This window comes from Ambystoma mexicanum, chromosome 13 (genome assembly GCF_040938575.1).
Source record: "Ambystoma mexicanum isolate Mex_15411 chromosome 13, UKY_AmexF1_1, whole genome shotgun sequence".
Classification (NCBI taxonomy): Eukaryota; Metazoa; Chordata; class Amphibia; order Caudata; family Ambystomatidae; genus Ambystoma; species Ambystoma mexicanum.
The window spans coordinates 338,630,387-338,702,475 of NC_090938.1; positions in this window are offsets into that span (position 1 = coordinate 338,630,387).

The following is a 72,089-nucleotide window of genomic DNA, read 5'->3' on the forward strand; positions in this document are numbered from 1 at the left end:
CCAAGACAGACCACTGCAGTTCAATGTGCGGGTATACTCTCATACCCGCACAGAACCAATAGGCACAAAGTTCCAAGAACTGTTATACCCCCTTGCCAGGCCCAACTACTACCTCCAAGTACTGTTATTGGTTAAAGTCAGTCATGAACTTTATATTAGGTCGGTATTCAATAATGTCACTGGGTTTGTGCAACGAGTAACCACAGAGTGCTCCAGGGTCACAATTCAACAGTGAACTCACAGGTGAAGTGCATGTCCATGTACTTTGCTGCTCCAAGCCTGTCTCATTCTCTTCTTCAACGCAGCGCAGCAACTTCTTTGGCGCGGTTTCCTGCATATTGGCATCCTCACAGCTTTCACAGCATTCTGGTGCTTGCCTGCCACCATTGAAAACTACGTGTTGGTCGTCACAGGTGGGTGTTCTTTCCGCTGTGTGGCCTCTGCAGCTCGATTCTCCCTGGCATCTTGGTTCTCGCCTACCACCGCTGAACTCTGCTCCTTGTAGAAAGTTGGAGAAAGTTGGAAATAGGTGCGCTTTCCACTTCGCGACCTCTGAAGCTGAAATTTCTGAACTACACACCTCTCTCAGGACCGACATCAGCTTTTCTCACACACTGGTTCTTACAGGATTTCTCCTGCTACTTCGTGGAGAATCAAATACTCCTCTACCCATTATTGCTAATACTGCTTCTCCCACCTCGATCTCGTTCTCGATCTGGTTCCTAATCTAATGACCTGCACAGGAGGGAGCCTTTTATGCCTCTGAGCCCCCCTCAGGTGTGGGTCATTAATCCCAATGGACTGCACTCTGCAACCCTGTGCCTCTGCAGCCCTCCTCCTCGTCCCAGTACTCTGGAAATTCTGTGACTTGAAGTCCCTTTCACAAAAGTCAGCCTTTCATCCTTCCGAGGTCGATAAATGAGCACCAGACACCATCGGTAATAATAAGCAGCGCTCAGATACCTGAGGGTTCATAGCGCTATATTAATGTGAAATTATTATTATTATTATTTCCTGAGACTCATAGGATTTCCTATTTCTGGGAGTGTTACCATATTGGTAAGAGTTTTTCTTAATCTTAAAACATGACCGGTTACAATTGTCCTCACTCACGTTGTTATAACTAACTTTAGCAAACACCTGGTCTCTTTGGCAGCATGCCATTACAAGTACTGGCATTAATGATATCCCTTTTCTGAAGGTAGGCAAATACCATGTCTCATCCCATGAAGTCCTCCTGATTCCCCGTGACCCTTCTCCTCCCAGGTGATCCTCCCAGTTAACACCACCCCGAGGGTCAGGATCAGGAAACATCCGCCTTTCCCTGGCCACCTGAGAGACTTTAGGTAGAGTTTTCGTGAGAAGTACATGGGACTCATCACACAAAGCACTCCTTTCCCCACCACCAAAAACTAGGCTTCAGTTATATCCAGCACCCCTCTGTTGAAAGGCCAGGTCTGGGGAGTGGTGACAGTTAGGAATTTTGTTTCTGGACAAGGACACCCCTTTTCTTTAGAGACATCTGGGGTTGATAGGAAAAATGGATGTACCCAATTACTTTAAAAGACTATGGTTTCTACAGTGCAGTGGGCCTGAAATGTTTTATTTTTGAAGGCTAACAAAATCACCCCGTGGGATTTGGCTATAGAGGAATTCATTAAATTATTATTTAAAATGTACTAAGGATCTACTTCCATACCCCCGACCAATTAACTAAGGAGAAGGTATTAAATCAACAAATCCCCACACTTTTTTTTGTTGGACAGGCTACTTACATAGGAAACCTCAGGATTTGGCACTCAGGTAAAGAACCTGCGTTACAGAACCCTCTCTTGGAGAAGCATAGGGATCTGGTCAGGCACTTTAGTCAAAGATAGCCACCAGCAAGCATCCCTCTGTTCCTGCTCTCCTTGCAAAAATTCCAGCTTCTTTTGTCTTTCTCAATTACTCTCTCCCATGTAATGTTACATCTCCATTCAGATTCCAATAGTTGCAGCCATATAATATTTAGGCAGTTGTCTTGGCAGGGTTAATTTCTGCCTCTTCCTTTCAGCATTTCGCCCTGATGATTTTTAGGTAGGCAGTTCTCCTTGAAGATTTTTAGGCAGCTCTCCCATGGCAAGGTTCATTTCTGCTACCTTCTTTCAGCAGTTCACCCAGATGATTTTAGGCAAGTCTCTCTCTATGGCCTGTGCAGCCACTTTTAAACCCCCGAGTCCCACCCCTGAAAAATTGAGATCATGATGTGTTAAGGTATTAGCACTGAATTTCCATTGGACCTTTATGGCCCTCTCCTCCTCAACCCCTCACTACCGATAGACCCTTGGAGTTCTGAAACTGAAATTCTTGGTAGAATGAATACACCCACCAGAGTTGCCATTTACACTTTTCAGATTGTTCTTCTAAAAAGTCACTACATGACAAAGGTTTTCAATTTACAAATAAATATTATAATATACATATATATATATTTGCATTCCCCTTATCATGGTGGACTTATCAAAAATGAATCCCGGTTCAGCAGGATGCTGCATGTGTGAACTGTGGTTTTTCACCATTTACACAATTAACAAAAGTTAGTGCCATCAAACTTTACAGTTACATAATTCACAAATCTAAAACCTCCTCGAGTTTCAGCTTTGTGACATTTTCTGAGAAGCTACCATCACATTTTTGATTGTACCTTAAATCCCAAAATTTGGATTTTTATGACATATGTCCTAATTCTTTAAGTATCATGGTTCAAATGTTAAACGCCAAAATGTAGTTCCTAATAGAAATCTATGGCCACATAGTTACACATATATTTCTGAGTTTCATTTCACAATTTAAGTTGCTGTGAGGTTTCACTTCTTGTCCGAGGCATCTGTTTCAGTCAGCTGCTCCAATGTTAATTTTAGCCTGCAATTATCCCATCAGCCTTTCTTCTTCCTAAGGCTAATGGTCAAGTTCTTGCTTCTTTCAGTGAAGAGGCCCCATAACATTTCTTGATCACTACCTGACTGTTCTGCTTAGCCATTGACTTCTTCTCAGGAAATCTAAATTTATAATCCTGCTTCTATCAACAGCCACTTACACTGGTGAAGGTTACATTTTCCTTGGGCCCATAAGGCCTGTTTACTGTTGCATCTGAAAGAAAAATAGCCTTTTCGATCTCTTGCATTTATTTTCATGGGAAGCCTTTAATTTAGTTTTTAAAATCTGCATCTCACTATCACTGTTCAAGGCCCTTATTACTGATATTTCCATTTTAGCAAGGGAACATTTTCTCTGCAAGTCCCTTTTGAATCAGTGTATTTGTTTCTTTCCCACAGCAATTTCTTTTTACGGAGCAAACTGAAAGTGAAACACTGCACATCTTCAATTCTTTTCTAGTCTGTTTTTTTTTCGCATACTCATTGTTTCACCTGCAGAAAAACACACATTATGCATTCACTAGGCACCTTAACAGTGTTGAAGTTTTGAGGCTGTATTTTCATTCTGCCAGTGTTCCTTTCCATAAGAAGAATGCATTTCGCAATAGAGGCCTAACCTGGCCTTTCTGTTCATATCATCCTGGGGCTGTCATTAAACCCCACAGGACTATAGTGGCTCTAGCAGCCTGTGGTGTTGATGACACCTGAATTCAAGGAGAGACGTTGTTTTCTTCATCTTGGCTGTCGTTTGGCATCACTGCCAAGATGAGGAAAACCATGTCTCGTCCTTGAGTTCAGGGTGTCATCAACAGCACAAGCTGCTAGAGCCACCAACGTCCTGTAGGGTTTAATGACAGCCCCAGGATGGCATGCAATGTGTAACCTGTCTGATGGTGCCCTGAGACCCAGACTGCACAAGCACCCTTGTCACAGGCCACAATTATGCCTCATGCACCATCACCCTCTTATTCACTAACCCCTCAGACCATGTGAGTACCCACCAGTGGGACGCAAGGCAATCTCTGAGGGATAAAGAAATTAAAAGGATTGTCTGTTGTGTCCTAGTTCAAATATTTTATTTTTATTTGTTCTTTATGATTAATTTCTTCCTATTTAATAAATGTGAGGCCAGCATTCAGTGCCTCATCATATGCACTTCATCGCCACACCACTCTATCCCTTGCAGGGTATGGTATGATAGAGAGACTTACAAAGCGCAAAATACACCTTGTCAAGGATTCACAGTGAAGAAAAAGACTCAGGTGAGGGAGCCAATCCTAAATTCGCCCTCCAGGAATAGAATTTACTTGGGCAATAGAAGTGTCTTCACCCCTCGTCTGAACTTGAGGTGATCGCTGATCAGGAGTGTGGAGAGAGGGAGTTCATTCCACAATTTAGTTGCCCGGACAGTCAAAGAACGACCACCCCATCTTCCATATCTGAATCTCGCTGTCACAAAAAGAAAACAGCAGAGGATGACCTCAGTGCTCTAGAAGGAGTTTAACGAAGAAAACCGGATCTGAAAAAGATGGGGGCAATTTTATAACATCCCTTATGCATAAGGCATATGGCCTTGAATTTGACATGTTGAGTCACCGGGAGCCAGTGTAATGTTTGTAAGGAAAACGAAATATGATCTATATGACCTTGATGGAAGAGAAGACTTGCAGCTGCATTCTGGATCAAGTGCAAATGATTAAGAGTCAGTTTGTGCAAGCAAAGATACCGCATTACAGTAGTCAAGTCTACCGGAAATGAATGCATTAAGCAGTTGGATCTTGTGGGAAAAGGGAAATTGTCCAGAAGTCTCTTCAATGAGCATAGATGGTAGAAAGAGGAGCTAGCCACAGGGGCAACTGACTCTCTAAAGAAAGGGAGGAGTCCAGTCAAACACCAAGTTTCCTAATCTTTGATAGAGGGGCTGGACACTCTACCAGCCCATCAAGCCAGAAAGTAGCTAGCAAACACTGTGGGGCCAGAACATGGGCCAGCTGAACAACAGGCTGGCATGACACAAGAGAGGGGGCATTTGATCACTCAATTTCAAACGGTTAGCAGACATCCACCCATCAACTTATTCCAGACAGGCCTTCATATCACATTGCAGGTGTCGCAGGGAACTGCAAGCGTAGCATTATGGGATCTGGTTAAAGGGTGGTGAAGAGGGGAGGCCGAAATCTACTCCTGCCCCCATTCCCCCAGATGCATGAACAGAAAGAAGAGCAGAAAGAATAATGAGCGCACTCACCATTCTACACCAGTCTCCAGAGTGCCCATGAGTGACACATATGCTGAAAGACACCCACTCCACCAACCCTGCAACCTAAAAGCAACACAAACCTTTCCCTGAGTGGATGAAGAGCTTCTGGGTGCTAGCAGAGACACTTTTAATTGACAATCTTGACCAAAAGCGCTAAGAAGACATACACAGTGCCATGAGTGCTCTGTTATTTTGTCACCAGTCTCAATGCAGCAATACCACCATGCAGAATCTACAAAATAGAGTTCCTGTTTAAAGGCTTGCAGATGCTTACATGAATTAATCCTAAGGAAAAGCAAAAGTATTTGGACCACCTAACAGTGCTATAACTGATTAATTCATGCATGTAAAATGGCACAGTGGAAACCATGACTGGCTTCAGGAATATTACAATCAAAAACACTTGTCTCAGTGAAGTCCAGCAGCGTTGTCTCAGTGAAGTGCAGCAGCGTTGAGTTGCGTGTGGACAACAGGAATGGACCTCGCAAGTCCAGGCTCTCAGCCCAGATCTTCTAACAGATAAAATTCCTCTCTCTCTGAACGGCGGCGAACTGAAGCCAAGGAGCATTTATAATTCTTATAAAATACAGCTAATTCAGAGCTGGAAAAACCCAGAGTATGGAGACAGGACACGTGACTCAGTGGATCTGCCAGCCAGCCATGGACGCTTCTATAGGAACAAAAAGACAAGTTTGCAAAGCCCAGACATGATTTGCACCACTGTGTAACAAAAACATCTGCATGTTGCATTTCAAAGCGAGTGCATTCTAAAGCATTGGTGAGTCACACATAGTTATGATGCAGAAGAGACAGTTACTTTTATTTGGGAAGATATATTTGAGCTGAGAGCAAATTAGGTCTCAGGCTTGGGGCATCAGCTAAACCGATGGGAACATTTTAGAATTAGGTAATTGGGAAACAGCCAGGCCAGCCCTCTGACAACGTAGGACAAATGAGAACAATTTCTATAAGGGAGCCATAAATGGCATATCCACTCTGCATCCAATCACAGGATGTGATAGGTTTTCTGGGAAATGGCCCAAGCTGTAATGTCAGCATGATGCTGTTGTGTTACAAAACTGGCCTGAAAGCCAGAATTCTTTGATAGAGCCTTTGGATTTTCTTTCCCTGCACACAACCCTCTGTGTTTCTGGCCAGAATAAAACCACAGTTTAAACTTGCTGTTTGTTTGGACTTCTGCTGCCTTCATTTTTGGCAAGAAGGGAGGTGTTGGGCCTCAAATGAGTTCTGGATCCAGGGACTCCCAGTAGCCCTACCCTACCCGGGGGTTCACTCCTACCCAACACTGAAACCTGTAGAGTAGATTGTCAAAGTGAGCTACCTCCATGGATGGAATCTGAGTGCCAATTGTTATCAGGTGTTAACAGCTGTTGTTCAGTAAGGAGGCCCTGCAGGTCAGCACAAACAAGATACAAACCCTGTTGTGCAGTATTACCTGGAGCGTTCCAAGTGCCAGATGGAATCACCAATAAAGCAGCAGGAAGACCCAATGTTAATGAGGCTTAGCTTCAAGGACTAGAGAGAAGGGGACAGTGGCAGTAGTATCGGGACCATGGGGTCAGATGAGGATCAACAGGGGGTGATGATGACGAAGAGGGAAGACCCTCTCACCACTACAGGGAAGCAAGCCATGATAGAGATACTTTTGGGGTGGCAAAGAAAACATGGAAAGAGGAGAGGAGGACATCGAAGGGCGCCTGCCACGTCCTATGGTTGGATCACACAGTATGGATGATATTACTCTGTATGCACAGAGGCTCAGGGCCCTGCTAGGATGGAAATGGACCTCCACTAAAGACACGGGGAGATAGGACGGAGGGACGAGACTGGCACAGTTCCCATTATTGGAGAAGGGTGGAGGGTGCCTCAGTATATTCCATGGCAGCAAATGGTTAAGGACATTAAAGGTGCAAGCTACCTTTGTTGACTGCTGTGGTTAGGCTGGAAAATTGATTTATGGGCTCAAAAGACTGACAGCAGGGATGCCATTAGCGGTGGGTGACATGAAGAGTTTATCTCATCCATTCTTGGGGCGGTAGCAGACAATGTATGAAGAAGAGCAAGGTATCCCGGAGTGACTGCACAGAACACGGCACATGATGGTGTGTCATTCAATAACTGCTCAGTGGCCTTATGCCACTGTTACATTCCTGACAGACACCAGTGAACATAATGGGTAGAGACATGATGGGCCGACTTAACATGACCATTTCATTCACAGACCAGGGGACAGTGTGCCTGCAACCAGGAATTCATTACATGAACATGAGGAAGCTCATACAGGCATATTGCGGGCAGATGGTATAGAGGGGGGGTTGCCTGCAGATGTTGAGCTGTTCCAATCTGGAGCAGAAGTTTTGATAGTGTGGCTACCATGGATTCAGGGCAGGCTGTTACGCATACCCAATGCGCTCTTATTTAGACCAGAGGTTCGCCTTGATGAAAGGGAAGGAAACATGATCCCAATAGAACTTGAGGCAGTCATAGTGAGAGATGAGAGAACAGTATTATATGGGACTGACGACACAGGACAATCGTGGAGAACAGTGATTTTGCATTGGGGAGGGATAAAGGTTGACTGACGTGACAGATGAGGTACTATTTGAAGATGATCAATCAGATCACAAGGTGGGGTTTGACATAAGCATTGCATACTTGTTGAGAATACATTACAGGGAAGTGCCACAGAGAATGGCCATCTTGCAAAAAGCACCACCACCATTTCTCAAGGAAGACTTGGGGCGAGTACCTAGCGTTTTATGGACCAGTGGTCCCTGTGACATGAGTTGGCTAAAAGGGATAGGGGCAGTCAACTTAAACCAGGGGCTATTTTAACAAGGGTGAGACAGTATCCCCTATCAAAGGAAACAAACAAAGGAATTTAAGAGACGATTGCTGTGCTAGTGCATTCTGGTACTCTCAAAATCACAGGGTAACACTGCAGTGTACTATGTAAAAAAAAAGCGACAGGGGGGTCGTGCCATTTTATTTAGGATTTGCGTCCCTTGAAACAAATCGTTGAACCAGAATTCCTGTTAGTTCCTAAACCAGCAACAATTCTGTGTAGCATCTCGACAGAAGCTACCCACTTCACAGTAATAGACTTGAAGAACGCCTTCTTGTCTATACCGCTCCATGAAGAGTCACAGGACCTGACCTTGTATCTATATAGAAACCGGAAGTGGAAACACACAAGATTACCACAGAGGTACTGTGAGTCACCTTCTCTCTCAATAGGGTCCTCCAGATGGATCTTGGCAACATACAGGTGAGGAGCACATCATACAGTATGTGGACAACATTTTGATTTGTAGCAAGTCAGAGGAACAGTGTTGAAATGATTCAGTATACTTTTTGACAGTATTGGCAGAGAAGGGTTACAAGGTGGATAAGGCAAAATTACAATATTGCCAGAAGGAAGTGCTATATATCGGACAACTGATATCGCAGGAAGGGGTAAAAGTGTCTTTAGAAAGGACGGGTCAATCTGCAGAACGCCAATGCCAAAGACAGTGAGAGAAATGTAGCAGTTCTTGGGCTTCTGCAATTATTGCAGAGCCTGGGTGTTTGATTATAGCACATTTATACGAGAACCTTGTGAAGTGGACTCAGGGAGGCACAGAGAGGGGACGGCAGGTTGCTATGGACGCACAAAATGACTGGAACATTTGAGGAGCTGAAGTATGCGCAGCTCTAGTGTTAGGGGATCCCAGACTACCATTACAAATTCTGTTTGTTCTCACACTCCAATGGAGTAGCGATGACTGCAGTACTCACACAGAAGACTACCTTAGAGTACAAGCCACTGCCCTGTCCATGTGAACAAGCTCTACCTGCTGCCGCATCCACGGAAGAAAAGTCAGCGAGTATTACGATGGGGTGCAGCTCCACGCTTTACAGGGAGCAGAGCTTCTGGATGTGAAGTAATCATCTTGAATCCAGCAATAAAGGTGGTGTGGGGCAGAACTATAAACCCAGTGACATTTCTAGCTGAACCAGTGGAGGAGGGAGACTATGTACATGACTGTACTAGGTACATGGAACAGTATGACGACCTTCCCAAAGTAGGGGAGAAGCCAATTCATGGGGGAGAAGTGCTTTAAATTGACGGGTCTTCAACGATAGACCAGACAACTTGGGAAAGACATACAGGATGGGGTGGTGAGAATAAAGTCGTACGGGACAGCCGAAGTACTAGCAAGTGTGAGATTGGCACTAGAAGCATGCAGGGACCAGGAAGTCACAGTGTATTCCGATTCGGCCTACGTGGCATCTATAGTACACTGTGGGGTGTCATGATGGCAGAAGAGGGGCTTCCGACGTGCTGACCGCACACAGGTGCAGCACACGCCCCTATTGGGCAGGCTCATAGACAGGCTCCAATTCCCAGCAGCAACAACTGTCATGAAGTGCCAGGTGCACACAAGGGGAGAGGACATAGTCTCCTGGGGCAACAAAGCCGCAAATGCAGAAGCAAAGCAAGCAACATACTTCCCTGAAGTAACTGACTTTGATACCCCATCAACACACATGTCTGTGTGTGCAATATGATTCTAAAGGAAGGCTATAATACCTTGCCAGTCATGCAGATAATGGAATTTCAGCAAAGGGCACCGGTAGAGGAGAAAGAATTATGGGTTAGAAAGGAATGTTCAATATCCCCCATGGATCCTTTGTGGTGACAGGAGAGCACAGGCAAGCTAGTAATTCCAACAGCACTATTGCATATTGCGCTCACCCAATTGCGCTATCCTACTCATCTGGGTAAGGACGCACTTGCCGTACATATTTGGGAATAGTGGTTCTGCCCAAATATGGAGGAGCATATAGCTGAATTCATGAAACACTGTGTCACCTGTTGTCAGGGATAAGGTTTGGGGTAAGGGACAGCACTTCCTGTACCCAAAAATACTTTAAATAGGGACAAAAATACATTATCCAGCATGCTTTGAGAGTGTAGTTCCAAGGTTTCCAGTGGCTCTCCAGCTGGGATTAATTAGGAACTGCTTAAAGTTCGCCGCCACCCTTGCCTCAGTGCAAGTAATTACAGTTTATCAGCACGGGCAGCAGCTGAGGACGCGAGCAGATGAAACCACGCTGGGACGCCGAAGGACTGTGAAACTTCTCCCCGGGCCGCGGCAGTGATTATATGCAGGAGAGAGCAGGAGCTGGGGCCTCGGCGGTGAATCAGCTTTACTTTTCGTGATGGGCGACTGACTTCAGGGTCCGGATGTCATCGTGAGGCAATTTCTTCATTGGCTTGTTTCTGAAATCTGTGTTCTTTTGGCTGCTTATCTGTTTTATATTGCTGAGAGGGTTGGAGGAATCACGCCACTAAGCGAAGAACTGATTAACAATATTCCTAACTCAATATGCAATTGCTAAGAGAGAATCAGCTCTGGTTCATTTGATTTTTGAAACATTACAAAGTGTCCCACAGCAAGAGGGCGCGTGTTTGGTGTAATTGTTGTGACTCATTGTTTGTCGCTTCACTGTGCCCAGTGGGCCATGAGTCTTGTCTCTCCATGCAAGACATATCCCGTTTGTTTGTGTCATTTAGCCTGTTTGCCAGCTTCCAAGTGTCAAGTGGAATATTCCACCGTTTGCTTCTGTATTATGTCATGTCTGAGTATTTAACCCCATGTTCTTTGTCGGGAAAGTGGTGTCTTATATGACCAGAACTAAGGATATGCTATGCTATGCTAGGTACTCTATGGTTTACTATCCTTGTATGCAGGAGGTTCATTTCAGTTATTAGGAGGACAGGTTAAGGGTTCAGGAGTAGAGTACCGGTATAGGAGTTTTGACCTACATAGTAGTTGTCATGTATTTGCTTGTTATGTTTTCCCCTTCTTCCCTTTGTCGTTCCACCACCTTTCCCTAACTCCTTCTTCCCCCCATTGGCTGCCACGTGGCTTCCTGTGTTATTCATTATCAGGTGCCCATGCCAACCACAGTGAGAGGGTCGATCTATTCGGCTTCTGTGGTTCGGGAGAGGGGGGTCGAGTACCCTATTCTCCCTTTGTGAGTTTGACACCTGTAAGAAATTCATAGCTGGGCATACTTTACATGTAGTGAGAGGAGCCATACCACGCCCAATCAGGCCTTTTTAACAACTCCTCATAGACTACATCGACATGATCCAGCTGTACCAAGGCTAATGCTACATGATAGTGGTTGTGTGCCCATTTTCCTGATGGATTGAAGCCTGTCCCTGCTCACACCTTGACGCTCTCAGAGCAGCAAAATTCCTCGCTAGAGAGGTGTTCCCACAATGAATGGGAAGCAAGTGCAAAACTGGTCACATGGGTGAAAAACGAAACAGGGCCCATGCCCATTGTACCACTTAAGGGCACTTCTTCATGTTTCCAGAATGATGGTCCCATTGTAACGCTCACCTGACTCCCACGGAGGCGCCGGCCTGGTTTGCGCTGCGGTGGCCTCTTCCAGGGTGGTGCGCAGGACTCGGAAGATGGACTGGACCAGGCCCCCCAACTCTTACTTGCCTGGCTCGCTGAAGTACCCTTCTGTAGGCGAAAATAGGGGATTAAGGGTGTGCAGGGTAAGTAATCGGTCTCCCTCTTTCCCCTCTCACTCTCCTTGACACCCCTCTGTGATTCAGCGCAACAGCTCACCTTAGGGTCTGGAAGGGCGAGCTCTCCATCCTGCCTCTGATGCAGGGGCGCGTAGATATCCAGTTGCTTCACTGGATTTTCGGATTGGTGAGAAGCAAACTTGCTTGGCTTCCAGGTAAGTTTTTTGATTAATGGTTCCCCTTGTGTCCATGCGTTAATGTTCTAACGCTAATGTCTTTTTCCCCATAGGGGCCGGGGTACGGAATGCCGGGGAACAGGCACCGACCCGAGATGAAAGGTGAAATCCTTGTGGAAATCAGGTAAGTCTTTAATGAGCGTTTTGATAATGTCTTTTCATTTGCCCATTAACGCTGATGTCTTTTTCCCCTTAGGGGCCGGGGTCTGGAACTGCCTGGATGCGGCGCGGAACCGAAATGAAAAGGGAATGACCCAACAGGTAAGTCTTAACATGGAGTCTTAGCTTCCCTTCTCCCTTCTTTCTCTCACCTTTGTTCTTGTCTTTTTCTCCCTAGGTGCTGGGGAGCGACTGTGGATCCGGATGGTCGCTGCTGATGGAGGCGCCCTGTAAAGGTGAGTAAATGCAGCGCTGCAGCAGTCAATGCGATGAGTTTTTAAAATAAATGTCTTCCTTTTCAGGATCGTTGGCGAAATGTCTCCAGGTTGCAGATTTAACAGGTAAGGTCTTTTCCTTCTTCTGTTCTCTTGTTCTATTCCTCTGCAGGTGATCAGGATGCTGGCAGGCGTGGAAGAAGTCAAGATGCAGGAGCAGACACGGTGAGCGTCCAGCTGCTAGATGCAGAACAACGCGAAGCACGTGTGGCTGATCGGGTGTGGTTTAAATAGCCTTGGAAGAAGTTCCTGGAATGTGTCCTTCCTCCAATCAGGTATGTATCCTTCCCCGACCACACCCGGTGGTAAAAGAGTCCCACAGGAAAAGTAGTTCTGGCCTCAAGATGGCCCGGCTGTTGCAGCATGGTCTGGATCAGGTAAGTTTACACCAAGCACCTTTAAACACAAAGTCATCTTTTATGAGCCTGGCGCCTTTGGCGCCAGGACTGTTGTCCAATATGAGCCTGGCGCCAAAGGCGCCAGGACTGAGTCCACAGGGCCCCTACTTGGGGCTGCTGAGACTCCTCCCGAGGGCATGATGCCTGCTTCCGGGGGTGCTGGGCCGGTCCTGGTGCTCCGGGGGCAGGTATCATGACAGCACTCCCCCCCAAGGCCCCTCCCAAGGTTGTTCTTTCTGGAGGCTTAGGTTTATTTGGGAAATTCCGATGAAACCTTTTCACCAGCCGAGGTGCATGAACGTGGTTGCTGGGTTCCCAAGACCTTTCCTGAGGCCCATACCCTTTCCAGTCTATTAGATAGAAAAGTTTTGACTTAGAGATTTTGGAGTCCAAAATGTTCTTTATCTCGAATTCAGGCTCCCCATCTACCTGAATTGGTTCTGGTGGCTTTATTAATCTGGTTCCTGGTTGCACTGGTTTCAAAAGTGACACATGAAAAACAGGATGAATCCGCATGTTAGCTGGTAACTCGAGCTTGACTGCCACTGGATTAATGATAGCTTTGATCGAATAAGGGCCTAGGTATCTTGGATTAAAAGTTCGAGGTCCCTTTAGCGAAAAATGTTTTGTGGCCAACCATACCTGATCTCCAATTTGGTATGAAGGCGCCTCTTTTCGATGCAGATCAGCATTTTTCTTGTATTTCTCTTTTGCGTGTTGCAAATGAGCAGTTGCATTCTTGAAGGCTTGAGTTATAGTAGAATGCAAGTAGTCTACTGCAGGCATTTCAAGACTCGAAGGAGAGTCCAGGTCTGAAGTACGAAGGTGGTGTCCATATAGTGTGTAAAAGGGGCTTTGCCCAGTTCCAGAGTGCACCGAGTTATTGTACGCATATTCAGCCACCCATAACAAATCCTTCCAGTTACCCTCTGATTGGTGCAACATACACCGTAGGTATTGTTCAAGGGTCTGGTTCGTTCTCTCCGTTTGACCATCGGTCTGTGGGTGGTGGCTGGTTGAGAGTCTCACGTCGATTTGTGCTAGTTGACAACACTTTTTCCAAAAATGGGAAATAAACTGGCTTCCCCGGTCGGAGACTAATATGGATGGGAATCCATGCAAACGGATAACATTTTCGAGGAATTCTTTGGCAAGGACCGCAGCTGAAGGTAACCCTCTCAACGGGATAAAATGAGACATTTTTGAAAATAGGTCCACCACAACCAGAATGGTATTGTATCCGTTACAAGGGGGCAGGTCCGTGATAAAATCTAGTGATAAAGTGTGCCAAGGCGCTGGTGGAATGTCTAAAGGCTGAAGAAGGCCGGCGGGTTTTGTCTTTTGGCCTTTGTTTTGGGCACAAACTCCACAGGACATCACAAAAGACTTAATATCCTTGCGCCAGGAAGGCCACCAAAATTGTCGTTTAATTTTTTCCTCCGTCTTGGCAATGCCAGGGTGTCCTTCCATCAGGGCATCATGGTGACGGGAAATAACGAGGTCTTGCAATTCTTTTTCTGGTAGAAATAAACGTCCTTGGAAGTAAGATAGGCCATTGTTGACCGAAAAGTAAGACCCTTTTTGGATCCAATCCTGTACTGCGGTAGCGTCCATGAGTTCTTTTACACGTGCTTGAATGTCCTCGAAGGTTTGTAGTGAGGTTAATCCCAAAATTCTTTGCTCGGGAATGATTGGTACAGGTTCTGAAGTAGTGTCCAATTCTCCCATTCCAATTCGAGATAGAGCATCCGCTTTGCCATTCTTACTGCCGGGACGGTAAGTGATTACGAAATCAAACTCAGCAAAGAACAACGCCCATCGGAGCTGACGTGACGATTGTGCTTTGGCAGTCTTCAAGTATTGTAAGTTCCGGTGATCAGTGATCACAGTGATGGTGTGCCTGGCGCCAAGAAGATAATGCCGCCAAGCCTTAAAGGCGGACTTAATGGCCAATAATTCCTTATCGGTAATTGCATAATTTACCTCAGGCGGTGAGAACTTTCTGGACCAGAATGCTACAGGATGTAGTTGGTTGGTTTCAGGGTCTCTCTGAGACAGTACAGCTCCCATGGCTAAACTGGATGCATCAGTTTCCACTATGTATGGGAGATCGGGACGCGGGTGCTTCAAAATAGGTGCAGAGGTGAATTTTGCTTTTAATTCCTGGAAGGCCTGTTCCGCTTCCTTGGTCCATTCGAAACGTTTATTTTTCTGTAAGAGTGTTGTGATGGGTTGTACCACACGCGGAAATTCCGGGATAAATCTGCGATAAAAATTGGCAAAACCAAGCATGCTTTGGACCCCTTTCACCGAACTAGGAGATGGCCATTTAAGGATGGCCTCCACCTTTCTTGAGTCCATTTGGACCCCTTTTGGCGTCAGGATGAATCCGAGAAACTCAACCTCGGTGGTATGGAAAACACACTTTTCCAGCTTAGCAAACAGTTTATGCTGGCGTAATTTCTCAAGGACGGCCCGGACATGCTTTTTGTGATCAGATTCCGAAGAGGAGTACACCAGAATGTCATCGATATATACGACAACACAAACATCGATGAGTTCCCGGAGAACATCGTTCATGAAGAACTGGAAAGCTGCAGGCGCGTTGCACAACCCGAAAGGCATCACCTGGTATTCGAATAGTCCGTATTTTGTGCGGAAGGCGGTTTTCCATTCGTCGCCTTCCTTTACTCGTACCAGATGGTAAGCCCCCCGGAGATCTAACTTGGAGTATATGCAGGCGTCCTTCACTTGGTCAAGGAGTTCAGGGATCAGAGGCAAAGGGTAACGGTTTTTGACCGTTATCTGGTTTAATGCGCGGTAGTCGATGCAAGTTCTAAGGTCGCCTTCTTTTTTCGGCACGAAGAACAAAGACGAGGATGCCGGGGACTTTGACGGGCGAATAAAACCATTGGCTAGGTATTGATCCAAATATTGTCTCAAATGCAGGTTCTCAGGTTCGGTAAGGGCATAAATCCTGCTACAAGGGGGCTGTGCACCTGGCACCAGATCGATTTGGCAATCGTACGATCGGTGAGGAGGTAAAGTATTTGCCTGTTCCTTTTGGAAGACGTCCTGAAAGTCCTGGTATTCCGGAGGTAATTGCATGGAGGCAGAGGTTATAGATGCTAAATGAATCTTCGGGTTTTCTGGGTAACAGGTTTGTGCACACTCCGGGAAAGTTATTCTCTTAGCTCGCCAATCAATTCGAGGATTATGTGTCTCTAACCAAGGGATTCCAAGAATAACCTGAAACTGTGGAGCCTTGATTACATCAAACACAACTGCCTCCCGATGGCCGTCAGGACCAATAAGAGTAACCTCAGTAGTGGAGTGAGTTACCGGTCCAGAGGCAATTTCAGTTCCATCGACTGTGGTGATGACATCTTTGCTGGTTTTAGGACGGAGTGGGAGGTTTATCCTAGAGACCAATTCTCGATCCACATAGTTTCCAATAGCCCCACTATCGATGTATGCCTTAATTGCATGCATGCGCTTAGGCTGTTCCGGATCTACGAGGACCATTGGCACGATGAAATGCGAGGTCTGAGAGTTAGTTTTCAAGCTCGGCAAGCGGACCCCTACCCTTGTCGGGCAGAGGCGTTTCCCGAAACAGAGTCTTCGAGGTTTTTATCAGCGGCTCCCACCGCCTTTCTGGGCGGTTTTGCCGGGCAGTCTCGTAGGAAGTGTTCTGAGTTCCCACAATAAAGACATAATTTTAACTGTCGCCTCCTTTCACGTTCCTTTTGAGTTAAAGGTCCTTTAACCCCTCCAATTTGCATAGGCTCAGAGACATCAACACCCTTGGGGTTAGCGTGGGTCTTGACCAACACCCGGTTTTCTAACCTGGACCGATCTGCTTTCCTGTTTTGAAGTCTGTGATCCAATTGGACCACTAAGTCTATATACTCTGTGCACTCTTGAGGCGTATTTACAACTTGGGCCAAGACATCTTTAAGTTCTCCACGTAGACCTCGATAAAATAACGTGACCCTTTTATCCTCAGGCCATCCCGATTCCACAATCAGTCTATTAAAGGTTGCAATATAGGATAGGAGGTCCTGATTGCCCTGTCGCAGGGAGAGAAGTTCGTCATCCAGGGCCTGCCCCTGTAAGTGTCGAGCAAATAACCTTTCCATGCTTGCTTGAAATCCCTGAAAATCACGGAGAATTGGGTCATCTCGAGTAACCAGTGGAACTGACCAGTCGGCAGCGCAGCCGCTGAGATATGACAAAACAAAGGCTACCTTGGTCTGATCATTAGGGAAGGCCCCAGGTTTGCACAGGAAGTGCAAACGACACTGATTCATGAATACGGCGAATCGTTTAGGGTCCCCAGCAAAGCGTTCGGGTGAGGCCAGCGGCATGTTTCCAGGTAGATTTATCTGCACAGGATTACTGGAAACCACAGGAGCGGGGTTCCCTCCGGAACCGGGTAGAGGAGTCTGTCCAGCTTGACTCTGCAAAAGCTGTCTGGCCAGGTCATCAGTTCTTTCTTTTGATACTATTAGTTCCCTTCTGAGGGCATTAGTCTCCTGCCGAGAGGCATGTACTTCGGCCCGTAATTCCCCCAGTAATTGGGCCAACTGATCAGTCTCATACATGTCCATAGCGCCTGGGTGGGATTTTGTAGGAAGGCTTCGCGTTCTGTAACGCTCACCTGACTCCCACGGAGGCGCCGGCCTGGTTTGCGCTGCGGTGGCCTCTTCCAGGGTGGTGCGCAGGACTCGGAAGATGGACTGGACCAGGCCCCCCAACTCTTGCTTGCCTGGCTCGCTGAAGTACCCTTCTGTAGGCGAAAATAGGGGATTAAGGGTGTGCAGGGTAAGTAATCGGTCTCCCTCTTTCCCCTCTCACTCTCCTTGACACCCCTCTGTGATTCAGCGCAACAGCTCACCTTAGGGTCTGGAAGGGCGAGCTCTCCATCCTGCCTCTGATGCAGGGGCGCGTAGATATCCAGTTGCTTCACTGGATTTTCGGATTGGTGAGAAGTAAACTTGCTTGGCTTCCAGGTAAGTTTTTTGATTAATGGTTCCCCTTGTGTCCATGCGTTAATGTTCTAACGCTAATGTCTTTTTCCCCATAGGGGCCGGGGTACGGAATGCCGGGGAACAGGCACCGACCCGAGATGAAAGGTGAAATCCTTGTGGAAATCAGGTAAGTCTTTAATGAGCGTTTTGATAATGTCTTTTCATTTGCCCATTAACGCTGATGTCTTTTTCCCCTTAGGGGCCGGGGTCTGGAACTGCTGGATGCGGCGCGGAACCGAAATGAAAAGGGAATGACCCAACAGGTAAGTCTTAACATGGAGTCTTAGCTTCCCTTCTCCCTTCTTTCTCTCACCTTTGTTCTTGTCTTTTTCTCCCTAGGTGCTGGGGAGCGACTGTGGATCCGGATGGTCGCTGCTGATGGAGGCGCCCTGTAAAGGTGAGTAAATGCAGCGCTGCAGCAGTCAATGCGATGAGTTTTTAAAATAAATGTCTTCCTTTTCAGGATCGTTGGCGAAATGTCTCCAGGTTGCAGATTTAACAGGTAAGGTCTTTTCCTTCTTCTGTTCTCTTGTTCTATTCCTCTGCAGGTGATCAGGATGCTGGCAGGCGTGGAAGAAGTCAAGATGCAGGAGCAGACACGGTGAGCGTCCAGCTGCTAGATGCAGAACAACGCGAAGCACGTGTGGCTGATCGGGTGTGGTTTAAATAGCCTTGGAAGAAGTTCCTGGAATGTGTCCTTCCTCCAATCAGGTATGTATCCTTCCCCGACCACACCCGGTGGTAAAAGAGTCCCACAGGAAAAGTAGTTCTGGCCTCAAGATGGCCCGGCTGTTGCAGCATGGTCTGGATCAGGTAAGTTTACACCAAGCACCTTTAAACACAAAGTCATCTTTTATGAGCCTGGCGCCTTCGGCGCCAGGACTGTTGTCCAATATGAGCCTGGCGCCTTTGGCGCCAGGACTGAGTCCACAGGGCCCCTACTTGGGGCTGCTGAGACTCCTCCCGAGGGCATGATGCCTGCTTCCGGGGGTGCTGGGCCGGTCCTGGTGCTCCGGGGGCAGGTATCATGACACCCATAAAGGTTGGAGAGAATAAGGTGTGTAAGCAGATCTTGGAGCTACCAGGCATGAAGGTTGGAACCGCAGTGCTTATGGACCACTACTGGGCCTGCAGGTTGAGGGAATACCTGCAACTGACACCCAACTGGGGAGGAATATGCTCACTTGTACAGTTGAGCACACCAGCATTGGTAGTGCTACGGATGGACATACAAGCAGATGGAGTCCCCAAAATGGATACTCGCCAAAGAAAGAAGAGATCTGTAGGGTTCAATGGAGTGAAAAGAGGGAACTATGCATCATCAAAATTGAATGACTCACCCGGGTAGATGAAAGACGCACATACATATCTCTATATCTATCCACATTCTTCACCAAAGGTGAACCACAAGACGCCAAAGTATAAGTATACCAAGCTTGCACATGCTCGACTGCCACTAACATGGAAAAGCCATAATAACAAATATGAAAGCTATAGGTCCACTGAGGTGAATGAGGAAGGGGAGACAGGCTTCGAGTACATGGAAGGGCTGACATTATCACGGCAGCCAGAGGCAAGCAGAACGATGCACCCAGCCAAGGACGAGTGGAGACGAGAAAGTTCCTGGTTACCAAGATGATAAGCCATCTGCAAGAAATTCAAGCTGAAATCCTGATAATTACAGGCACGAGAGCTCCATTTTGTGGTCGCAACACACGTGACCCAGCAGAGCAAGACAATGCCCATTCAATCAAGGTAGACAGCGAGAAGCTATTGCCATCAAATCAGAGGTTGAAAGATACAAGTGTTGCTTAGGAATTAACAACTGAATGCATTCTCCCAGGCTTAGGTGATCTGAGATGGCAACATTAGGGAACACACAGCCCCTCCATGTTCATTCTCATTGCCAGGGTCCCAGGGCTGGGAGGTTCCCACTCTGTCCGATCCAGAGTCACCTTTCATGTGAAGGTGTAATATGGTGCAAGACGATCTTGCAACATTGTAGGTTGATACATGTAGAGGTGATCCTAGGAGGAGCTACCAGATATGGCTACTCAATAGTAGAATTAACCCTTATAGGATACATACATAGTTCACCTCAACTGACCAATGTGAATGCCCAATAGGCTTTGGGGGTGGAACTTGGTTTTGTGACATCACACCTGGATGAAACTGGGTGGCAAACGCTCAGAAGACAAGAACCCTGGAGAATTAATGTTTTTCTAGTGTAATCCCTATCGCTTTGTTAGATAATAAAGACAGTAAACTTTGCATCGTGGCTGAGTCTTCCATTCTTGTGGTGGGGAGTCTTTGATGTGCCCTAGTGTCTCTTTGCTGGTAATTAGGGTGACTGCTATAGGGCCTCTGGTGCTCCTTGATAGCTTCCTCCCGCTTTCTGCTTTCAAATTCCTTCTCGTTCTTTTCTTGTAACAATCGACAATGGTGTACAATAGTCAACTGTGTTTCTAGCCATGGCTTTGCCTCCATCCCTACCTGTTTCTTCATCTGCCTCTGAACTGGCTCAAGTAGGCCCAGACATGAAATATGATAGAATAATACCACTGTTTTATCCCACGGTTCTCTCATCTCGAGACGCCAAGGTTCTTGAATCTCTTGAATAAAGGCAACAGGATCTTTGCCCTCACCCATTTTCCTTGTCGTAATCGCACCCATGTCTGTTGTGTCGGGATATTGTACTCTGAGCCCCCTCCATACATCTGCTCTAAAATTGTAAAATAGCACTCCATCGCGTGTCGTGTTTTGCGCTGTTACGCTCGCATACCCTGCTCGTCTCCAAATGTCACCAGCTTTCTCCCTTAGAATGGCTGCTAGAAGGCCTTTTATATCGCCCACTTCTAACGTCATTCCCGCTGTCATTTTTTCTAGCTCATATATCCATTTTCCCGCACCTGCAGTCAAACTAGGTAACTTAATTTTCAGATTATCTTTGTCCATTTGTGGCCATGGTATATATTGTGGTCATCCTCCCCCTTTCTCTAATAATGGGAATTGTGTAATGTGTGGCCTATAATTATACCCACCTACACTTCTCATCTTCCAGGTGGGGCTAGTTTCGCCCATTCGCCTTTGTCCTGGCACCAACCTTAATCTGCTTACATAAGGTGGGATATATCCCCTGCAATGCACAATCATACGTGTGGTCATTCAGTATATGGTGTCGGTTCTGGTGTTTTTTCATTGGGGTCTTCTAAGTCTGACCATGTTACCCCTCATTCTACGCATGTTTCTATTGAAAAACCACATGAACCTTCCCTTTACGCCCTTTCAGTTTCCTCCCTTTCTTCATCTGAAATCATTATACCCCAGCTTGTATGGCTTTCATCCACTCGTCATCAAGATCCATTCTACTTAAGGACAGTGTTCTATGCTGGTCCGTTATTACATCATTTGATCTACCTCCTACTTCCTTCAGTGGAGATCCTTTGGTTCTGTAACCATATTTTTCCCTCATTAGCCTTTATAAATGTCCAATCCTTTTCCCTATGCCGTCTGCCTCATGCTCATCAGCCCATGTCTGTATTCTCGGTATCCCTTGCAGCTCCCTACGGAGCTGTTGTGACTCTCTCTCTTCTTCCCATTATTCTCGCACTTCGATTGGCACTATACACCTATTAAATAAATGATCTATTTCATCATCCCTTTGTCCCCTACTCCTTCTCATTTCTTCTTCCCTTATTCTCATTTCCCTTTTCTCTTCTTCCTCTCGCCTTCCGTGCAACCTAAGTTCTTTCAGTCTTTGTGTTTCTATCTCATCTCGTTTCTTCTCCTCTGGTCTCTCTTTCACTTGTGCCTCATACCTTCTTTGTTCTTCCTTACGCTTCCTCTCTTTTTCATTCTCCCCTTTGTATACTCTCATTCTTTTTCCTTTTTCCCATTCCTCTCTTTTTTCTCTATCTGCAACACCATTGATGCCCATTTCGTCTAATTTGAGTAATATCGGTCCTCCCCATCCATTCGTTCGGCACTATTGTCACTTCCTTGGCTTTGTCCTTTCCTTCTTTTTGTCTATTAACTTCTTCCTCTATCTCTACCTGTCTATCCTTTCTATCATCAAGCTCCTAATATTCATTGCGTGTTTACATTTATTTGTGTTCTTTGATCTTGCTTTCTTCTATGTTGTCCTCACTGTTATAAGAGGGGGGGCTCATATGTCAGGTTAACATACCATACTGCTGCCTTTAACTCCTTTAAAGGATATAATCCTGTTTCTCAGTGTCTATACTCTTGTCTTCAGTAGGAGAAAGAGGAGCCGAGGGCACTGCATCCTCCCCTTTATGCTGATTAAGCATCCACTCCTTTTCAGGCATGTCTTCCTTTAAATCTGAGACATTTTCCATACCTCTAAAATAGATAGCCTTTTCTGTAACTTTTTCCCTGTATATGCAGCATGTAAATATGTTGTCATATGTTGTAATACGGTTCTTGATAGCGACCCTTCTTGAGGCCAGGGCATATACATTTTATCAGCCATGCCTTTTACCCACTCAGAATGGTGCTTCCTAATCTTTGGTGTGTATCTCGGTAATGTCTTACATAGGTGCGCAGGGGTGACCCCCCATGATGACAAGTCATTTTTGAATCTCAATACTTACCAGCTTCTTTTATTATTTTATTACTTCAATTAAATATACCACAATAATCAATTCGGGAAAGCACCATCAATTGCTGACCATTACCAAAACCCCAATTATTTACCAATTCTAAAGCCAATACAATACTGTTCTCTTTGTTCCTTTCTTTATAATTCCATCAATTCTTGCTGTCCTACTATTTTATTATTGACACTCTCCTTTTATTTATTATTTTTTATCAAATGTTATCCTCCTCCGATTAACGTCAATCTCTTGATATTAGAGACTGATAACCACCTAGATTATTACTATTATTTTATATCTCTTTGTTTAAACACGATGAATGTTTTATGCTGACATATTTATAACCCCATACAAATGTGCACTTTTAATTTTCTGCAATCACCTTCCTTTACTTTCACTAGTAAATGTATTTAATCTCAAGTTTACCCCATTTTGGAGTTTGGCAAGCATTCTTCATCACTGCTTTGCCTCGGAATCCCTAAAAATACCCCGCTTAAAGTCCTTCTGTCCCCTTAGAACCAGGAATCGAGGTATCTCTCTCTCTCTCTCTCTCTCTCTCTCCCTTTTAACTTAAGAAAATCCTGTTAATATGTATATTTACACTTACAATACAATCCCTCTCCTTTATTTGCCACTTTTATTGCTCTACTTACATCCGTTGCCCAGCTTCAGCCCCTCGGTATCGACTTTTCCCCAATCGACCACTTTGCCTTTTGTTCACGAAGCACCTGCGGGACTGGACAGGAATTTCGTCAAAGGGGCACCTGCCGGCCATGTTATCATCACACATGTCTTTTTCTCCGCTTTCCACAGGAATCTCTGCAATCTTCTGGCTAATGGTGGAAGATGTCAAGCATCCGAGAGTCTAGACCTGTGCCCGGGAGACTGGATCAGAACCAACTGTACCATTAACAAAATGTGCAGTAGCACCTGGAGCGTTCCAAGTGCCAGATGGAATTACCAATACATGATCTCAGACCCAAATAACAGGACAAGCTCAAAGAATATGGCAAAGTACTACTTTATTATAAGGTCAAATAAAGTAGGGAAATCTGGTGAACAAATTGCTGCTCACACACTCTTATCTACATTTCAATTATACAAAGGCTTTATACCTCGATGTACATCAGCTATGACATCATCCTACGTAGCAAACAGTAAAACCTATCGAAAGGAGGGATTGGTTAAGGGAACATATACAGTTATACATTGTTTAGGTGTTAGTAACATAATTGACTGCCCCTTATCTGGTAGGCACGCCTAGAACTACCTCTAAATACATATAATACAGCTTAATAGCAGAATAACAGTAGCAGATTGGCTTCTCCAACATTGTATAGTACACTGCTACATAAGCCCTCATGATTGGTTGGCAGTCTCTGCCAACCTTGGACATTCGGCTTGTTAGCAGCACGTGAGCAAAACGAAACGCAGATGCGGGGAACAATGTCAGACTACTAACCACATGGACAATTAGCCTACCATCTCTCATCAGTTAGGCCCTAAACCAAGGCTTTTTCTTTGTAGTTGACATTGCTGACTGTTCTCTTCTCTGGGACTTTTAAGGGACTATAGGTATATCGCTATCTTCAGTTAGAGCCTAATGAATAGACCTTGTTTTCGAGTCCTGAATCACATGTGAGGAGACCATGATTTTGTCAATTTTGACTTTTTATTTATTGCTATTTAATTAAATTATACTGGGTGCTGTCACTCTTCTTGGGCCATAGAGACTTGGATATTATGTCTGGTGTATGCTTTCTGCATCTTTAATTGTTCAATACTTGGCACTTACAAAAGTTTTCTTTTTTACTTAAACTAAGAGAAATATGTTGTGCGTATATATCTTATTCTCTTTGACTCCCCTTGTGCTTTGCAATTATTTATTGATGTAGCATCCTTGATCCCAGGCCAATAGATATTCTTTGTTCCTCACACAAAGCTGTTTTCCAGCGCCTCTCAGCTCTGCTGCCCTGGTCTGTCTCTGCGGTAGTTTGGTTATTTTTAACACATGTTCGACGAGTCTGTTCATCATGGCCGCTTTACTCATGTTATATTTTCGCATGCAGCAAGATTCGATGTATCTTATCTACTTTGTGTTTCTGTGTATATAAATTTATTGATTCTCTTGTCACTTATCTTTCCTAGGGGATATGATTTCTTCATATTCGCATACATGTTTCTCTTGTTACTTCAGTTACATCTTCATTCATTAAGTATTTGCATATCGTATCAGTGTGTCCTCTTGTTTTCTCTTTATAACGTAACTTTGCTCTTGTCTGATTTCTCTTATAGCTCTTCTATGTCCAGTGGTGTATGCAGACATCCTTCCACCACGTCAGTGTGAGGGTACATTTGTTACGGTTGTCTAAGTGCATAACGTCTCTCGTACCTTTGATGCAGTATTGGGACAATACCTGGTGTCACACACAGTGCTCTCTTGCTGCTGTTCCAGTATGATGGAGGTGAGGCGGCAGGCACTAGAGATGACGTGTACATCTGCCTCTCTACACTGTGATTTATTGGTACAACAGAGGCCTGCCCTATGTAGGCTTACCCTTTTTATTCCTTTAGCATATTGATGCAGAAAGAATCATTGCATACAATAATTCATACCATCCCCCAAACTAAACGTAGAAGTCGCCTTAAATTGTATCTGCTAGGGTTACCCCCTTTCTCCATTGCTTTTTATTTTGGCCATTGAACCACTGGCAACAGGCTTTGTGTGTCCATCAGGACGGGAAAACAGAGTAGCACTATATGCGGATGACCTGTTATTGTATGTTGGGGATCCATGTAGATCCACCCCACAGGTCATGGAAAACGTGCAGAGTTTCAGGGAATTCAGTGGACTACAAGTTAATTGGAACAAATCGCTATTGTTCCTAGTCTAGGGAGGCCCGGGGGCAATCCCTTCATATTGTCCCCTCCCAGTTGCAGGAGACACCTTTACATTTCTGGTCATTCATGTTGGCCAGACCCCAGAAGCATTCCTGTCCCATAATCTCATGACAATCACAAGGAGGTTTCAGGTGGATATTCTATATTGGGTGGCCCTCCTATCCTTTGCTTGGACAGGCAGCTTTATTTAAGATGATGGCCCTCCCCAGCCACTTATACGTTCTCCAGTATGCTCATGTCATGTCACCAGACAGGGAATTTCAAAAGATGGAGCAGTCGATGAGAATGCTGCTATGGGGAGGTTCTCAACCTTGAATATTAATGTGGACGCTGTGCGGATCGATTTGGGAGTGTAGGATCGGTCCCCCCAATGTCAGAAAATAATAATGGGCAACGCAGCTGGCCATCGCAAATGAGGTAACAAGGGGATCTCTCTTACCCAAACATCACCCACAAATGACTATGGGCGGGTTTGAAGACCCACTTCTCATTCTGTATTGTTGTAAGGGATTGCGGGGACTACCCCTTGCATCGCAGCACATCATCCGAACACAGGCAGTGACACAGGCAATGGGATGGGAAGGGGTAGTGACCTTGCTGGCCCCCCGGTGGAAGAGGCAGATTTTTACAGAAATCCATAAATTACATTTTGGGGAGAGCTGGCGGGCTAAGGGTATCCAACTGGTGGGTGAAGCGCTTACCGAAGAGTGACTTAAGACATTTCAGAAATTGCCAAAGAACTACTGATTACGAACTCCGGACAGATACAGATATACTCCGTTCAGACATGCAATGTATGTGCAATTTTGGGGAGTTTACAACTACCCTGTCCAGACTACATTGGAAGCTAACATTAATGCTGAAGTCATTCCCAGTCAGGCTATATCGATCTTGTATTAAGTGGTCATTAACTTCACATCAAATCTGCTTCAGAGACTTAAGCCTAGATGGTAAGGGGATGTAGGCTCCATTGGAGGAGTGGCAGGAAACCCTAACATCCCCTAGAAAAAAGACCCTTTCAGCTCGTTTTCAGCAGTGCAGCTGAAAGTCCTTCACAGGTTTTATTATACGTGTGCACTGTTGTTCAAGTGTGGCCGCTTACAGACACAAACTGTTTACAGTGTCAGTACACAGGAGGTACCTTCTTCCATATATTTTGGCCGTGTCCAAGAATCAGGAACTTCTGGCTTTTGATACAGAAGCGGATATCCAGAGAACTCCCGCAGTTGGTCCCCGATGATCCAAAACTTGCCCTGCTTGGAATATGGGGAGAACTGCCCCTTTACCAGCTACGAAAAACCTTTCACATTAAAAGCCCTAATTATCGCTAAGTGAAATATTTCCATAGCATAGAGGGTCAGTGAACCACTGAAAGTCTCCAAATGGTTTTAAGACATGGACTATTGCATGTCCATAGAGGAATGAGTGTATAGAAATAGGGGATGCCCGAACAAGTTCATCAAGGTTTGGGACAAACGGGACGACATTGACTAATGGTTGTAAATGATGGGACTGTTTTGATTAAAGGTGCTGTATGTCGTTGGATATAGTGTTTTTTTGGGCTATGCAACTGATTGATGTGTTGTTATTCCGTGTCAGGACTCAGTGTTATTTGTGTGGTTCTTGTAAAGAAATTACAAAAAGGCAATAATTAGTTTTATGAAAAATAAAAAAAAGGTATCTGCCAGTCCTCATTTCCCCATCATGTCTTACAGCCACTCTCCACTTATTAACTTCAAAGGTTCTTTTCTATGATATACTGGTTCTGCAGACCATCCTTTCTGTCCAGGTGGCATGGCTGACCACATCACACACCAACTGTGAGGAATTCAACCACCCGCATGGTGGGTGTGCACTCGCCTAGGCTTTTTTGAACTTTTAAAAGAAATTGAATGATGGTAGATGAACCTCCGAAAAAAGGTGTGGGGCTAATCCGCACACATTTTCCGATGCTCACCGCACAACATACACATAGACCCGTGTACTCTGGGTGGAAACAGCTTACAGGCGCCGTCCCCCTGTCCTATTTAGTTGAAATATGACAGCCAAGAGTACATCAAGGCATCTCAGAAGGGGGAGGGCAAAATGTTCCTCCTGCCATGGCCAGCCTAATTAACTAACCAAGGCTGCATGGATCTGCCATGTCCTTTTATTAGCTCTGATGGTGGCAGCTTTGCATACAAATCAGAGTTAATTCAAAAAGCCCCATGTGGGGCCTAGCTACAGGGCTAACAAAGGAGACAGGAAAGCCCTAACAACCTTTGATAGGCATCTGTGTCAACCTGAGCCAACTCCCACCTCTTAGCATCAAGGGCAATGAACTGTCATGTCTGGGACAGCTGTTTACAGTAGTCATCCCCACAGGTGGACTCCATTTAGAATGCACGAGAATGTGGTTTTCAGAAGTCAGAAAGTTTGGTCTCATAGCAGCTTCAAGGTAGACCTGCCGCTTTAATCATGGAAGACAGAGAGCTCAATTAACCAGAGAGACCCTTTGATCCACAACAGATAGGAAGATGGATGGGACTTAGTATTTCATGTTTTCGCCCTTTACCTTTTCTGTTGCAAAGCCCTCTGGTTATGACTTCAGGCATACAGGAGATTGTTGGTGCGGACCCAGGGTTTGTTCATTAGGGTAGGCTTATGCTATACCATTCACTTTGGCCCATTTGACTTTAAAAGAGGGCTGAGCCCCTCCTTTGGGCAGAACATCTGAAGACTTTGCAAGTAGTGGCAAGAAGAACAGCATTAGAACCTGCTTGAAGGTACAATCTGCCTTGCATCTTCCGCCAGTAAAGGAAGGCCAGGACCTCCAAGAGGAAAGCAATATCCCTCCAAACATCTCCCAGGGAACAGAGGGAGATACTGAATCCAGAGAACCCTCCAGCAGTTCCAGAACCAGTACCGAGCCAGCACACAGCGTGCCCTGCTAGGCTCTGCAGCAAGCTTCCTAGGTGGAAAGGGCCAGAGAGTCTCTAAGCCAAACTAAGGACAAGGCAGCTGCCTGCAACACTCTCCTCAGCTTTGGGCCGTTTAGCATCTACCGACTTCTGCCATAAAGGACATTTTCGAGGCAGTCGAGCCCCTCGAGCTGCAACCAACTGCACTGTTGACTGTTGTTACACCGCAGTCGCTAACGCTGTCCAAGATGCCTCAACCAGTGCTTCAGACCATCCGACCAGCACTGAGACAACGATTCCTGACCTTGAGCCACCTAGTAGGCCATCCTGCAGCCTTGTTTGCTGAACTGCCTGCCGCCTAATACCCGCTGTTGTCTCCTGTCTTGAACTCTGTCGCCGAAGCTGCAAAGCACCCTGAAACCGACTTGATCCTGTTGAGCACCAATAACTTCTACAAGTACAAGGTACAGTGTGGTTCTGTCCCCCTGGTTCTTCTCCGAAGGCCCCTACTGACATTTCTACGACCCATTGCTCCCTTTGTGTTGAAACCAAGTATCCCTGAACTATTGTGATTAATTACTTTACCGACTATCCTCCTGTCATTATCCAGAGTGCATCCAAATGTCTTACTTTGAAACGGTCTTTCCTCTGCATTCCTTTAAAGGATGGTTTGTATTTTGTAGTGTGCTACAACTGCCTGTTGTGATAATAATAAAGTAGATATTTGTATACAGCCTTGACTGGACAGTCCCTTTTACCATTGGGTAATAATTGTATTTTCCCTGTTTTGCAACTAACCAACGATCCTCGAGCTTGCGGAGATAAGCCTGTCATTCCGTCCACGTTATTGAAATTGGACAAGGAGGATTATAATTCACTTGTTTTTCCAATCTGTTCTGATCTCTTGTGGTGTGCTAGAGGTGTCGGTCTGATGGATGATTTAGAAACTGATATTCATCCTTGGAGCCAGCTCTACAGATAAGGGGTGTATCAGCCACTTTTACTCCCTACAAATCAGCAAATACGCCCAAAAAATAAAAATTGGGAGTACAAATACTCCGAACAAAAATAGGAAGTCAACACGAAGGACCTTATGCCCGTGCTTTTACCCACACAGCTCCATGGAAATGTTTGGACAAGTAGTGCATGTAGTACAACCGAAAAATACTACTATTATTATTTCATGATCGGAAGAGGTATTCTTGTGCATGAACAACTAGATGGAGATAAATAATTACTACAAGAACATTTGCGTTTTCAAGTTAAAACATATTTTCTTGCTTATAAAATAATCCAATTTTTACTCCCCAAAAATCATTTTACTCCCAACTTCAAAAAAATATGGAGTAAAATAGTCTTGACTTCAAAATCTTATCTGGAGCACTGCCTGGACCACTGGTGTCCTGGAAGTTGATTTGTCACACCAACATTATTCCCCTTAAGCAATACCCCCTTCAATCCACCCTCTGGATGGAACCTCAGGTCAGTGAGTCACTTTCGCATGGGTTTTCCATTTGGGGGTGCTGAGCGCAGCATCATTACCATTGACTATTTCATTGGTCCCATTTCCAAGCTCTGCCTGAACTATCTCGTCCTTGCTTCGTGGCAATGAAAGGTGGACTAGTTATCAGGGATGGGGCACCGGAAGGGGGATTCAGGACAAGGGCCCATACACCAGTTAGGATGAGCACATTGCTGAAATATCTGGCATGTTATCCGGATAGGGAGAGTACAATGGTTCTGGGGGAGGGGTTTACTGGTTTTAGGTTGGGTTATGGGGTCTCAGAGTGATAAGATGGACATGGACAGAGATTTTGAGGTCAGCTAAGGAGAAGCCAAGTGTGGTGAAAGCAAAGTTTGGAAAGGAGGTTGTAGAGAGCATAGTGGTGGGCCCCTTTAAATATTGACTGGGGAGTGACTTAGTGGTATCTCCACGGTGATGGGGGCGGTGGAGAAGAAGGTGGAAGGGGAGTTCTGCCTCATACATCATTTAGCCTTGCTGGAAGGAATGTCAGTCAACAATTTCATTGATGTGGAGGACTCTACGGTAAATAACGTGAATGTGGACAAGGCAGTGGCATTTATACGAGTGTGCGGACCAGAGTCAATTCCAGGGGAGTGTGATATTAAGTTGGCCCTCTGGATGAAACCTCAGGTCAGTGAGTCACTTTCGCATGGGTTTTCCATTTGGGGGTGCTGAGCGCAGCATCATTACCATTGACTATTTCATTGGTCCCATTTCCAAGCTCTGCCTGAACTATCTCGTCCTTGCTTCGTGGCAATGAAAGGTGGACTAGTTATCAGGGATGGGGCACCGGAAGGGGGATTCAGGACAAGGGCCCATACACCAGTTAGGATGAGCACATTGCTGAAATATCTGGCATGTTATCCGGATAGGGAGAGTACAATGGTTCTGGGGGAGGGGTTTACTGGTTTTAGGTTGGGTTATGGGGTCTCAGAGTGATAAGATGGACATGGACAGAGATTTTGAGGTCAGCTAAGGAGAAGCCAAGTGTGGTGAAAGCAAAGTTTGGAAAGGAGGTTGTAGAGAGCATTGTGGTGGGCCCCTTTAAATATTGACTGGGGAGTGACTTAGTGGTATCTCCACGGTGATGGGGGCGTTGGAGAAGAAGGTGGAAGGGGAGTTCTGCCTCATACATCATTTAGCCTTGCTGGAAGGAATGTCAGTCAACAATTTCATTGATGTGGAGGACTCTACGGTAAATAACGTGAATGTGGACAAGGCAGTGGCATTTATACGAGTGTGCGGACCAGAGTCAATTCCAGGGGAGTGTGATATTAAGTTGGCCCTCTGGATGAAACCTCCGGTCAGTGAGTCACTTTCGCATGGGTTTTCCATTTGGGGGTGCTGAGCGCAGCATCATTACCATTGACTATTTCATTGGTCCCATTTCCAAGCTCTGCCTGAACTATCTCGTCCTTGCTTCGTGGCAATGAAAGGTGGACTAGTTATCAGGGATGGGGCACCGGAAGGGGGATTCAGGACAAGGGCCCATACACCAGTTAGGATGAGCACATTGCTGAAATATCTGGCATGTTATCCGGATAGGGAGAGTACAATGGTTCTGGGGGAGGGGTTTACTGGTTTTAGGTTGGGTTATGGGGTCTCAGAGTGATAAGATGGACATGGACAGAGATTTTGAGGTCAGCTAAGGAGAAGCCAAGTGTGGTGAAAGCAAAGTTTGGAAAGGAGGTTGTAGAGAGCATTGTGGTGGGCCCCTTTAAATATTGACTGGGGAGTGACTTAGTGGTATCTCCACGGTGATGGGGGCGGTGGAGAAGAAGGTGGAAGGGGAGTTCTGCCTCATACATCATTTAGCCTTGCTGGAAGGAATGTCAGTCAACAATTTCATTGATGTGGAGGACTCTACGGTAAATAACGTGAATGTGGACAAGGCAGTGGCATTTATACGAGTGTGCGGACCAGAGTCACTTCCAGGGGAGTGTGATATTAAGTTGGCTTTTCGGTTGTTGCAAGTACAGCCACATGATTTCTGGCAGTTGGGGATGCAAATCCGAGACGATATATGTGTTCACAAGGTGCTGCTGGTGGGTCGTGCAATTTCGTATGCTTTGTTTGAGCATTTTAACTAATTTCTGCAGTGGGCTTTTCGTTTGAGTTGCGATTGGAGTGTGATTTGCTGTTTGTTGTTAGGGCGGCAGAACCAGATCTTGATGGAATTGATGAGTGAGCTGGGGGTGCCACTGGTGGCGGAGAAGACTCAGGGCACGGCCACAGTTTAGACTCTCTAGTTATTGAGTTGGATTTGGTGGCTATGTTTCTAGGCTGCTAGCGGAAAAGGTAGTGAACTTAGTTGGCATGTTGTCAGCTGCGGCTGAGGTGCTGAAGATGGAGCTGAGAGCAGTACAGAAGTTGCTGGGTTATCTAAACTTTGCATGCAAAGTAGTAGCTCTGTGTTGGACTTTTTGCTGGAACATCTCATAGTCAATGGGCCTCATTACACGGTAGGCGGTAAAAAATGCGAATTACTGGCATGGCGCTATTAGCGTGTCCGTCCTCGCAGGAGACCGCTAATAGTGTTCCATTACGAGTAAGCGGACACGCGCATAGGGCCATGCCGGTAAATGACCCTACCGCCCTGGCGCAAAAGCACCTTTCCGGCTCCGACCAAAGTGCTGATAGCACCTCCGCCCTCATGCTGCATGCTATTAGCGGTCACCGCTATTAGCGGTCACTGCTATTAGCGGTCACCGTAAAACACCGGAACCGGAAATAGCGTCATCGCACAGGAACGGGAAAGAGCCCGGCAGCCATCTTTAAAAACACAATCCATTGCCATCCCCTGCACTCAGGACCTGCAGCAACACCACAACTGGCAATACCACTTCCCACAATAACAAACAATGCCCAAGGCCCTAAAGAAAGCTGATGCGCGCCAGCGCAAAGAACGCTTTTCAAACGACGAATTGAAAATGCTGGCAGACACCCTGGCTGCAAATGCAGACGTAGTGTTTGCTAGCGACATGCGGCGCCCTGCACTCCTGAGAAAAAAGGAGATCTGGGCTGAGGTGGCGCAGAAAGTCAGTGCGGTGGGCTCCACCCCCCGCACCGTAAAGGACGTGCGCAAGCGGTGGGATGATCTGGGCCTCCGTGTACGCAGCATATTATCGGCCAACAGAAATTTGGCCATGGGCACAGGAGGCGGAGGAGGATCCCTGATGAAGATGCAGGAGTGGGAGGAGACATGTGCCAGCACCATTGGCATCGAATCCATCGAGGGAGTCGGCCGAATGGAGTGCGGTGTGGCAACAACGTCAGACGGAGGTGAGTGTCCACGCAAAACACTGCAATGCAAAGCATGAGTTCCTCCCCCAAATGTGAAATGGGAATTAGCTAATGGATGGGGTCATCACACACACATGTACACAACCCTGCATATATGCCGTGCATATTCCCACACACCACATGCATGCAGCACCTCACACACGTGTCACCCTGACTCATGTCCGGATGACCCACCCATCTGGCCAACAACCTGCATGTCCAAACTAGATGTCCAAATCCAAAGGACTGCAGCAACAACAACATATGCATGATGCACGTGACCCATCACTGATGCTATCCCTGTCTTGCTCCCCCACAGGGTCACATTCTGACAGTGAGGAGCTGGACTCTGCAACGCAGGCCCCACCACCCAAAAATCAGGCCAAAGGAAAGGATGCAGGCACCAGGCCCAGTACATCGAGGGGCACTGGGAAATCTGGAGTGGCCCAGGGTTCACAAGCCACACACGCACCGACCACACCAAGGGTCGAAATGCCATCCGACACTGTGGTAGCACCCACACCACCCACCCCCACCACTCAGGAGCCAGTGCCAGAAGGCATGCCGTCCGCAGCCAATAACTCTGTCGGGGAAGCAGCAGCCACGGCACCCATTAGTGATGTGGACGACCCATGTCTGACACCGGAAGGGCAGCGTACACCCAGCACCCAGCTGTCCCCACACCACAGCCCATGCAACACATCCAATGGCAGCATCCATGAGGTGCATGCCAGAGATTCAATGGATGGGTCATTCAGTCCCGTGGCAAGCTCACCTGATGTCGGCCACATGCAGCAAGCTGCGCCGAGGAGTAACAGGGGCAGGGCCGCAGACGACAGCATGAGCCTGATACGACAGCGCCAGGAGGAGCTCAATGCCCTGGTTGCCCGGCAATTTATCAAGGGACATGAAAGCTGCCTTGGACAGCAACACGACGCGCCTATGTGACGAGATGGCCGCTGTGAGGCAGGTCCTAACGCGCATTGCTGAGGCGATGGAGAGCATGCGTCACACACAGGGAGCAGATCAACCAGCCACCCCCTCGTCTACTAGTTCTGACCAAACAACCATCCTGCACAGGTCCAGCCGGTCCTTGCGGCGGTCAGACTCACAACCCCCCAATGGTGGTGGTGGAGAAGGGAAGTAGGACCAGCCTGTCACTGTTGACACTTGGAGACTAATGCAGCACTGATGTGCACACCATGTTTGGTGGAGTTGTGGGGGCAGGGGGGTGAGGGTGTTTGGTGGAGTTGTGGGGGCAGGGGGGTGAGGGTGTTTGGTGGAGTTGTGGGGCAGGAGGGTGAGGGTGTTTGGGGTGGAGGGTACATGCACGTTTGAATGACATAATGCTCAATACACACGTAATGGCATGGATAATCACATGACTGGACATTGATTATTGTGTATGTGTGCTTTATTGTTGAAGGGTGCACTGTGTTAATATCCTCCATACACCCCGTGCCCAGAGCTCCACATCAATTGCACCCTCCTAATCCATGTGCATCAGAAACAATGGTCTATCAGGTGCTGCCGCACAGCACGTTCCTCATGGGCATCGCCACCTGCATGACCTGCAGCCCCCTCTCCTCCATCCTCATCCCCGTCATCATCCTCAGACGGTGGTTGCAGTTCAATGTCAGGGGGCATTGGCACATTCCGTCTGATACACATATTGTGCAGCATGACACATGCCATGGTGATCTTGGCCACCTTCTCATGCCCGTACAGGAGTGCCCCGCCCGACCTGCTGAGGCACCGGAAGCGTTCCTTCAATAGGCCGAATGTCTGCTCGATCACCACGCGGGTACGGGTGTGTGCATGATTGTAGTCCTCTTCGTGCCTGTTCTGTGGGTTCCGCACAGGGGTAAGGAGCCACCTCTTCATGGGATAACCTGCATCACCTGCATGGGTGCAACAATGGGTATGTGTAAGTGTCTACATAAAGTGGAGCCTGCACATATCACACAAACAAACATAGCATTATCAACAACATCCACTGATCCAAGCACGCATGGCAATCAGGGTAACTGCAATGTGGGAAGGTGAGGTGGTCCTTGCAAGTGGACATGCACCATGCATGCATACGTCAGGGATTGCCATGTCCCGCCTGAGTTTAAGTAATTTGTGTTTCCTGGCCCTGGCAACGTTAGTGCCACACTGCTAGTACACTGCCATTCCTTAGTTGATGTCCCCATGCTGTTCAATGGCAATTCAGTGGTGGGGTACGGGTGTGGCTCACTACAATGGCTACAGGAGATCCATTTGTATGCACTCATGTGCGCGGATAATTTCTGATGTTGTTCAGCGTACATTTCAGATGTGATTTTTATATGCATGTTGCTGATTTGTGTAATGGGGGGAATGGTGTGTTGTGCGGTGTGCATGTTGTTTGGAATGGCCTGTTTGGCGTAATGGATAGATATGTTTGTCGTGGCTCTCACTTCTAGCATGTGGTTTTGTGTCTGGTCCATTGTGGGCTGCCTCACTGTACAGTGATGCAAATATGTATGTCCATTCTTCTCCTGACGCCAGTTCACGCCCAGTTGGAGTATGCATCTCCCCCCCCTCCAATCACGCCCAGTTGGAGTATGCATCTCCCCCCTCCCCCAATCACGCCCAGTTGAAGTATGCATCTTCCCCCCCCCCAATCACGCCCAGTTGGAGTATGCATCTACCCCCCACTCACAATCACATCATGCTGCCATGTGGTTGGCCTGCTACTCACCAAGTAGCCACGAACGTTGTCCAGCATGTCGCTCCATGTTTCGTGGTATTGTCGAGTTCCGCAGGACCATTGCATCATGGGTTCAACCGGGATATCGGGCACAGCAATGTGTGATGATCTTATTGGAGTCACATACCATTTGGACGTTGATGGAGTGGTATTGCTTTCTGTTACGGTACACTACCTCATTGGCATGTGGGACCACCAGTTCTACATGGGTACAGTCGATGGCCCTGATGCAACTTGGGATGCCTGCCAGTGAATGGAAGCCAACTTTGGTGTTGGAGATCTCCTGGGCAGTCCGTGGCATGTATATGTGTTGACTTGTGTGCTTCAGGAGGGCATCGAGCACCTGGTTCAGTGTGCGTGAGAATACTGGTTGTGATATGCCATGCATCTGACCTACCGTATGCTGGTAGGTGCCTGTGGCCAAGAAGTGGAGCACAGTTATCACCTTCAGTAGAGGGGGGATGGCAGTACGGATGTCAATGAGACTCACGATGTCGTTGTATATCATGTCTACAATGGTGGTCTGCTCAGGGGTTAGGTTGACTGGACTGGCTCTGATCCTGGGAATTGGTGGCTGCCTCTGTGGTATCACTAGGTGCACTGGTGGTGCTTGCTGCGCCTGTCTTGCCCTCCTCCTCCTCCTCCTGCGTCTCCTCTGTGCTGCCTGTTGTTGTAGCTGCTGCACTGCAATCATGTCCTCTAGCCCATGTAATGCTGCTAGTATTGCATCCATCTTGGTGTGGGAATGGGTGTGGGAAGGGGTGTGGTGTGCTCTTTTGTGCTGCCAGTCTCCATTGCCTCCACCTGTGCTGATTTTGTCAACCTGTGGCAGGTAGGAACACTGCTGTGCTCTTTTAACGTGTGGTTCGCGATGCCGGTATTAGCGCCTTGCCGGTAAGGGGTTTTTGGGTCTACTACATGCCGGTATTGCCATGTCCGCATGGCTCGTGATGGCGTGATATTAGCGCTATGCCGCTATTTCCGGACTGAGGGGGCGCGCGCTCACGGACTTGCCGCTAATAGTGCCATCGTACTTAGCGGTGCCGCTAATAGCGGTATGTCCGGATTGTAATTGGGGAGGGGATTTACCGATACCGGTAATCCCTTATCGGTAACGGTAAATCCCTACCGCCTACCGTGTAATGAGGCCCAATGTCTGGGGCCAAGATACTGCTCCACAGGATGAGGATTGCAGGAGTGGTGAGAGAGGAGTTTTAAGGCAGGCTGACATTTTAAACATGGTGCAATGGAATGTCCATTTGTCTTCCTGGGGAGCCACAGCATTGGGAGGTGCAAATATTTTCGGATGCATCAGGAACAGGACATTTTGCTTTGTACCGGAACAAGAGATGGTGTGCTGAGAGGTGGCTGGAAGGTACGGTGGAAGGGCGAAGGGCGCAGCATAGCATTTTTTTAGTTTTTCCCATTGGTGGTCATGCTAAACATCTGAGCGAGCAGACAAAAAGTTCATTTCAATGTGGACAGCACAGAAATAGCGGGAATGGTGAACAGACAGTCAGCGAAGGTTATAGGGTGGCAGCCACGTGTTTTTGTGCTGGGATGCTAGCACAACAACATTTTGTTTAAAGCTAGACATGTGCCCAAGAAGCAGAAATGCTACCGTGAATGCCTTACCTTGTCCCCAGTGGCACTAGTTGGCTCTGGTGGTGTATCAGGCAGGACTGCGGATTCTGAAGGTCTATGGTAGCTGGGAGTTTGTGGGTGCTGGAACTTGTGAAAAAGTCGCTGTAAGCAAGTTCACATGTGGCCTATCGGAGAATATGGCTGGAGTTTAGGGTAAGCGAAGAGCTGGGCAAGTAGAGAGGACGCAGAAGAAAGGGGGAGGGACGGTGTAGAAGCATGAATGTTGAGGTTAATCGACAGGAATAATTTGAGGGTTACAATTTTAGGTAAGTTGGCTGGTATTTTCTTCTATGGTAAGTGGTTTTTAGAAGTTTGAGCCCAGCGGGGGTGGCAGGGCGAAATGACAAGGCGAATTTTGGAGGGGTGGGCTAGAGAGATTGGGCAGTAAGCGTCACTGAGGAAAACAGTGTCAGCAAAGGATCTGGGACGGTGGGGGTATTGAGCAGAATGTGTTGGTCTGCTTGGGAAGTGGTAATGTTTAGAAAAAATGTACGTAGAGATTTTTTTGTGGCTTTCAGGATGTCAGGGATGATCTCCATAAAAGGGAAAGGGGTGTGTGTTAGGAGGATGTAAGACTGACGGAAGAAGGGCTGGGCATTTTTGTCAGTGGGCCGAAAGGGGACCGAGCAGCAAAAGGGGAGTAGGTTTCAGTCGGGAAAGAGAGTGTGGACTTCTGTCCAGTAAGAGAAGAAATGGCATCGAGAGAGGTCTTCAGGGGGTCACAGGGTTGGTTTTAAGGCATAAAGGAGGACAGGATGTGACAGCATGTCAGGTTTTAGGTTTGTTACGCAAAGTCTTGAGGGAGTTCAAGGAAGATGCATCTACTTTTGGGACCGATTTGTTGAGAATTGCGTGTTGTCAGAGGGCGGTTAAAGAAGTTGAGGGGATGGAAGTCCGATATAAGTGGTATATTAGAAAGTTGTATAAAGGGAGTAGGTTTTGCAGCAATGGTGGGATCATGGATGATTTGGGGATCTGATTGTCTTTGTTTCCTGTCAACAGTGCATTGCAAATGCAGGGAAGAGTGCCGGAAGCATAGATTTGCGGGCATTCTTTGGTGAAATGGGCATGTCAACGGGCAGGGAGGAGAGTGTTTGGGACCCTTTTGAGTTGTATTCATGAAGATATAGTTGTGAGGTGGTCTGGTTTGGTTTGACTTTGATGGGATCAGCGGCTGCCAATGTTGGTAAAGTTGAAGAATGGGCCTGATGTGCAGGTGGCAATTATTATACATACAGGGGGAAATTATCCGATTCAAGAGCCCAGGGTTGCACGGGTCAATAAGTTAAAAAGGGACATTGTGATTATACGGTTGGACTGGCCAGAAGTATTGTTGTTTTGGACTGAGCTTTTTCTGAGGAGGGACTGGAGGGGAGCCATCAAGGAGGGAGCAGTGGGCCGCACTAGTAGGTAGATAAAGAGGGAGATGGGAGCATTTTGTAAGAATTGGGGAGTGCAGGTGGTGGAAGACCCTGATATCAGATATGAGGCTGTTACATTATTCAAGGAGCCTGGGGCACATGTCCATGATGTTCAACACGTTTTATGTACTTCTTTGAACAATGGCACTGGGGGGGGGTAGTGAAGGGTTTGAAAGGATAGGTTTTGGGGTGGGGCAAAAATACCTCCTCTGGGGAAGGTTTTTCTGGGTGCCGGGTGCTCAGTCATTTATTTGACTGGTTGGGGTAAGCTTTGGGGTTATTATATTGTTAAAGAGGTGGTTAGTTGTGTTCGGATGGACATGCCAGCCTTGAGGTACGGGGAGGGAGGGGAAGGGGATCATGGAATGAGGACGGTGCAGCACCTCAGGGGGAAGGTAGAGGCAACGTTGTAAACCTGCTGGGATAAAAAGGGGGAGGAATTGCTTGAGGGAGGGATTAATGGAGGGGGAGGAAGTCTGAATGGCTATCTATGTTAACGTTATGTGGTAGTCTGCAAAGGCTGAGGAGTCAGATTAGCGAATGCTTGTAAGCTTGGACCTGCCACATTAAAACAACCTTTTTCACTTTACCTGAGTTGTGGGTGGTTTTGTGCCATCTACCCAGAAAACCTGCACACCAACTCAGATGCCTCCGGCCCAGACCTCTCTTCTGCACCCACCCCTTACAAATGTCTGTCAGTTGAGGTGGGTGATCTTCCTCATTACACTTCTGCGGTGTAGCCACCCGCTTTAACCCTGTTTAGGAGGAGAATCGCCACCTTGGCTCGCACACCCTTCAACCGTCAGCTAGGATGCTTGCACATTATCATCCTTCATTGTGCAGTCCCGATCATGATGGTCCTGGCCAGCATGTCTTGCAAGCCAGGCATTGTTTCCCTGGAAATGCACTATGCCCGTGAATTAGTGCACTCTGTACTGTCTGAACTATCCCATTTTGCCTGGTACCCCTTATTTGATTGTACCCCCACCACCTAGTCCTACTTGTGCCCTCTATTCCCTCCCTAATAATGATCTCTAGAGACACCACTGCAACCACCTGCTAGCCTGCTCCACAGAACCTGCTCACTGCAGAGGTCCTGCTGCTCCTCAGCTTCACGATGGCACTGTGCACTGGTCTGCATAACCGCACACATCCTTGCAGAGGACTCACATACTGCTTGTGATATTGTTTATCAAGAGCTTTGTCGTGCTCCACATGTGCATGTTTTGCAATAAGGCATGACGCCTCAGCACCTGTGTAGCTCCAGCACCTCATGAGCCAGTATGATATGCCCTCACCGCTTACCTCCTGTGCCTTGTTAACCTGTGCGTCCTACTCTTATCATCAACTCTTCACCCCGTGTAGTGCATCTGAGCTTGCCCGTGACCCAGCATCCCGCTGACAGCCCACATTGCCTTCCAGCTTCCGGCACGAGTCTTCTATTACCTGTTACCCACGTGCCACACAATCCCAGCACAGGCTCTTGCTAACAACATGGTGAGTCATACAAAGGATGGCTCAGGCAGGTCTCTGCCCCACAGCATCCCCTAACAGATGTCTATTGAACCCAAACATGCGTCCAGCACAACTCAGCTCGCTCCACCTGTCATACCACATGCCCTGGCACTTTAAAACACAGCACAATCAGCAAAGTTCTTACAGAATCTGGAAGTTGATTTCCTCATGCCTCTCAAAGCCTCCATCAGTGAACATCACACGACTCAGAAGACACCTGCCATGGTCATGCACTCTCTAGGATCGGACACTCAAGATCAAGATATTGTCGGCACCGTCTCCCACGCCCCTTTCCAAGAGGAAATTACCCTCAATGTTTTAAGGAGATGATTGCACGGCTTAATAGGTATCACCTTTCCAAACTCAAAACGACTGTGGGCAGGCACAGGTTTTACACACGGCAACAGCTTCACAAGAAATCCATCAAACAGTCTGTTGCAGCCCTTTGAACCATCGCTATGACCTGTACGTTCGGCCAGTTTCAAGACACGATCATGAAGAACCTGTTGGGTGTCCATACCAATAAGGAGAAGGTTCGCAATAGTGTTTGTGGTTAGCAGATGATCCCACTCTTGAACAGCCAATCACATTGGCCCAGGGAGTAGAACATTCTATGGCTGGAGTAGCGCCATTATAAAGGAGAAGTATGCACATCAAGCTAACTTCGTCTGCACTCTCTCAACTCAGCTGGAACCAGAGATGGTGAAGTGCATGCCCAAGGGAAGAGAAGAAAGGAACTGTTACAGGAAGCTGCAGCACATAAGAGCCAGGGACAAGACCAATGCTACCGCTGTGGGAGCGCCACAAAAGACTTCACGAAGTGTCCTGCTTGTAACCATAAATGTTATGCCTTCTGCAGAATGAACCATTTCTCGTAGGTGTACCAACAGAACCAGCACGGGAAAAGACCATACGCTACAAATCTAGCTTTATTACAGACTCAAGATGAAGAGGGCCCAGAAGACAAGTTACAAGACAAACTCAGCAAAGTGTTTCTTCCATTGGGGGGGGGGCACAAGAAGATACAAGTCCTCCCAGACCGATGGAGCAAGTCACCCGAGCAGGAAAGTCTACGCCTCTGGTGGCGGACTCTGGGTCACTATACACAGTAATGCTTCCCAACATTAGAAGCAGAAACTTCAGACCAAGATTGAAAGTCCTGTTCCCATTAATATTTCTCCCACTGCTTACACTGGCTACTCCATCGACATCATCAGCATGTTTCAAACAGTAAAAAAATACAAGAAGTGGCATACACTGGCAAAATACTGTTTCCTTCACATGGTTTACCAATCCTGAGGCTGAAACATCCAGCAGAGTTTCACATCACACAGCAGTGTGGTGCAACTCTTCGAGTACTTATGGAGAGTGGCAATCTCAACACGCCCCAGTAATCTACAAAGAACTCCTCTAATTTGTCTATGCCGTGTGTCATGGAGAGCAAGTTGCAAAAACACACCATCAAACATCCAGAAATATTCACGGAAAGCATTGAAAAGCTGAAAGGTTTCGAACACTGCGCTGGTCTCAAGTTCCTGGCTGCACCAGTGAGGTACCAACTGCGGAAAGCACTTTCCGATTTCCCGGGCACACTTGAAACTCTGCTCAATGAGATGCTTAGTAATAGCATCATCAAGAAAGTTGAGGCCACAGTTTGGCTGGCATGTCGGTCTTAATCCTGGTGCTTAAAGATGGTCAGGATCAAGATGTGAGTTGACTTGCAAAGCCTCAACAGCAACATTAAGATCAATGCACACCTCTTCTCCAACTTTGGTAAAATGATGGCCCACATGAAGAACGCATCAGTCTTCACCACTCTGAACCTGAGCTCCGTATACCATAGAGAAAACTCACGGATCCCTCCAAAGAACTCAATGCTTTTATTACCTCTTTTGGCACATACCGTTCCAAGAGTTACCCTTTGCTTTGGCCTTGGCTTCTGTCGTGTATCGAAATATAACAGACGTCTATTTAGCAACATCCAAGAAAATACCTATTTTACGGATAATGGGCCTCATTACGAGGTTGGAGGTAGCCTTGCCGGTAAAACCGGCAAGGCTGCATTTAAACTCGCATTCGGTCCGACACCCACGAATGGGCAATTACCGGGCTATTCTGGCCCAGCCAAAACCGGTAATTGCCCTTTCGCGGGTACCGAGCCCGGTACATCCCCCTTTCCCATTTGAGTCCGATCAGAAAGTTGGGATGGTTGGAAGAAACAACGTCACAGGGTTAGAGGACCATCATTACCGACAAGAATCAGGGCTCCGCAGTTACATTTCTCTTATAACTCTTTCAGTCACAGAGGCTGCCAGAGAGGGCAACTCTGGAGGCTGAACAAACTGTAACATGAAGGAAAACACAGTAAAGGCAGAGAAACAAACAAACGAAAATTAAACTCTGTCACCTAGAGTGCGGCCAGAGCAGCCTTTCTTTAAACCTGGCAGGCTGAAGTCTGGTCTCTGCATGTTAGCTGGCTTTCAATCCAGGTCGATAGCAAGCTGGAAACCTGCTTGTTTCCCCTTTTTGCCTAAAAATAACAGAAAGCTGTTGATCTCCATCTGCCCTCTTTCAGGAGTCTCTAACTGACATTGCGGGAATCCCTTTTAACAAAGCACAGTGGAGTATCCCATTGTATATCACTCAGTACTTGTCCAAAATCTGTTTCCCATCCTGTTCTCAATTTCGTGCCTCTCTCATATGCCGCACCCAGCAAACACCAATACATCCGGGACACTGGCCGTCAGCCATCCTCCAAGTTGTACAGCAGCGTCAATCAACAGCCCTGCAGGCTCCTAGTCCCTGGGACATTCCGACCACTCGCGTTTCGCAACCGTAGAAAGCTTCAGATACCTGCCTAAACACCCCATCTGTGTACATGCCTCCCCAGGAGGTAAGTCCTACCTCATCCCACCTCCTGGAGATCACCAGCTTGTCAGGCATCATACATGCGTCAGCTGTCATGGGCACATGTGGGGAGTATGGAGCACCCTCACTGTTCTTTCCCACACCTGTCTCCCAGGTCTGATCAAATGGGACGCCTGTCCCAGACAGCAGTCCGTGACCCATAAGGCTTCCTTAAGTTTAGCCGGATGCCCCATACCACAGAGTTCTAGCCACAAGAGCTGCGCCCCTCTGTCCCTGTATGCCATGTCCCCAAAGGAAACTCCCTAACCATGTAATCCATGCGCCAAAAGAATCCTGCGTCAATGTAGCAGTGCACATTTGCAAATGTGTAGAGTAGGCGTGGGAGCATAACCATCTTCACCAATGCTACCCGGCCCTTTAATGACAGTGGCAATCTACCCCATAACTTCATGGACCACTTGACCCGTTCCACTGCTTTGATTGTATGGGGGGGGTTGCCTCTCTGTATGCTCCATGAGCCAGACACCTGCCTGCCTGTTCTTACCCTAGCTAGAGGCTCTGTGTACAGTAGCAAGCCCTCGCTGACCCTGGCCACGCCCGATCCGCCTTGTTATAACGCCTATCCATGACCATCTTTGGGAGGCCAGTCTGCCAGACCCTTTCAAATGAGCCTCTGTGAAGCAAGGCCATCTGTGAACCTCTTCAGAGCAAGGCCATCTGGGAACCCCTTTGAAGCAAGGCCATCTGGGTACCCCTTTGAATCAAGGTCCATCTATGAACGTCTTCAAAGCAAGGCCACATGTAAACTTCTGTGGTTTGCAATAACCCTGACATTTCTTTGAGTGCTAGGCCTGTTTGAGAGCCTCTTTGAAATGGGGTTTGTCCTTGAGTCTCTTTGGGCTTAGACCTATCCGTGAGATTATTTGAGGTGATAAGACATGTTGACGACGCTCGGTATGAGGACTGCACACATCAGCCTCTTTGAAAGCGGGCCGGTCCAGAGCCAGTGATCCGCGTTTCCCTCCCTGGCATAACACCTTTGTGGGGATGGCACAGCTCAGTAGCAGCCTTCTTGCACCACCGTCCAGATTGTTTGTAAATCCTATTCTGCCAGAACCCAAGTCCATAGAGTTGTTCATGTATTGATCATGTGCCGTGGGACATCTGGACAGTGCATCTTGCAGCATTCTTAACTCCTCAGTCTGAAGGGTGTACAACTGCGACAATCCTTCTGGGACCCAAACCTGTTATCTGAAGGGTACCCAAATTTTCCGGCAGTGAGTACGCACCCTACTGGGCTATTTTGCCAGCAGAAAAAATGCTCTGGGTACAGAGATAAATGCATTAAGTCACAGCCCTCTGCAATATCGGCTCTAAATGACCTTTTCCAGATCCTACCCACGGCAGGCTTAAAATAAGCATATTCTCACCAGACATCATTCTTTTTTTCTTATATTCTGTTTGTATCATAGACCCTGGCACAGCACGTGCAGCGACTAACACCATCCACTTCAGTGGGAACCATGTGTGCACCTCGTGCTGTAATTGGATTGTGCAGCATTACGCAGGAATTATAATAAGTGTACATGTACTTGAACTTCAGCAGTGTGTACACATTGAGCCTATCAATATTATATAGCTATTGTAACATTGCGCTCTTGATGACCCCAGGGATATGAAATTCATAGGAAAGGATTGATTTCAATGTGTATTCTTTATGTAAGTATGAGCGCACGGGTGTCACTCAGGAATAGTTCTTTGTTTTTACAGAGTTTGTGATCCTGATCCAACAACTTTACCTCACTGTGCCCCAGAGGCGTAGGCAGGGTAGGGCCTGAGGGGCAAGGCCCACCCAAAATCTGTGAATGCCCACTCAGCAGCGCTGTGTGGGAATTTACAGATATTTGTGTCAGTGCAGTGGGCCCAACTACATTAGCATCAGGCCCCATTTGCTAGACAATCCTGGCTACGCCTCTGCTGTGCCCTATTTCCCTTGTCTAGCAAAATCGAAATCACCCCAAAGTGATTTAGCTCAATGCTGTGTTGCAGATTTATATGGTTTAATAGTTTAATGCATTGGCCCATAACTAATTGTATTGACAAATTATGTAGCATGCCCTGATGAAGAGACAGAACACCAGGTGTAGGTCTTGCTTAGAGGGGAAGTGAGGCAAAGTGCCAGGTATTGCTTTTGTGTTACTGGGAGTGGGGGCGGGTTTGAAAAAGAAGTCCAAATGTGGATCTTTTCATGGCTGGGCTGGTGTTTGGCTCGAGCAAAACCAGGCCCCCTATATCGACTGTACCAATGACTTCTCTGGCTTCCCTAATTTAAAACTAAGGATGCAATGGGAGGAGATGTAGCCCGCTACCAAATGGAAAATTGTGGAAAAAGGAAACCCGAGCTCAAACGACAGCTTCCCAATTTCATCAAATCATGTAATTTGATCAAATCACTATACTGTAACATCTAGCATCTAGTATGGGGGGCGGAGGGGGCAGGGGAACACAACAGAAATAACTGAGTAAGCTGCAGCCTTCCCACAGATTATTAGAGTAAAGAAATGCCAATAATTGATGTCCATCCACAATATATACTAATTTGAGAATGCGGGTGCAGAGGTGAGCGGGGGTTGGTTTTGAGATTTTCTTTTATTTTTGTGTGTAACTGTTCTAGGATGAGGTAGGCAACTTGCAACCAGGGGCCTAGTTTACAATCCCAGCTTCCCCATTCTTCGACACCTATGGTGCCCCTTCTCCTAAATCAAATTAGCACCCGGCAAGAGAGGTGGGGGGAGGTTATGGCCTCCCAGCCAATCAGGTGGCTTGGAACGGGGTCTTTACCTCATGGTAAAGCGCCTGCTCCAAGCATCCTCAGAAGCAGGAGGCCGCCATCTTCCCCGACGGGAAGTAAGGTAAGTGAGTTCCTGTGCTCCCCTTCCCCTACTCACCCCACTCCTCAGTCCCAATTTCCACATGCCCCTCCCACCCACACCCCTGCTCTATTAACTTTGCACTCCTTTGGCCCTCATCGGTGCCGCTAACACTCAGAGTTCTCAGCGTATCTCTGTTGCGGCAATAGCTACCATGGGAAGGGAGAAGGGACTACGTGTAGTTCCCTTCTCCTTACTCCATGGTGGCCATCTAGGTGTGTGGTGGTTTTTAAAATGAGAAACGGCAGCCGTGTTGTTTCGTAACTTAAGAAAAACAGCTATTAGCATCGCAATAAACATGCTGGGATGCTACTAGCAATAAACACCTCAGAGCGTGGGGGAGGGGTTGGGAGGCTTTTCTGGGCTTCTAACTTGCCCAGGCATTACCTGGCATGGTAAAGCATCCGTCCTTCAGGTTTTATTGCTTAAATATTAGTGGAAGGAGATCCAGCTTCCAGTAAACCTCTTAGTATTGATTCTGAGAGTATTGGTTCTGGGACAATCAAATGGGGGAGGAGCGTATTGTTTGTCTGGTCACTTGGTCAATGTCATCACATGCTCGTTTATCAGAAAAATATGATTCTGTGGCTCCCAGAAGAAAACACTGCCTTCCGCTTGCTACTCCGCTGGGGTTGTAAACAGATTTCTTGCCTCTAAGATGAAGGTTTGCAGGGTTTCGGAGAGAGACAAGTCAGCAAGACAACAGTGTCTACTTAGAGCAGCAACAGGTCCGGGTCTCAGTGGCCAAGAGTAGCAAAGAACAAAGTCAGTTTATTACATGGAAGGCAACCTACTTAAGGGGCAGCATGTCCTCTACAAAACTTCCAGCAACAGCCTGGACCCACTCTGAAAACTCAACCTCTTTTATAAGAACTAGAGTGCTGATGACAAGGAAACCATATCTGAAACAATGACGCAATATGCCCTGGGAAGGTGCCTCTCTCTGCTTGAGGAGTAAGTCCTTCTAAGTCTGCTTTCAACCTTCTGTGCACCTGCTGCCCCTGATCACATGTCATTAACCTTCTAGAAGGGTCCAGGCTCTGGCAGTAACTTTGGAGCCATGTGCCACATTCTTCCCGTGCTAAACAGCCAGTAGATTTCCATGATGTCATCTGCTTAATAGAGCAGTTTTTTTAAAACCTTTATTTTTCACTGTTGAGTACAATACACTTCAAATCATAAACATTCAACACGCAAGTACACCAGCATAGACACATTGGTAGCATAACATTACATTGATTCTACTATATGCCTTAGGTCCATTTTTTTCCCAGTTATGCTGTGTCCCCTTTATTTATTGTAGTTCCGTTTGGAGGGTATTGACTTCTGGTTCCAGTTACAGTCATTAGACCAGTTTATGGGGAGTCTTCCGATTCCTCCTCTTGGTTGTTTCTAAGGTGAGAGCGTAGTGGTGCCCAGAAGTCTTTCGGTCTACTGGTAGGGTTAACACTGTTCACGTATCGCTCCTCCGTGTCTTGCACATATAGTAAGTCTCGTAGCCATGTCTCCACTGCCATTTCTTTTTGCACGCAGCTTTTATTCTATAGTACTGTAGCGTAGTGACGAGTCCCTTCCCCACTTTGTTATGCACTATATCCAATGTTGCGAAATTGCCCTCCGGGAATAGGTCTCCTATTTTCATTTCCTTTTCCGGGTCCCACTTGCGCTGGCTGTGTAAAATGTTGGTTCTAGGTCGGGATGGTGCCATAGGGGAATGTGTGGCCAATATGGGTTGTCGCATCCCACTCGTGAATAGCGCCATCCAGGTACGGATTGTGGAGCTAACCAGATCTACTTCTTTTATATTACCCTTCCTGTTTGTATATAACATTGTCCGAATGTCTGCCGGGGCTACAGCGAATTTCTCGGCATGAACATGAGCGTGGTTTTCAGCCGTTTCCCCCCAGTATTTGGAGAAGTGCGCCTGTGCTGCGTGGAAGTATAGCATGAAGTCAGGGGCCGTCAGTCCACCAGTCTCATACCGCTCGCAGAGCCTTGGCCATTGTAGTCTCACGGATCTCCCGGCCCATGCAAAATTGACTGCGAGTTTCTGTAGCCTCTGGAAGAAGACCCTGCCCGGCCAAATGGGTATCCCACAGAATATGTATAATAATTTGGGCACCACCACCATCTTGAGCAAGGCCAGTCGGCCGTACATGGAAATCATCAGCTTGCCCCATACTGCAAGTTTGTGTTCTAGCAGTTTCAAATATGGTTCATAATTATTGTCATACAGATTATTATCAGTGGACATTAATATTCCCAGATACCGTGCTGATGTGGGGGATCATTTGAATGCCTCAGTGGCCGGGGATTGCTCTGTGGTTGGCATAAGTGGAATTATTTCTGATTTTGTCTGATTGATTTTGAATCCGATTACTCTGAGAATGTGTTATTTCCTGCATTATTGGCGGTAGGTGTACTTCCGGGTGCCTGACGTACACCATCGTGTCGTCTGCATAGAAGGACAATAATTGGGGGTTACCTCTAATCCGAATGCCCCTCCACGTGTGTTCATGCCTGATCTTAGCGGCCCTGCCCTCTATTGTAAGCGCAAATATGAGGGGAGACAGCGTGCAGCCGTGGCGGGTGCCCCTGCCTAATTCAAAGGGAGGGGACAGCGTATTATTACTTCTGCCGCTAGCCACTGGATTCTTATACAATATGCGGATATAGCTCTTGAAAACTGGCCCAAATCCCATCTTGTCTAGTACAGCAAACATGTATTTCCACGATACAGAGTCAAACGCTTTTTCAGCGTCAAGCGTAATTGCTGCAGCTTTGGCTTTTGGGTCTAGCTGTGATGTAATTGCAAAGAATCTACTCAGGCTCAGTGCAGTCGAGCGAGTAGGAATAAACCCTGTCTGATCTGTGTGAATTAACTTGTTCAAGTGCGGGAGCAGTCGATTTGCCACTGCCTTCGCAAAGATCTTCATGTCAGAGTTTATCAGTGACACTGGGCGATACGATGATGGGTCCTGTGCGGGTTTATGTGGTTTAAGAACAACAGTTAGGATTGCTTCTCTCATGGTGGTAGGTAATTTTCCCTGTTCCAGTGACTCCTCCCATGTCTTCGGTAGTCTGGGGGCTAGTTCAGATTTAAACACCTTGTAAAGGTTCATACTTCCACTATGTACTGGTGTCTAACTACTCTCTTTCACTTACTGTACATCTACACCAGACACTGGACATTCCAGTCTCACCTACATACTGGCCATTATACTTCCACCTTCACTCCCGATGTAGCTATCACACACACCCTGTGGATTAACACTAAGGTCTGTGCTATACCTTACCTGGATGATCCTGCACTTTGGATGCACCACTTTGCTACCAGACCAACACCCAATCAACCTTGCCCTAATACTAGTAGGAACCTTAGAGTGAACTCCAGAGCCACCCCATTAAAACGGTGCTCATACTCTAAGCTATATAATAGCTCATCACCACCTCTCAACAATATCACAAGCAACTATGCTCAAACCATACCACGTTCCTACCACCCGAGCATTACATTCAGAAACCTCAGATTAGGCGTTGAGTTGTGGACTAAATCTCCCCAGCCTCCCCCACACAAGAGAAATAAACACTTGCATCAGCAAAACAATCCAGCCAACCAGGCTAATGAATCAGACACTACCTTGGCCTCTAACACTGTGCCTGACACTCCCCTACCAACGCAGAAAACCCCTGCAAAAGACACTTTCATCAAAGCAGCCTTAGTGAATGCTAGGTCCCTCCCTGCCCACGCATTGGACATTGCTGATTTTATAACTTCTGAAAAGCTCGACCTCCTTGCGGTCAAGGAAACTTGGCTAAATGCAGCAGCTGGCCCCTCCTTGGCTCTAGCCATACCTAATGACTATGCTATCATTAGATGTGATAGAAACACCAACTAGGTGAAGGGAGGCGGTCTCACCTTCATCTTCAAAAACACCAATCGACATTAGAGTCATTCAGGACTCACAAATTCCCTCTGCTGAATCCTTGTACATCAAGGATCAACTACCACTATCACCTAACCATACAGCAACAGTGCACCTCATCTACCGACCACCAGGGCCTATATCCACATTCACTGAGGACATTGTGTCCCTTATATCTACTAATACCAAACCTAATTCACAAAGTATCTTACTTGGTGATTTTAACCTTGGACTTAATGACCCCATGAATACTAACACCATCGACCTAGCCAACACTCTATCAGACGTTGGTCACGCCAATATCTTTCACAAGCCCACACATATCAAATGAAGAACATTGGACTTGCTCACCAACCTTAATTGTACTATTGATCTTCTATCTAACGAACCATGTATTTGGTCCGATCACCACAAAATAACCTTCTCCATCAAAGCTACTACACTATGTCCTGCTCCAATCATTGCTCCAGCCACCTACACCAGGAACAAGAAAGACATTATGCCTGATAAACTCCTTCCTTTAATACTGCCCCTCCTCAACAATACTTCCACTTCTGACCCCACAGTCCTAGTGGACACTTACAATCAGGCAATACTTAAAGCACTGAATACCATCGCCCCTTTAACATTGCAGAAACCTAAACCTCAACGTCATCTGAATTCGTGGTTTACGCCGCATCTAACGGAATTGTGCAAAACTAAGAGAACTGCAGAAGCACACTGGAAAAAGTGTCCTTCAGTAACTAATAAGAATGAGCTGACCCTAGCATCATCCAACTACAAAAAGGCCATTATACTTGCTAAAAAAGACACCTACAACAAAAGGATCATACAAGCAGAATCAAATACAAAAGAACTTTTTAAGATTCTAAAAGAACTGGAATCTCCTATCGCCCCTGTTGACAAATGTATCACAGATGCATTATGGTGTACTAACATCCAGAAGGCTCTCTTGGATAAAATAGCCTTGCTACAATCTAAAATGAATGCAAAAAAATGTATGCTACTCTCTGACCCTGATTACAAACAATATCCTAGTAAGACCTCCACCTTTGAGCCCACTTGCAAACCATTTAGTTTCTCACCCCTGTCAATCTGCGAAGTGGAAAATATCATTAGGAAACTCAAACCATCTAATTGCCAAGGTGACGCCTGCTCTGCCCCGATCATCAAAGAAGCTGCACATGACCTTGCGCCATTTATCACCAACATTATCAATGCCTCTTTCAAAACTGGAGTAGTGCCTGATAACTTAAAAGACGCTTGGGTCATTCCTCTAATCAAAAAACCGACTCTTGACCCTGCCAACCTGACTAACTACAGGCCTATAACAACGGTACCCTTTTTACTAAAAATATTGGATAGAGCCGCTTACCTGCAAATACAGGCTTACTTAGAATCTAACAACCTATTGGGACTGAGGCAATCCAGTTTCCGACTAAGACACGGCACGAAAACTGCCTTGATAGATCTCACCACACAAATTCAAGTACTAAAGGACAATGGTAAACTAGCACTCCTCCTACTGCTTGATCTGTCAACAGCATTTGATTTGGTCAATCACCAAACGCTCTGCCACCATCTGAAATCTGCAGCACATTTCTCCGACTCAGCCACTTCTTGGATCAGCTCCTTCTTGGCTAACAGAACTATGAGGGTCTTCTCTCCTACTGACTCTTCTGAACCTTCCGCGGTACCCTGTGGGGTTCCACAAGGCTCTTGTGTGTCTCCTACGCTTTACAATGTCTTTACGAAGCCCCTGTTCGACATCCTTGACTATCTGGGTGTTACGTATACTAACTATGTGGACGACACTCAGATACTCATTCCCATCTCTGAAGACTATGCAACTGACAGCAAAACCCTCAACTAAATCTACTTAGTGATACAAGCATGGATGGCTCAACACGGTCTTTGTCTAAACGATGACAAAACGGAGCTGCTAATCCTTGGTACACACGCTAAACTGAAGAAACTAAACACTGCCTTCAAATCATTTACTATAGATGGTAACTCCATCACCGTCTCCAACAACACTAAAGCACTTGGCATTTACCTTGACGCCACCCTATCCTTCTCCAAACAAACTAACTCGGTAGCAACATCATCCGCATATACATGTAAACTAATCATCGCCTGCTGGCCTTTCATTACCACACCTAATTGCATCACACTTGCTAGAACTCTAGTTCTGTCCAAAATTGATTATTGTAACGCCCTCTACTTAGGTACTAGCCACAAAAACATTAACAAGTTACAAGTAATTCAGAATAATGCTATCAGGGCAGCCCTCAACATCCCGAAGAATTTGCATATTTCTGAGACTAGACGCAACCTGCGTTGGCTTCCGGTAGAACACAGAATATCGCTCAAAACTCTTGCTCTAACACACAAAGCTAGGGCCAACCTCGCTCCAGCCTACCTTACTAACCAACTCACCTCGCATACATCCTCACGACCACTTAGAGCGGCCCAAGTGCACACAAAGTCCATACCGAGATTCAAACTCCATAACTCGAGAGGTGCTAGCTTCCCTGTACTGGCATCAAAGTTATGAAACACACTCCCGGCTTCTCTCAGATCAGAACCCTTCTTCCATTTATTCAAGCGCAACACTAAACGCTGGCTTCAGGACATGGATGCAATGACAGTCTAACTTCCTTAGATCATTAGGCTTGTCTCCTGCCTTACTGTATTTATTGTATTCCCTACTTATTTATTTGCTTTACCATTACTGACTTGTTTGCTGTTACATTATCTCCTTGTAAATGGGGGGAGCTAGAGTCTCCTGCCTTGATCAACTGTACCTTCCTGATTAACTGTATGTAACTGTAACGTTCTGTAACCTGTATGTAAGATGATGAGCCCGGTTGCCCATGGGCCTGGCTGCGCTTTACAAATAAAACAAATACAAATACAAATACAAAGGTCGAGCGGGATGCCGTCCGACCCGGGGGCTTTGCCTGCATGCAGGTCTGAGTTGGCTTGTTCGATTTCTTCCGTCGTCAGCGGGAGGTCGAGCATCAATCTATCATCGTTCCCTAATGTCGGTAATGGGAACGAGTCCATGTATGCTAGGAGGTCTGTCTGGGGAGGTGTGTCCGCGTTTGCATATAAGTTGAGATAGAATCGCCGGAAGACATTGTTTATTTCATGTGGTGCAATCTGCACGTTCCCATCCTTGTCATTGATGGTGGTCATATATCTTGAACCCTGTTCGGATCCGATAAGGTTAGCCATTGCCTTGCTCGCCTTGTTCCCTTCGCTGTACTTCCATGCTCTTATGGGTTGGGTCATATACAGGACTTCTTGTTCTACAAGCATTTTGAATTCTTCCAGCCGCTCTTGTAACTTTTGTAGATGCTCCTTCTCAGGGGACCTGAGTTGTTGGGTCTCTAGGTCCTTCACTTCCCGTTCTACCCAGGATAGGTTTTTCCTTATTTCCCTCAGGGCACCATATGATGTCCCCATCAGCTGGCCTCTCAGCCACACCTTGAACGTCTCCCACACAGAGCCGATGGTCTGTTCTGTGCCCCTGTTACATTCGAAGAACTCCTCTATCTCTATTCTCAGTGATTCTCTCACCGATTTGTCCTTTAGCATTTCTTGTGGCATGTGCCATATACGGGTGGTACGTTCTGGATTTTTGGGTAGCATTTTCAGTAGAACCGGGGAGTGGTCAGACAATGTACGTGGTAGAATTGTGCACTGTTCCATCTGTGGCATCAATTCAGGGGAGCACAGCCAGTAGTCTATCCGTGAGCTAGTACCAAGTACCCCTGAGTAAAATGTGTAGTCCCTCTCGAGTGTATGCAGTTCCTTCCATATATCTGACAGGGGTAGAGCGACCATTTCTTGCTGGAGCGTTGAGTGCCGCCTTGGTGGTTGGCCTAATAGAGCAGTCTTCTAAGAAGACCAAAACATGCACTGCTCCCACTGCAGTGTCAGCATCTTATAGTACTGGCTGCCTACTGTAGTTTGACACCAAAGCAGTCAGCGCTAATACATGTGGCCTTGAGCAAAATGTAATATGCTGGAAGTCCTAGCAGCAAGAATGGATCTGGATGGCAGAATGATACGCACCCTGGTAGTCATTGAATGTATCAGGTTTCAAAACAATCTAACGGACTGGAAACAACAAAGGTATGCCACCCTCGAAGACTGGTCTGTTGAGCTAGCTTCAATCCTGCCAACACAACTCCACCGTCCTCCCACCTGCTTCCATCTTTTGGAGGTACATTGTCATCTGCCTCAACCATCTACAAGCTTCTGTCGCCTGTATGGGATTTGTTGTGACTTTCAATAGTAAGATATATTGTGATGTTCTGCTGGATAGCCCACATTCACGTCAGTAGTGTGAATCCAGTTAGGATGTATGAACAAATGATTCCATTCTATCATGATTTTATGTTCTCTTCCTTTTATTCCTTACAGGTTTAGGTATTCCACTGTTTTATATTTGTCTTCTATTCCATTCCCTAGCCTCTGCAATGTTCTCTTTCAGTATGGTCGTTTAACAAGGAAACATAATGCCAGTAATAAGCAGTATTATGAGACCATCGCCATTCGGGCTGCTGGTACATTTTGCTCAAGGCCACATTTATTAGCGCTGACTGCTTTGGTGTCAAACTGCAGTAGGCAGCCAGTACTATAAGATGCTGACACTGCAGTGGGAGCAGTGCACGATTTGGTCTTCTTAGAAGACTGCTCTATTAAGCAGATGAGATCATGGGAATCTACTGGCTGTTTAGCACGGGAAGAATGTGGCAGATCGCTCCAAAGTTACTGCCAGAGTCTGCACACTTCTAGAAGGTTCATGACATGTGATCAGAGGCAGCAGGTGCGAGAAGGTTGAAAGCAGACTTAGCAGGGCTTGCTCCTCAAGCAGATAGAGGCTGTCCCGCCTGTCTGGCCCGCCTAGAAGATGTTCTAGGACAGCCACTCTATTGCATAAAAACTAGGATAATGGAATTCTCTAAGCGCAACAGACAGGTTACCTTTGTAGTCTTACTACATATCTTCCAAGCTCTACAATTGCTAACCATATGAGTGTAGTACGTGCGCTATCAAGAATACCTGCATATCACCACTGTGCTTTACAATGGCTAACCTAAGCAGTTATAAGTGCAAAGGAGGGTTGCAAACATAAGAACAATTGATTGAGCAGAGGACTGGGAATTGTCGGAAGCAGCTGGCTCTGCCGTTCAGCTCAGTCCAGTGTGGCATGACGATTCAGTGTGTTCAGCATGCTAACATGTGTTGCGTGAGGTCCTTTCTTCAGATAAACTCTTCAGATGGCACTGGCAGCACCGGTAGCGAAGCAAGCGATGAGAAAAGACAAGACAAGACTAGGCAATTTGTATGAATTCGATTATGCACAGTGCTGCTGCTTCCATGCCTGCTAATGACCGCTTCTGCCTTCTCTCCCCGCAGTGTTGGTGATGCTGACAGCAAGTGGGGCTGATTTGCCAGCTGCCGCTTGGACGGCAGTGCCGGCTGTCAGCTTGTTGAAATCACCTCATATAGTATAGACCTCACCTGTGGTGGCTTGTATTGTATCCAAGGCTTCATGTATGAATGCTGCCTGGCCCTGATTAGGAGCGTAGATGGCCGCAAAAACCATCCCTGACCCCCCCCATATTGCCCTACACAGTAAGCAATCATCCTTCCATTAGCCTTGAGATTACACAGTCATCCAACCGCAGCCGTAGGTGCAGTATCATTCCTACTCCTCCTTTCTTCATCTGTCCAGATGCCCAGTAGACCTGTCCAATCTCCAGACCTTGTAGCCGTCTCTCCTCCCCCGCATCCAACCTGGTCTCCTCCAAGAACAGGACATTTAAACCAGCATTCCGAAATTCTCAGGCTAATAAGGACCTTTTGTAGGGGAATTCAGGCCCTTAACATTTAGGGTTCCTATGACCAGACTCCTTTTCCCCTCAGTGTTGAGTATCATCTTGAAACACTTGTGCATAGGCACGATATAAATAAAATATCATATCATAGCATTATCTGAGAGTACAATCCAGCACCCCACCTCTTTCCATATACCCCACCCGGTGCCTTGCTCCCACTAGGCAGTGCGGTCCCACGCTGATTCTGGTGCACACCACTGCCACCATTGACGCTACCCACCAAGAACCCCACCTAAACTGAACCAAACATTTAAACTGTAACCTGCATCAGGCACCAATTGTCATAGAGATGTATCTCTCTCACTGAGGGCCACCTGAAGGGGGACAAGAATCTCCCCCCTGACTTATTCAAAAGAGCCAGACCAGATTCGTCTTTTAGGACAATTCCCTGGGAACAGAGTGGGTAGTAATCCCAGTCGCCATTATTCAGCTACTTAGTTAGTCTTTGGCGGGGATGGTCCATTGAGACGCATGTATTTCTGTCCGCCCTGTCCCCTCTTGCGTCTCAGGAGCCCCAGTGGCAGTTCGCACTTTTCCTTCTTTTTGGCAGGGCTAGTCTGTTGTTCTGAACTCATCGCTAGGTCTGAGGTCAGGTAGGTCAGGGCTTGCTCTGCCTCTCAGCGGATTTGATATGGCAAGCCATACTGTCCACCTTGAACTTCAGAGCAAAGGGAAAATACCAACTATGTCGAATGCCCCAGTCATTCAAACATTTTTTGAGCACTCTGCATTCATGCCTATGGGAGGGAGTCAGTTTAGAGAGGTCCTGATAGACGGTAATGCGAGTGCCCTCATACTCCATGTCCTTCTTCACCCGTGCACTCGCAGGCACTTCCGCCTTGTTTTTATAGCTGGACAACCGGACCACGGAACGGGGCCCATAGCCTGTGCGCTCGCTCCAACTGCACATGCTTGCCCCCCTCCACTTCAAACAGCAAGTTCCCAATACCCTGTACTTCACACTCCACTTGCGAGAGGGTATCCCCGTCCGCCTCTCTCAGCTGAAGAATACAGAGATTGTTCCTCCTCTCCCTGTTTTCCAGGTCATCCATTTTCAGTGTCACCTGTTCCTCTGCAGTTCCAATTCAGTCATCTGGGCATCCAGCCTCATCTCAACCAAGTCTGCATTAAGCTGATTGTTTTCCAGGTTTGCTGCCTTGTTTTCAACTGTGCCCACACAACCAGTGAGATCTGCCAGAGACATCTGTATATCCCCTCGAAGTGCCTTGATTTCTGCCAAGATGCTACAAAGGTCATCCTTCATGGTAAAATTGGACACCTCCACTCCTGCCAGCAGTCGGCCCTCTGACGTGCCCCCTGCCGTCCCTGCGGGCCTCACCATGTGCGCCACCCCCGGCTCCACCATCTTGAGCTCGCCTTGTCCCGCAGACCTGTCACTCCCCGGGGCACAACCACTTCAGTGTCCATCTACCCCACGGACTACACTCCTCAATGTTCCAATGTCCTCACAGTGTGTATACTGTTCTATTGGGGCCACTTTCACATCCGCATGCCCATGGGTCGGGGAACACAGACCATGGTCTGCACTCACTGTGCACTGTATTTTGATAGGAGGTGAAAAATGTCAAAAAGCAGCCTGCACTTCACAAAGATGGCGCCCGCATTTAATGGCCCGGACACGTCTCGCCTCTGATGGCACATTTATACATCCGGCAGTCCGTGGTTTCAGGCCCAACCTTCACCTTCTGGATGCCATGGGGAGGCCATTGCATCCCTTGCCTGGGACCACTCGTCGCCAGGCCGAGCCAAGGCGCAGTCTCCTTACACTTCCATGCTTTCCGGGTAGGTGGCCGGGATATCAAGGCACCCCCCTGGAACCTGGAAACACGCCGTATGGCCGCAGGCCTCCTGCGCCTCGAGCTGGTACTTTACTGGCCAGGCCACGTCGAGTCTCACCTTCTCCGGGGTCCACCTGGCCTCCGGGCCTGCTGGTGTCTCCTCGCACGCCATTGCATCATGGGCTGGATTAGCCCTTTGAACTGCCTCCTATGCAGCAGAGATCCTCACTCATGGAGCAGGCCAGGCATATGCACGCCGCTCTGTTGTTCTCCCCTCTACTGTCATAACTGCTAGACCCATATGCAGGCAACCTTGCCTTTGTTGTGTTGGGATGTGGGTGTATGTCTGGTGGACTCCCTCCCTTGCCATAAATTATTACACCACAACATTTGGTCAAGTGTTGGCAATAAAAAGGCCGTAGATTTTTATTGTTACAGATATGGTTATGGAAACATAAACAATATTTTCATATCAGTAAACATATATTACTTTTGGGCACAGGGTCCTGCGGTTACCCCCTCAGGCCTGTGCTGCCTTTTTTGTCCCACGACTTGATGTGGCCACTGTACGGTGTCCTGGTTTTCTTTCCGTTGTTCTTCTCCCTTTTCCTAGGGTGGGAGGGTTTGCGAAAAAGAAAAGGAGAGAGACGCTGAGAACACAGCAAACTCTCTTAGCTGTTTGGGTCCCCGTGCAGGGTCCACAAACAGGCTTGTATTTTTCTGAGCTGAAGCAGCTCTTTATATAAGACCCGGGCTGCCCCCGGGTCTTTGTAGTGTATTTGTGGGGGCTGTGAAACCAGCCCACAGGCCGGCTTGCTGCCGACTGTCTGAGCCCCTGGGGGGCTCCTCTTTGTTGTTCCCCTGCCTGGCTGACCTTACCTCCCCAGGTGCTTAGCACCCAATTGTTATAGTGGAAGGGTGAGGTGTACTTTCACACCTCACCCTTCCTGCACATGGCAGTGGGGAGACTGCATGTCTCCTTGCTGGTGGGTGGGAGAGGGGAGCTGTGCCCCTGGGGGGATGGTGCTGCCCCTCTTTGGGGCCTGCTGACCCGGCCTCGCTTGGGGATGCCCAGCAGCATTGTCCATAACTGCTGGATCCATATGCAGGCAACCTTACCTTTGTTGTGTTGGGATGTGGGTGTATGTCTGGTGGACTCCCTCCCTTGCCATAAATTATTACACACAACATTTGGTCAAGTGTTGGCAATAAAAAGACTGTAGGTTTTTATTGTTACAGATATGGTTATGGAAACATAAACAATATTTGCATATCAGTAATCATATATTACTTTTGGGCATCAGGTCCTGAGGTTACCCCTTCAGGCGCGTGCCGCCACACAAAGGTGGGTTATCTTCCACCTGTGTTCCCCCAAAAGTTAGGCTATTTGCAGCCTCTAATAGCTAACGTACTGTTGATTTGTCTATAAAATAGTTCCATATCGTGCCCCGATAGGTGGTTGCCATCCTTGTGGAACAAATCGGGGTCCCCTAGTGTTATAGCCGGGTGTTTTATAAAACCCAATCCTCTGGCTGTACAGAATTTTTCCAGCCCTCTGTTCAATTTCCTCCTAGAGTTATCCACTGATTTGTAACAGATGGCCCGCTGCCATATTTTTCTGGGCAGAATAGCCGAAAAATAGATTTCCGTGTACCTCCAATTGTGTGCAATGCCTGATAGCGAGGCATACATTTCTTCGTATAAGGTTTTTCTGCCCATGCCTACCAGGTCATTACCCCCTAAATGTAATATCAAGAATCCCGGCGGATCTCTGTATGCCACTAGGTCGGCTAATTTGTCATGGATGTCTGGCCAGTTGAGGCCTCTGTAGCCCCACCATGATGTGATAGTGTTTCCAAGGGCTGGGCTGTCTTTGGTTTCATCGGCCCAACGTTCCGTTCTGAATACAAATGAATGTCTGACTATCCAGGCTGATCTTAGTGGTGGGGGGTGGGTCCCAATTTGATGTTGTTTCTGAGAAGAAAACATTTTTGTGTGAGAACAAAGCACGGAGTGCGGGTTTGGTTTTTGCGTTCGGAACTATATTAGTTCTGGTCTGATGCATCTTTTGTAACATTCTGACTTCCAACCCCTTATGTTCTTTACTTGTTGGGAGCCTAGACCTCCTTGCCATGCTGAGGTTGCAGCCCCCATCCTAAACGAGTGGGTGCCGAATTCCTTTGGATTCCACCCCACTCTGGTGCTTGCTTTCATTAGCACCCCTTTGAGTTGATAGAGACTTAAAGCTGCTGTGTCTCTGTGGATTAGGAATCTCCCCCCCACCTTTGGCCGTTGAGCATAACACAGGTTAGTGATGCACACTGTACAATTTGGTGCATCATCAATGCAGCAAATGTTAATGCTTCTTTTTGCCACAGTTTTGGATTGTTGCATTTCTATGTTAACGCTGTCCTGTCTAACCTTTGTTTCCATCATGCCTAGGCCACTGTTGGCTTTTGTGTTAGAGGCAATGAGTTCCCCCACCCGGAATGCCCCAAAATAGGCGGGAAAGAATGCTGTTTTAAATAGTAGTGTTTCGTAAGGGTGGGAGCATATGCTGTCCAATAATGTTGCTATTTTCACAAGCTTAACAAAATCTAATGGGCGCCTGGTATCTACTTGGGTCCTTCTAGTTTACCCCAGCCGCTCATTGCATATGTAATTAAAGCACTTTGTGTGGGATCTGAGTCGCCCTGTTATTTTGAAAAATAAATATTGCTACAAGGTGTCTTTTTGCCCAATCCTTTTTAAACCTTTGATCGTGCGCCCATTTAAGAAGATTTCTATAGCTCGAATTGTAATCAATTCTACATGGTTTAAACCCGTTGTATTAAATACCATTTGCAAGCACTTACTGTACTGGGCTGTAGTGCTGTTTGCCAAGGTTTTTTCTGCCATCTTCTCTAGGAACCCCGTTGCAGGATTTGTGGTGTCTGTGGGCAGTATGCTGCTGGCCCCCGTTTTTAAGGTGCCTGTTTGTTGTGGTGCATCCAGGCCTTGACCCTCAGGCGCAGGCGTTAATGCAGATTTTTCTCATTTCCCATTATCGCCCAGCATTCCGCTGGGATCGATGTCATCTTTTCTTGTGCGATGGCGCTAGCTCCCGGAATCGTGTACACTGAAAGCGAGATAAAGCGTCTGCAATGTTATTATCCGCTGCAGCGATGTGCTTTGCTTTGACAACAATATTTTTATGCAGTGTGGCCGTTGTAATTGATTGTAGTACTTTGAGCACCAAATGGCATTTGGTGGTTCTTCTATTCAAAATTCCTACCACTGCCATATTGTCGCCCCAATCCATGAGTTCCATGTTAGCCAGCTGCCTGTTCCATATGTGTATGGTTAGCCAGATAGGGAACATTTCTAAAAGAGTGATGTTTTTCGTCCATCCTGCTGAATGCCAGGTCTTGGGCCAATGCCCTGCCACCCATTCAGTGCCCAATATGGGTTCCGAAGTCTTTGCTCCCCGCTGCCTCTGTGAAAAGGACCCCTTTCTTCCCTGTGTTCAATGGCGTGCGCCAAAGTGTGGTCCCGTGGAAGTTTCTGAGGAAGTTCTCCCCTATTTCTAAGTCCTCCTTCACTTCTTTACTTCTTTGCCCAGCCTAATGTGTAGGTGTGGTTTGGTGCATGTTCTGGTTTTGAATTCGAGGCTCCTGGAAAATACCTTGCCCTGCGGAATGATCCTGGCTGCAAAATTGACTGTATTTCTCTTACTGTACCCTTGTTCTTTGTGCTTAGCTCTTGGATTTTCTCTAATAGCAAAAACAAAGAGGTGATGGCTGGAAGGTTCAGAATGAATCTTAACCACTGGCAATGCTCTGGGCAACCCTCCAGACCACCGTTCTTCGCCTGCCAAGCAATTACAGAAGGGAAAGACCATATGCAAATCAGGCTTGGCCCCATCCCAAAAGGGGCAGTCCAGCCCGAACTGCTATGCCACATCCCTTCTGCACGGGACCACAAGCATCCCCAAACATGTTTCGCCCTTGTTGGGGCTCATCAGTGAGGAGTAGCTTGGGTCTCTAGGCCCAGCAGGCACGGGGCCCACGTCTGGGCATACCCGTCCCACTCGGGGTGACAAAGCAAAAACAAAGAGGTGATGGCTGGAATGTTTAGAATGAATCTTAACCACTGGCAATGCTCTGGGCAACCCTCCAGACCACCGTTCTTTGCCTGCCAAGCCATTACAGAAGGGGAAAGACCATATGCAAATCAGGCTTGGCCCCACCCCAAAAGGGGCAGTCCAGCCCGAACTGCTAGGCCACATCCCTTCTACACGAGACCACAAGCATCCCCAAACATGTTTCGCCCTTGTTGGGGCTCATCAGTGAGGAGTAGCTTGGGTCTCTAGGCCCTGCAGGCACGGGACCCACGTCTGGGCATACCCGTCCCACTCGGGGTGAGAAAGCAAAAACAAAGAGGTGATGGCTGGAAGGTTTAGAATGAATCTTAACCACTGGCAATGCTCTGGGCAACCCTCCAGACCACTGTTCTTCGCCTGCCAAGCCATTACAGAAGGGGAAAGACCATATGCAAATCAGGCTTGGCCCCACCCCAAAAGGGGCAGTCCAGCCTGAACTGCTAGGCCACATCCCTTCTGCACGAGACCACAAGCATCCCCAAACATGTTTCGCCCTTGTTGGGGCTCATCAGTGAGGAGTAGCTTGGGTCTCTAGGTTCTCTGACAATTTGGCAGGCGAAGAATGATGGTCTTGACAAATTGATTTTGACAAATTTTCCCAGTTCTACTTGAGCGTTCCTGGCTATGGCCTTGTCTTCGATCTTTTTGGGATCCCTGAAAGCATCCTTCCCTTTGTGCTGGGCCTCAATAAGCGAGAATATTTCAATTAATTCTTTAGCCCAAATAGCCTCTTTGATTGGTATATCAATGTTCCAAGCCAGGGATTGTTTGTATCTGTTAAGCATTTCTGTTTCAAACTATTTCACGTTTAGGTCTAACTGCGCACTGCTAAAAATCATAATATCCGTGGTGGCATTTCTGTTATGGTCTATTAGGCCTGTGTTGTTCAGGGTGGGCATAGCCCATGCTTTTAAAGGCCCTGGTGTTTCTGGTCCTATTGGCATGGCTACTGTAACCGGTGTTTCCGTGTGGGTTGTGTGCTCTATAATTACTGTAGGTTCCAGGGGTATAGTCTGACCTGGTGTCCCTTCAGGCGCTTTGGGGGCCTGTTGTTTGTCCCTGATCTCCAAAATCATCTGTTGCATTTCTTTCATATTTTCAAACAATATTAAAATGTTCTTGTTTCTGTTACCTTTCATTGGAGTCTCATATGACTTGCTTCTCTTTTCTGGGGGGGCTATCATCCTCCCCTGGTGGGGTCAGACCTTCTTTTGGTAGCCCATATAAATTCTCTCTGACCCATTCCCAACCAAAATGCTTGGCTGCCTCGATTGCTGCCTGCAGGTGTGGTGATCTTGGTTTTCTTGGCTTTGTTTTGTGCTCCTTAGTGCCATGCTTTTTCTCCTGTTTGGAATAAACAAAAACTTCTGTTATCTCAGAATTGTACTCTTTGTGGGAGCCCAGTTCATTTGTCTGTTTAGTAAAAAATGGGGGTCTGAGATTGCTTATATAATGCCTGACCCATTGTGACAGTAATGTCAGAACAAAACCCTTGAAGAAAAAAGCCCCCTTTTGTTATTACCCTTGATAGGTAACTGTTATGTGGAGGCATGTGGTTATTTGTTTGTTTCTGGCTTTGTGTATATTGGTGGGGCTGGGGGTTCCTATTTTGCACTGTGGTGTAGTCTTTTAAAAAATGGAGCGTTCTGCCCCCGCTTTCTTATTCTCTTTACGATTTATATGTGTCCCTGTCTCGAGCGTGCTTTTTAATTGCAGCAAAATTATCTGTTTTTATGCAATAAAGGAAACCTCCCCTTAATCGTGCCGTGTCCCTTTTATAAAATATTTGTTCATAAACATTGAAAAATTGCTTCTTTATAAATACCTTTGTTAGTGCCTGTTTTAAATTGTTAGTGTCCAACTTTAAATTTCTTGTGCCCACATGTTCCTACTCTTCTGATTAACAGTTTTGCTTCGTAACGTTCCGCTCTGTTTTTGCAACTGCTATAATGACTACAATTCTCTGTGCGCGGTAGTGATGACTCACGTTGCCCTGCGTTGGCTTGCTTCCCAAAGGTAAGCGTATATTGTTACTTTTCTATTCTTGGCCAGCGCATGCCTTGTTGCTGCGCAACCGCAGTGCGCGGGGAAGCCTTTTGACTTACTTGAAGAGAATTGCGCGGCCTGCAAACGGTGCTTCCTGTGCCTGGATTTCACCTGCTTATGAAAACTCTCCTGCCGGCAAAGAAAATGTCTGCCTTGTTCCTTGTAAGTTCTTCACTTTCAAATTCTCCTTGCTGGTGGGTGGGAGAGGGGAGCTGTGCCCCTGGGGGGATGGTGCTGCCCCTCTCTGGGGCCTGCTGCCATGGGGCAGCAGTTACCCGGCCTCACTTGGGGATGCCCGGCAGCATTGCCCATTACAGCTTGCCAGGGGGCTCAGTGCCCACTCTGCCACCGAGTACAGTCCGCCGACTAAAGGCACTGGGGCTGGTCCGAGGTGTTCTTCCTCATCGGTATAATGCCTGGGGGGGCGGGAGCCGAAATCTAGGCAGACATTGTCCCATGACAGTACTTTTAAACGGACAGCCATCTGGTTTTCAAATGAATGATGAATACTGACCTTCTCACAACCGCATCCAAGTCTACTCTGCCTCTCCAATTGACGACTCACCCTTGTGCCAGCACATCTCTCCGGTGTCACCACATCAATAAGGAAATGAGGGAGGGCAGCACATACTGATCTCCATTTGGACAAGGTCCATGGAAAACAAGCAACAAATAAGACAAACAACCATCACGCACCCCGCTTGCAAGGAATTGAAACCCCAGAAGTACCCACCTAAGACCTTTCTTCAATACAATATTATACCAAGATGCACTTTACATTATGCAATACTCAGCATTGGATGCAAGGCTCTTTAGAGACTGCACTATGCTAAACCACTGATACACGGTAGACATGAGCCAGCCAGTACACAGCTCATGCCTCAGGGCTCACAACATTAGACATAAAGTAATTTACTAACAAAAGCAATGTATTCAAAACCACTAAGCCTGTTACCTTTCAAGGCTCTCCATAAGACCAATGAAAGAAATCACAATAAGGTTCAGAAGCTATTATAAAAGAGAAAATTTACAAAACACACATACACAATAAAACCACATCTAAATACTATTTGATGCAAAAGTAAAAGGCATAGTGAGACAAAGAGAGGAAACAACAAGACGATAAAAGGGCGAGTGAGTCAAAGAAAGAGCGAACGAAAGGGAAAGAAAGAAGGAACAAAAACTAAAGTAAAAAGGGCGAGGGGAAAAGTAAGAAAATGAAATGGCAAGCAAAATAGCAGTACAAGGAATAAAAGATCAAAAGATAGAGGGAACAAAAGAGTGACTGAAACAGCATATGAAAGACAGGAGAAAGTGATAGACCACAGTAGCAAAAGCTAGAGTGAGAATGTGATAGAGTAAAGGAGAGAGCAAAAAAGCACAAGAAAGAACAATTGAAAGAAGAGTAAGTCCAAGGGTGAAAAAGAATCAGAAAGCAAAGGAGAGAGCATGAGAAAGAGCTGAAGACCAAAATAAAGACTGAAACAGTGAAAATGAAAGAAATAGCTAAGGAAACCAAAAGACGAAAAGAAATAAGTGGAAGAGTGTGAGTGCACACATTTTGAGGATGGGTAACAAGTGAGTAAAGGATTTTTCTCTTTCAATTGATAGATTAGGGAAATAAAGGTCTGGCTTAAATAATAAATAGGTGAATATGGGTTGGTTTTGTTAACTGAAAGGCTCTGTATTCTGCATAGGAAAACCATGAGTGTCCCAAATAGACGATTTACCTACTAAATGGAATTGGCAAGTAAGGAGGGAAAAATAAAAGAGGCTGTTGAAAAGGTAATGATGTCCAAAGTTTCTGCCAATGCTTCCTGGATAACAGTCTATCTGGTTTTGGGGGTCCCCCACCCCACTTCTCGCCCGGACTCCACCCGCCCGAATGTCCTTCCGGCTTATGGGACCTGCACCCCACTTCTTGTTGGGATGCCACCCCACGTGAATTGCTAATATAGCTTAGGTTCCTGGGCATCTGCCCAGGAGATTAGGGGGCAGGTGTAGATGGGAAGGGAGGCCCTAAATCTCTGCCCTCCAGCCATCTTCACCACTCTGGAATCCGCCACCCTTCTTCGCCCCTCGGTCTACTGCTCCTGATGTCTTGCAATCCTTTCCCAACTTTCTTTTCCCCACTCTTTGATTTCCTCTTTGTCCCTCTGGTCACCGGCTTCTTCATTCCTTTGGGCTCCTCCTTCATGACTTTCCTCGATTTCCTTCAAAACTAGCGTACTAGCTTTCCAGCGTCCTAACGTTTCTAGATTCTCCCTAACCTTGCAGAACTCATCTTTCCTAGCCTGAAGCTACTTAGACTATGTTAGGTCTTTTTGTGCCTAGAGGGCCTCTATGGGCTCCTCACTCCCTCCCCTATAGAAGGCCTCCAATGCTAATAGATCCTGAAGTCTATTTACCTCACTGTGACCCTGACTCACTGACCTCTCTCTCCTCCTTTCCTTTTATCACCTCATCTACCTCTTCCTCCCTTAGGAGTGCCTCCTCAACTTTCTCAATGTTCATTTTATCAGCCTCCAATAACTCTCTTCAACCTCCACCAATCTTATCTCCTCTTCTATGGCACTTCTACCCACCACTGGGAAGTTCTCCCCAGCCTCCTAGGTTCTTATCTTCTGCTCTACCTACTCAATGACACATCCACCAACCTCCTTTTAAACTTCTCTCCAACCCACTTTGTTCTTAATACCTTGAACTCCATCTGGGGTTTTTAGTCCTCCTTCTTACCCTCTGGCATTACCTCTCACCACTCCACTCCTGTTTCTACTTACTCTTTGCTTCCTTCTTGAATTATATCTCTCCAGGCCACTGCTGATCTTCTTTCCTCACTACTTTTTCTTTGCTTTCTTCCTTCCACTTCTATCTAGATTTTTCCTCCTCCTCCTTCCACTCTAGTTCCCCATCTAGTCTCTCCTTAAATCCAAACTCCACTCCTGATCTCTGTGATAGCCCCCTGCTCCACCATCTCTGCTCCACAATGTTCTCCTATCACCTTCATACTCCTCCAAACTCCTGTCTCCAGTTACAAACAATCCTTTCGTCCCTACAACCATCTACTACCTGACTGGGGCTGGAACTGCTTCTTTTAGAATCCCCTAGCCCCACCAATGGGTTAGCTCTCAGTGCAACAAGATGCCTACGGATCGGCAGCAGTGGACCTGCTAGTGATTGATTCTACTTTCTTGCTGAGACTAGTCAAGGATGGGGTTTACTGGGACAGAAGCTATATCTGATGGGGTGGCCATCTTAAATCCCGCCAGTTGGCTCCGCCTCTGCCCGCCTACCTGAATGTCTTTCTGACTTCTATATCTTCCACTGGGGTGGTGTGGAGCCAGAGCTGGTCTGGTACAAGTACAAATATCCTTTTTTCTCTTTTTGTTTTTAAGAAAGGGAGGGGATGTAATTTCTCACCTCTTATGGGCAGGGGGTATGGGTTCTCCTGTGTCATCTCCCTGGAGGAGGTTGGTCTGCTCTGCCCTGCCCACAGTCACAGTGTCACAGTGATCGTGAATGTCGTTTCCTGTTCTGGTCCGAGTATTCCTTGAGCAAACACTGAGAATTATGGAAGAGGCCGTCCCGCTCTTTCCACTCTATGGAAATACCGTGGGTGGAGTGGGATGGGGAAGCATTCTTGGTATGTTTTGGAATTTCAGGGATTTGGCTGGGTGTTCCTTAGGGCAAGCTCCTTCCTGGTTCCACAATTGCATTATCTGGATCCTGTCCAGGTTTTGATCTTGACCCATTGGGGAATTCTGGGAGAAATGGGGTTCTCTTCCCATCTGTCTCAAAAGGGCCTAGCTAATTGAAGAAGGGTTTTTCTCATGTGGAATGGTGGCTATTGGGTGAACCATGTTACAGGCCCCTGCTATGTAGAGGAAGCCGAAGGAGCCACCCCATGCCACTTAGGCCACCACCCCATCAGCTACCACTGCAAAGCTGTCATCACACTGTGTAAGAGTAGAAGACTGAAGGAGAAAGTGAGTGAGACAAAGTGAATGAAAGCAACAGAAAGAAAGAGTAAGAGAAAGAGAAAAAGTCTAAGAAAGGGTGAAGACAGAAGACAAAGATGAAAAATAAAAGCAAATGATAGTGTACAAGCGATAGAGAGAGTGAAGAAAGAGGAATTTCAGTTGTAGAGGAGCAGGTGGACTGATTTTCCCTAACTCCTGCCCACTCACCAAGATCATATTGGAACAGCAGGGGAAGGGCCCTATGGGATACTCCAAGTCTTATGCCTATACCGCATCAAGTGTATGAGAGACAATATGCACTCAAACAACCCTTGCACTGAAAGTGTGGAAAGACGCCATATGGAATGGATGTCAGCACACACCATTGGACATCATGGAGCGCGGAGTGAAATCTGACGTGGATAGAGTGATGTCATAAAGAAGATGTACGAGTACATACTGAAACTAAATAAAAATACTGAAGAGTGATGATGTAACTGAAGTAATAAGAGAAACATGTACAAAACGATAAACTAATCATGGATGCAAAAGAAGATAAATTAACTTGCTCACTAATAAGTGTGAATACGCAGTATCGCAAGGTAGAAAATATACTTTGAAGCGTGCTATAGAGGAATATATGCGGTGGCAAGAACGGGCTTAGTTGGAAAATGGACACCGGCTTGTGTTAATATTCGATTCATCTACCTCAGAAACAGATCATGGTTGCAGATTCAGGAGGCGCCGGAAGAACAGCTTCATATGCAAAACTAAGAGGATGCTATGTTGGCTTGGGATCAAGGGCGCTATTTTAAAGGAATAGCTGCAAAGCATGTAGGGAGGCAGACAGATAAGCCATGGACGAGCCATATTTCTCTTAGATTAGAAAAGGAAACATCTTCAAGAGCCCAGTATTGGACAATTAAAAGTGTATAAAGTATATACAAGGTAGAGTGAGCAAGTCTCTAGAGGCCAAGAGGTACTATGTCAATCAGTATAATTAAATCAAATAGCAGTAAATCATTTGTGGTCTCTTCACATGTGACTCAGAAGTCGAAAACAAGGGCTATTCATTAAGCCTTGGATGAAGGCTGTGATGTGCTTTCCCTCACTTGAATGTCCCAGAACAGAGAGCAAGCTACAAGGTCAACTACAGACGGGAAACTGGCTCATGGCCGGACTGATGAGACATGATAGATTAATTCAATGATAGAACAATGAAATATTACAAACTGATAGAAAGTGTAAACAAAGGAACAAAAAGAACATTGTTGTGTAGAGTTTAAAAAAAGCAGATAAAATGTTTTAATTTTCGGATACATAAGCAGTAATTGATGGTGCCTGCTCAAATTGATCAGAGTGGTATAATTGATAACATAAAGAGAATCAAAAATAGGGAATAATCTGACGTGATTCAAGCACCTGGGTTTCGGTTTCCTTACGTGCTGCTAGCCGAGCTGAAAGTCCAAGGTTAGGTGAGAATGCCAACCAATCAGTGGGGCTATGGGGCAACCTACTATAAAATGTTGCATAGACCAATGAAGATTACCCCTGCTAGCTGCGCAGGGAGTATTAATTCTATTAAAGACTAGGAGGCGAGCATTATGCTTCAACTTCTTTATTTATTACTCATCAGCAGTTTCAACAAACCAATAAAACCAACCCTGGATAAAAGTCTAAATGAGCTTTTCTTCTTCTCTTCTTTCGGAACTACAATCCCCATAGTCTCTGTAGTCCATTTCCCTTCCAGCTCAGCTATGACCACTTCCTGTCCCTGAGCTCCTCCTCTCTTTTACTTGCTCAAAAATGTTACTTTCAACTGCACACAACATCACGACTTGGGTGGTAAATGTGGCGGATTATCCGCCGGACCTAAATATCGCTAACGCCAAGGCACCCGGCGGATAATCCGCCAGATCACGACTAATCGTGCACGTGCCCCGGCCCAAGGCGTTAGCGAGATTAGCGTGAACCCTTAAATCCGGCACACCGTGCGCTACCACCACGTTGCGCTAATAGCGCGTGGGAAACGCGTCACTGCCGGAACGGGAAATAAAGCGGCGGTCATTTTGGAAATCACAATCCGTCGGATATCTCAGGCACTGGAAGCCATCCACTTGATTCGAAGGCGGAAAATGAGTCTGGAGCGCACCAGGGGCAAGTCTGCCATGGACAGGGTCAGAAAACCCAAGTTTAGCGACCAAGAACTTGAGGTCCTTGTGGATGAGGCACTGACTCACCATCACGAGATGCAGCAGCGTAAAACAAGTGCACTGCACAGAGGCCAAATCTGGAAAAGTGTTGCACAAAGGGTCAGTGCAGTCGGCCGCGTGCCCCGGGATGGGGAAGACTGCCGCAAGTGGCTGAATGACCTGCGGGTTCTAGTGAGAGGCATCCTGTCCCAGCACAGGAGTGCAAGCAGGGCCACAGGAGGAGGCCCACCACCCCCCGACCTCACACCATGGGAGGAGAAACTGACGGGCCTCATTGATGTCGGGACCATTGAGGGCATCGGTGGAGCGGAGGCAGGGACTGGCATTGATCCAACGGCAGGTGAGTCCCATCCCCGAATACATGCATCTGAATGAGAGTGAAGACATGTGTCTGAGGCACTGCATACACCCGTAAGTGAGGGCCACATCCCTAGAATGTCAGTGCTGCCTAGACAACCCTGTACGTGCAGTGCATGAATGACAGGGGCAGGGGATAGACTCCCATAGCCATAGGACAGCTACGTAGAGTGGTACTGTGCATCAACACAACCACAAAGGCCTGAGCGCAGTCCACCCCAACCACGCTTTCCCATGCAGTGTCCCTCCATGCACATCCATAACAAGCACCACATGTTGACTGAACAGAATGCAAGTTGAATGCGTCATTGTCACTGTCTTCATTCACACTTGTTGGCATGACCTGCATCACACAAATGTATGTAGCTTTGTACTCAAACCACCCCCTATGTACCCCACAGGCACACGTCGATCCCAAGAGGCCGTTGATGATGACGATGAGGCCACACCGGCAATGTGCCCACGACACCGTGCCTCCACCAGCACCTCCCCCCCCCCAAGAGGCCGCACCCACGGGAGAGAACACCGGGGAACACCCACCTCACCCCGTCACAGCCCCGCCAGACAGCAGCAGCCACATGGCCGCAGGGAGGCTACCGGCAGCTCACCGGAAGCCAACATCCAGAGCCCTGATGCCGATGGAGAGAGGCCAGAATCGCAGCCTGATGTGGGAGTAACACCTCCACATGGGCATCATGCCACCGCAGTACACACCCACAGCAGCAGTGATGGGGAAGGGGCGTCAACACCCCATGGAAGGCCAAGCACAGGCAGACAGCAGGCAGGGAGTCGGCATGTGGCTGTGCGTCGCTGCAGCACACCCCAGCCCGATGTGGACACCCCGTCGTATGGGATCCCAGAGGGCCATCGTTCAGAGCCAGGAAGCCCAGTCCAGTCTGGTGGCATGCCACCATGCAGCCCCCCCCCCGACAGCACCCAATTCGCGGTCCACCACCTGACGTGCCAGGAGAGGGCCTTGTCACTGGGGCAGCAGTCATGGGCCGGCTGGACATAATAGAAGCTAAACAGGCCCGGGTGGAAGCAATGGCCAAAGTCCAGAGCCGGCACATTAAGGCTGTGAGCAATTCGATTAGGCATGGTTGCAAGTACATTGCCCGGGACAATGCACGCACACGCCATGTCGTGCAACAATGCACTGCTGCCCTGACAGGCTTTGGCCAAAGGGTACGTGAATTCACGGAGGCTGTGTCTGCACTAGCAGAACAACAACGCGAGGCAAATGCCCTCATGCGCCAGCACATGATGGCCAGCGCTTCCATGCCCTCAACTTCAACCACACCAACAGAGAGTTCACTGGATCCATCTCCAAGGCGCCGGTCCTTGCGCCACCTGAGGGCACACACACTGGAGGATCCTGGGAGAGGGAAGCGCCCGCGCCCATCATAGCGGTGCATGGCATCATTGGTGTGGGCCTGATCAGGCAACAGCACAGTTGGGGGTTGTACACTGGGGGGAGGGGGATTGTTGGGTGCTCACTGGGGGCAGGGGGGATTGTTGGGTGTTCACTGGGAGTAGGGGGGATTGTTGGATGCTCACTGGGGGGAGGG